Below are 70,972 nucleotides of genomic sequence, written 5' to 3'. Positions count from 1 at the left end.
TCAAATAAATCTTTTAAAAAAAAAAAAAAGAAACTTATGTGTTCTTAAAAAATAAAGATTTACTTATTTATTGAGAGAGAGAAAGAGCAAGCAGGGGTGGGGGAGGAGCAGAGGAAGAGGGAGGGAAGGAATCTCAAGCAGACTCCCTACTGAATGCAGAGCTCGATCTCACAACCCTGAAATCATAGCCTGAGCCAAAATCAAGAGTCAGATGCTTAACTGACTGGACCATCCAGGCGCCCTGACAGGGTATGTGTTTTTAATAAAACAGAGGAGTTAGTAAAGAGCACAAGTGTAAGTCAAAAAGAGAAAGGTAAGATGATGGAAAGTACCAGATCAAACTGGAGATGAAGGCAAGGCTTACAGACCCTAAGATAGTAGGTCCGGGAACCAGGTTCCCACAGTCTGCTTCTCCCTCTCCATGTGCCCCTCCTCCTGCTTGTGCTCTGTTGTGCTTTTGCTCTCTCGCTCTTTCTCTCTGACAAATAAATAAAATCTTTTTAAAAAATAAAATAGAATAAAACTACCACGACTGTTCATATTCCAGCCTTAAGAGTCTTGGATCCCACTCTAAAGAAAACACATGTACCTAATGGTTTTTCTTTTTCTTTTTCTTTTTTTTTCTTTAAGATTTTATTTATTTATTTATTTGAGAGCAAGCACAAGCAGGGGGAGCAGCAGAGGGAGAGGGAGAAGCAGGCTCCCCGCCAAAGCAGGGAGCCAGACTCGGGGCTCCATCCCAGGATCCCAGGATCATTACCTGAGCCAAAGGCAGATGCCCAACCGACTGACCACCCAGGCGCCCCCTAATGGTTTTTCAGTACAGATTAGTCAGCAGCCTTCATCAGTAAGATGTCAATGTACCTGAAATTTGACCCTGTTTTTCCACAAAGACTGATTTTGTAGGCTGGAGAGCAGTTGGCAGTAGTGATGTGATTTGAGGGACTCCAACATGGTGGAAATCACACCTGCAGAAATTTGATAAGCCTAACTGTCCAGGCAAGATTCTGAATTTTCACTATTGATCACAGGGGTATCTGTGATTCTTACTATCTTTTTTTTTTTAAGATTTATTTACTTATTTGAGAGAGAGCACGTGTGCAAGCAGTGGGAGGGAGGGGCCAAGGGATGGAAGCCGACTCCACGCTGAGCCAAGAGCCCGATGTGGGGCTCAATCTCAGGACCCTGAGATCATGACCTGAGCCGAAACCAAGAGTTGAATGCTCAACCAACTGAGCCATCCAGGCACCCATGATTCTTAGTATCTTTTTAAAACGTTATTAATAGTAAGTAATTAATGAGCATAGTAACAAATTATATAAACTAAAAACTTTTCTTCCTGCCCCTGTGCCCCAGCCTTTAGTTCTCCTTCCAAGAGGCAATCTTTTTTTTTTTTAAAGATTTTATTTATTTATTTGACAGAGACACAACGAGAGAGGGAACACAAGCAGGGGGAGAGAAAGAGGGAGAAGCAGGCTTCCCGCTGAGCAGGGAGCCTGATGCGGGGCTCAATCCCAGGACCCTGGGATCATGACCTGAGCCGAAGGCAGACGGTTAACGACAGCCACCCAGGCGCCCCGAGGCAATCATTTTTAACTAGATGTTTTCCCAGAGGCATTCCATGCATATTCAAACAAACAAATATATATTTTTCTATTATGCTTATATTAATTTAAACAAATTGTAGCATATATACATATATGCACATATATACATGGTTTTGCACCTTATTTATTCCACTTAACATATGCCAATGACTTCCCCTCCAAGGACACAGCTTAGTTGAATAAGTTAGATTTATTGTTCATTGAAATGAGCGAGAATGCACACCAGGGTAAATTATAGGGCATCTCTGCTGGAGGGTGTTGGGAAGGGACTTACAGGATTTGGGTTTGGATTAGGTGGTTTGTGAGGAAAGGTTTAAGGAAGCATGGATTTGCTTTGGGTTGAATGCTTTCAGGATGCTGGGGCAATTCTGGGTATCCTAATCTTAAGGCAAGAGGAATGAATCGACGCTAATGTTATAATTGTTAAAGAAACAAAAATCACTCATATTAGGGTAGAGGGATATTTGGTTATTTCTGTGATTTCAATAATGTTCATGTTTTTATCTGTGTTCAGACATGATTATTGATAGCCTTGTTTTTATCTTGATCTATCATGGTCACAGGTCTCCTTGTCATATGTTGGTAGTCTACGAAATGTTTTATGTTCAACAAGAAAACAGTAGTTCTAGCTGTGGGTGCCAGGCCAGCTTCTAGCAACGTCCAAGTTCTAGCTGATGATACCAGGCCAGCTCCCCAATGTCAAGAACTGCTTTTCTCTTTCCCACCTGATACATTAGTGTTCTTTCCATATAAGTACATAAAGAATGCCATTTGCTTCATTCTTGTTAATGGCAACATGATACTCCATTGTATAGATGTCATTCTTGATTTATTACTCATTCCCTGAAGTGACTTTTAGATTGTTTCCTATTCAAACACTGCTACAATAAATATTGATTTGCATGTGTGCAAGTTCATCTGTAGAATAAATTGCTAAAAGTGAAGTTGTTGTGTCCAAGGGTTTGTGCATTTTAAATTTTGTTAGATATTGTCAGATTGACCTTAGTAGAAGTTGTACCGATTTATTCTTCCACTAGCAATGTATGAGTTTGCCAGTAAATCCACACCATTGCCAAAATAATATATTACTGAACTTTATAATTTTTGTCAATCTGAAAGGTTTAAAAATGATATCTTAATTCCCTTTCTACATAAGTAAGCTGCAGAAGTATTTTTAAATAGTAATATAGTAAGGGAACGTGACAGCTTTATTGGGATGCATATCTTTCTGGAGGACTAACTGCATTGCAGACTGTGTCACATATTTTGTTAAAAGCCCATATGACTATAAAATATTGAATGGGAAAAGGAAGATGATCTAACAGATTGAGAAGGGTTTCTCCCATTTTATTTATAGCATAGTCTTTACCTTGTCCATCTCTTGCCATTGCAGGGGGCAGGGGGTTGATAATTGTTTTCCCAAGCACCCAAAGGAAGCTAAGTCCTGTCTGGTCTAAAGGAGAGTCTGGAGGACTCAGTTGCTTTCCATTTTAAAGTTCTATAAAGGGTAAATGTTAATACCTGCCTGCCACCAGCAGCTAATATTTACTCTGCCATGACCTATGAGACATTCCAGGGATCTGAATTTACCCTGTCCATTATAGGGCTCCATTATAGGGCTCCATTTTAGATATGTAGGACCTGAAGCATGGAAAATGTTTTGAAAGAATATTTATCAAGCATTTATTGAGCACCTACCATATGCCAGGCACTATTTAAGCACTGGTGCTTCAGTGGTAAATGAAAGTCCTTGCCCTGAGGAAGCTTACTTTCTAGACAATAACATATGAGAAAGAAGCATCCCTGACAAGTGTCAACTAGTAACTGGCAGTGGTGTTCCCTTACTTAACATGGACAGTGTTCTAGAATATCACATCAGATGAGGGCTCTGCATGATTGTGATGGAACATCTTCACTCATAAACGGGCCTGGATAAATATATGCAACACAAAAATAACCAGATGCCCCTCTCCCTATTAATATGAGTAACTAAGATACTGAATTGTCCCAGTTTTCTAAAAACACTCAATCCAGAATAGCATCCCACCTCCTTGTTTCCTTAAACCATCCGCAGCATCTCCTAACCCAAGCCCAAATCTTGTGCAAGCCCCTCCTAACACCCTCTTACTGAGTTTTCCTATTCTTTTCAATAGTGTTTTGTCTCTCTTGCTACGTGAATTTTAAAAAACTTTGACTAATGTGTGCCCCCCCCATGAATTTTGCTTGGTGGGAATTCACTCTTGGTAGCCAAAAGTGGATACACACACACACACACACACACACACACACACACACACACAGTAGAAAACATAAAAGGATAGAGTGATAGGGAGCATTTGCTATCTGACAGCACTGAAAGGCCTTCTGCAGAGGTGACATTTGAGTAGAGGCCTGAATGAAATGGGGGAGGAACCACATGGATATCTAGGGGTTGAGGGAAAAGGGAGTGTATTGACCTCTAGAATAGGCTTGGCATGTTCTCCAAACAATTAAGAGGCCGACTTAGCTTAAGAGTGAGCAAGGGAAAGAATGATTGGAAGTGAACTTAGAAAGAAGTGGCCAGTGCTCTAATCATGCAAGCCTCAAAGGTCCTGGTGAAGACTAGATAGATTTTGCTTCAAGTTACAGGAAACCATCGAGAGATTTTGGGTTTGGAGTGACTCACATCTCCATTGTAGCCAGAGTGACACTGCCCTTAGGCTAAGGCAGAGAAGACCTCCTATGTGGGTGACTTGCCTGGCCTTGGAGACAGTTGTCTCTGAAAATTTCATCAAACTCTTCTGGGTCCTTTATTAGAAGTCTAGAAGAAGGAAGGATGCACAAGGAAATGAAAGCCACAGCAGAACCAAAGGAAAATGGACCATGATCTCAGAAATTCTGTGGTAGAATGAGGCATCAGTGGATGCAATAGGAAACAGGATTTTTCTTAACATTCCTTCACTTGAATAAAAAATTCACAGGCTAGCAAATTAGTTATGTGAGCCTTGTTTTTGGTTCAGAGGTTGGCCTTTGCAGATGGGCACCAGCAGAGGGTACTATAAACCTCAGCAGCCTGGATGCCTTTGGTCTCAGGCACAGAATTAAGTATGGAAGTTGCTGTTTTGAACATAGTGGGTGCATCAGAATCACCTGGCTTTCCCTCCCCCCTTGCTCTGTTTCTAACAGGTTCCCAGGTTAGATGCAGAAGATGTTAGATGCTGATGCCTCCCAGTCAGTTTGTTTCTCTTTCTGGAGGTGATAGGAATCCCCTGAAGAGCCTTTCAACAGTCTGCGGCCCCTTCCCCTAAGAGCATTTCAGAATGGGGTGGAGTGAGAATACAAGTGTTCCTGCATTAGTTCCTTCCTCCCTCCCCTTAGACAGTTGTAGAAGTGTCCACTGAAGTTCTATACAAATAGTTACCGTAAGCATCACGCTTAGCTTTTTTGTTCTCTCATTCCATCTTTTAATTTTGGTTTCCAATTGTACGTTAACAAGTGTACAGAAATACAATTGACTTTTGGATGTTGGCCTTTTATCCTGTGACACTGCCAAACTCATGTACTGTATTAGTTATAGAAGTTCTTTTGTAGATTTCTTAGGATTTTGCATGTAGTCATAGACAATCTTGTCCATCAATGAATAGTGACCATTTAATCCTTCCCCCATTCCAACTTGAATTCTTATTTCTCTGGTGGCCAGAACTAGATCTGCTGACCCCATTCTGTCATGATATTCAGAAGCAGTCAACACACCAAGTCACAAAGCAATTGAAAGTATTCTGAATTCTAAGTGACCACTGAGGACACTTAGCGGAAAGATATCTGAAATCATGATGAGAGTGTTGGCCCTGAGATGAAAGAGGCCTAGCCTTGAAATAGTTCTCATTGGCCAGAGTTAGAGAGTAGAATCCTACCTTCCTACAGTGGGGAGGTTAGCCAGGAGTGGGAAGAGTCTAGCCTTTAGCACAATCCTGCCACTCTGAGCCAGGAGTTCCTGTGTGGGTCAGGTACCTGAGTTGTAGCATCCAAGGGGACTCTTGGATTAAGCCTTGGGGTGGACCAGGGCTTGGCAGAGATGAAAGTAGACCTCAGCCCATTTGATAGGTCATGGGAATTAGTAGCTGCATTCTCATGGAGGGCTCCAAAAGGAAAGCAATAGATTGGGGTTCTAATCTAGGCAGAAGGCTAGAGAAGTTTGCCCTTTCTTGGGTAATAGTTGAGTGGAGATAAATGATATCTGGGAGCAATGTAATTCATTTGTGTTCTCCCTGCACACTGCCTGGTGCCTTCATACATTGGCACTGGGAGCATGACCTTCCTTGGCCCTCCCTTTGTCAAACTCTTTTTCCTGGGGACTAGCTTCTAGGGTCCGTTCACTAAGCAGCTCCCATTTTCACAGCTTCATCCTTCCTTTGCTTCAAAACTGAAAGATAGCCATTGTCTTCTCAAGAAAAATAGCATGTCTAAAATGCATTATGTTTTCATTTCCCTAGCTGTAGTGTAGCATGTTTTTGGAATAGATTCAAAATTGGTACTCCTTTGGCCTCCCACTCTGGGCTTCACCCCCCGCCCCCATATAATCCTTCCTGTTAGGAAAACCATTTCAAATAGAAATGGCTGGTAACCTCAACTGTTACACTGTAAAAGGGCTTGATTTACAGCGGGGGAAAGCCTGGCTTCTGTCTCCTACACGTGATGGCATGGTACTATGCCTCAGTTCGTGCAAGTCACCAAATCACTGCCTCAGTTTCCTTATTTGGTGTGATGGGATGATAATATTTGGAAAGCAGTATAGTATAGTGGTTTAAGGGCATAAACTGTGAAGCCAGGTGCCTAGACTTAAATCTTGACCCCTCTACTTAACAGCTGTGTAACCTTGGGAAGTTACATAGCCTTTTTGTGTCTCAGTTTTGAGTTGCTAATAGTAATTAAGTTCATAAAGTTATTATGAGGATTAATGAGTTAGTACATGGAAAGGATATAAAATAGTACCTGGAACATCATAAGTATAAGACTCACACTCTTTTGTAATATGACTTTACCGCTCCCTCCATCAAGAGACAAAGTCTATTTCCCCACCCCTTTACAGGAGTGTCTTTGTGACTAATAAAATGTGGTGAAGTGCTGACCTGTGACTCATTAGGCTACCATTTTCACCCTCTTGGGATGCTGGCCTGAAATTGCTGTACCATAAAGGAACCTGGAATGAAAAATCTTGTCAGGAGAGAGAGGCCCAGCAGATCATACTATCCCAACTGAGCCCAGCCTCTATCTGACCCATCAGCTGAGACAGCTGCCTGAGTAAGCCCAGTAGAGATCAGGAGAACTGTCCAGTCGATGTGCAGAATCATAGACATAAATTATTATTATTTTAAACCACTAAGTTCTGGTGTATTTGTTAGGTTGCAATAGATAACTGGTATACCTAACATTTTATTTCTAATCCCCCTTCCCACTGGTCTTCTATATTTTGAAAGGCCTGGCTTTCTTTAAGAGGTCAGAGTTTGTTTTTCCAGGCTTCTTGGCCAATATCCAGTTCCATATTGTCCTGAAATCTGTTTTCACAAGGCTGGTCTTGGCTCTGAGGCTGTATATCTTAAATGCAATCTCATTGGTGAGTCACTGATGCATTCTCATTTGGCTTTGCCTGGAATTAAATGGACCAACACATATGCTTTCAAAATTTTTCTATTAAGAAATCGCAAATTTAGACTTTTGCCTGTGGCCAAGATGGAGTATAGGGACCAGATTTACCCTCTCACTTCATTGTTGCCCCCTAGTTTGTCACCATCATCCTAAATATACTCCAGATGTGATGTGGGCCCAGTACTGAGGACAGCCAGCCCCTACTCCCCTTGATCTGGCCTCCGCTGACCTCTCCAGTCTGCCCTTGTTAAATAACCCCTCTTCCTACTATTTCCTCCCCTGACATCCCATCTGTTGTACCTTTCTTGCCATATTATTTGCAGTTTGTTGAACATGCCATGCTCTATCATGCCTAGGCATCTTTCCTTATGTGCGGCCCTTTCCCTCCTAGCTGGCCACATAAACATGTCCTCCATTTTTAAGAATCTGTTTAAATCTGAGGCCTTCCTGATGCTCTCGGGGTAAAGTGACTCCTTCATAATCCATGGTCCTCTGTTGATATAGCAATCCTTGTGCTTACAGCACTTTACAATACTTGTTCATGTTTGTCTCCCTTTCTAGACTGTGAGATTAGTCTCCACTGCAGTGTCTGACACACACTAGTTGCTTAATACACACTTACAGAAGGAAGTGTGAGAAGAAGGAATGTGTGTCACATAATCTGAAAGGATAGGGATGTCCCCAGGGCTGGAAGAACAGCCCACACAAAAGCTGAGTGATGTTGCTTCTGAGTGATGACTACGCTAGCTTGATTTCATGGCTAACGGAGCCATTGTGGCATTAATTGGGACTTCGCTAATTTTGAAGGAATTACAAATTGGATCTTTTATTTTATACCATTTATCAACAGAGTTTGTTCAACTTAAATACTGTGATATAAGCGAGACCAAGCATTTAAGGTAACCATTATACACTTGACAACTAACCCTTTCCATATGAACAATTGATGGACTGAATTAGAAAATATTCTCATTTGTTCATTAAAACAGATTTCCCTTAAGATCTATACTGAGGAGCAATTCATTAGCATAGTTCTACTAGATTCCTGAAGGCAATAAAACTGAATTTCTTTTAATGTGCTTTATGATTCAGTCAAGCTAACTCTTATCTGTGGGACCTAGTTAATTTGAATTAACTATATTTAAGTCTTGGCATTATAGATTGAGAGCAGAGTGATTCATTCAAATGGTGTGCCTTTGTAGCTTGTCTCATAAAATTGCTAGAAACACAGAGAAAACTGATGCTGTGTTGAAGGAGATGAAGGAGATGTCCCTGGTACACTTTGGCCTCTAGATTTGAACTGTAATAGGCTTGGTGACTTACTACTTGTAGGGGAGCTGTAGCAACAGCCCTGACTTTCAACAGGCAACCCCTCCCAACTTGCCTCTCCTCCTTGTCCTCATAAAAAAAAAAAGCTAACTTCTATACACATATACCCATAGAGCTTTCCTGTGACATAAGGGATTTAAATGAAGAGACTATAAGGCCAGTCATGGAAGGTCATCCTGTTAGAACAGAAGGGTATTAATCTGGGGAGGGAATCTTTCTACATATGATCACACATCTATTGGGAAAGCAAAGAGGCCATTAATGCTGGACTATGCTCCACAAACGGGGCCTTAGGCATTTCTTCCAGCTCTGATTTTTTTACTCTGCTAAAAAATTCCTGGAACTGGGGTTTCAAGGAATTGATGAGGCTTTGGGAAAAGCTGAGGTGAGTATGAAGGCCTCCCCTCCCATCAGAGAGCAATGTTGGGCTCCTGAGACAGATGATGTCCTTTCCTGAGCTTCCCCAGAGGTGGAGCCATAGCTGGGCATATAGACATAAGATCTAGGAATTCCAGTAGCTTCCTCCTGGAAAGACCCGCGGCAGATTATTCTGGGGCCACCACTGCTGTGGTTTCCCCCTCCAAGCCAGGCTAAAATCAAGGTGGCCTGATATCCTGGACTGAACAAGAAGGCAATACTCTGGACTTGGATGGAAACCCCTGGTTCTGTATATTCTAATTCTGTCTATTCATTGACACATTGTTTCTCATCCATCTTGCAATTTCCTTCCTTTGCATTTCTGCCATTTTTTCCTAGTTGCACTGAGCTTAGGTATGAAGATTTCGCTGCTAAACTGCCCTTCCAGGTTGTGTTTACAGGGCTTAGAGTGCAAACCTCTGCAAAGGGGTCTGGGAGGACAACTTTAGTCTTCCTGGCCCTCTCCTAAGCAGTGATTTCTGAAATCATGGTTCTTTTATATATTTAAATATAAATATATATTAAAACATCTATATAAAATATATGTATATATAAGCATATATATAAACATTTTCTACTTTATACATGTATTATATATTTTGAATATTTACATTCCTGTACCATTGGCTGACTCTCCTGAGTGATTCTCCTGATTGGCATCTCCTCTTCTCTGAGATGCCCCTTTCCTTCTGCATTTCTTCCCACTTCATTTAAACAGGTATTTGTTGATCCACTATGAATAACACCTATATCTCAGGCCCTTTGGGCGAGCTAAAGATGAAAAATCACACTGCCCACCCTCAAGTCCTTATAATTTGATAGGGGAAAGTAGAAAGAACATAAATGACTGTAAATGATCATTATTCTATTTTTTGAGCACCTGCTATATGTTTGGTGCTTAAATAATGTTTCATTTAATCCTTGCAAACCTTGTAAAATAATGGTATCCCCCATCCCCATCCTGTTGAGGAACTTCCTTAAGGTTATACTGCTAGTAAGTGCAGAGTTGGGATTCAAACCTGGGTCACTATCTCCAAGAGTGTCTTCCATGAACTGCACTACTGTATCAGGAGGCCTCTCCGTGCAGATCGTAAAGGTAGATGCCATAAAAGTGATGTGAGGTTCCAAGAAGAAGCTGAATCTGGGAAGGCTTTGGAAACACATTTGAGATAGGTGTGCTTGTTTACATCTCCCAAGCAGCAGATGCTGAGGTAGAATTAAATGTGCAACAGATTTACTGAGGGATATGCCTGTGACAGACAAAGGAGAAAAAGCAGGAGAAGTTTCAGATTTCAACACAGGAAAGAAGACGGGGTAGGAAGAGTCTCAGATGGCAACACCGTTCTGAGAAAGTTTCAGCCAGGCCAAAGGGACATCCTTAAGCCAAGGTCAGCTATCAGAGGAGTCCCGCGTTGCACAGGGATGGATCTGTATGAGGACCCCTGCTCATCATTACGCTCGGTCACAAGCTACCCCGTGTAGCTTTGCTGGATCCAGAAGGACAGCAGCTAGAGCAGTGAGTCTGCTGTGTTCTGTACTACAGCAGAGCTGAGCAGTGCATTTTCACGGCTGCCGTGACAGGCTTAGAAGAATTGCTAAATTTGGGGGATAGCTGTGTTGAGAATAACATTTGAGACAGCACACTTTCTATAGAACGCTAGTCTCTTGAGAGACTTCTTAAAAAACTAAACTGGGAACACATTCATTGCATTCTTCTTTCAGAGACTCGTCATGCACATTAATTCAAGGCTCTGAGAAATTCCACTTAAAGAGTGGGTTAACTAATCCAACAGCTCCCAAATCTATTTGATCACAGAGTTCTTTCTATGTATGTAAATTCCATTAATGCGTGTGTAAATAGTGGCCAAGAAAACTCTGAAAACTCTGTGCTTGCTTAGAAAGTTAGGTTAGGCCATATTGTGGAGGGCTGTAGCCTGTTCAACCTGGTGCATTGGTGGCGTTATGGAGGGATTCTGAAGAGGGGAGTCATGCACTCAGTTGTGTTATCTGGCGGTGGTGTGTAGTGAGGATTGAAGCAAGAGGGTGGTCCTCAAAGTTAATCCCTGATTACTTACAGCCATAATGAGCCTCAGGATTTTCCCCAGTCTCCAGACAGAGCCTGTGAATCTCTTGAAATATAATTGCTTTCCTTCCAGCCAAAGGTCTAGGAGAACTCAACTGGTGGGAGGGATGGTGGGTCACCCGTAGCAAACTGACCAACCTCCTCCAGCCAGAAATAATGGCCTATTGTGCCTCTGGCTTCCTCATCAGCTTCCCTCTGTTCTGAGTGGCCAGGCGGCTGCCAGCCAAGTTGTCCTTGTGACTTTCCCAGGCCTCAGAACTCTCCCTCACCCTCCTTCCACTGCCTCCCACACCAGTCCAAGAGATGCAGGGCAGCCACACAGTAGATACAGGCAGCCGTGGGATCCGAGTCATGAGACATTCTCAGCAGTGACCCAGTGACAAGTCCATGGAGAAGCCAGCTTTCCTCTCCCTTCATTGTGGAGGTTCATGCCCCTGCTATAAATTTACCAGGGAAAATTTTTGAAGCCAACTATCTCTGTTAATGCACCATGACAAGGATGGTCCAAAGCAGTGGACTCTTTGAATGTTCCATAAATATGATTAGTTTCCCTCAACGGGTAAGGCTTTGACCATGGGGAGGCAATGTGAATGGTGGTTAAGAGCGTATGCCCTGGACTTACAGCTGGGTTTAAATTTTGTCTCCACCCACTGAAAGAACTAGCTATGCATCCTGGACCACTTACCTAACCTCTGTAGGTTCATGTTTATTATCTACAACAGATCTCTTTATACTACGTGTTTCATGGTGTTGTAAGAATTTTAAAAAGCATATGAAGTGTTTAGAACAGTGCCTGGCACAGAGAAAGTGCCTGATATGTGTTAGCCATGATTATTTTGATCTCAGGGTCATGAGATTGAGCCCTGAGTCGGGCTCCATGGTCAGCGGGGAGTCTGCTCGAGATTTTCTCTCTCCCTCCCCCAATGCCCTTCCCCCACTGGTTCTCTCTGTCTCTCAAATAAACAAATAAGTCTTTAAAAAAAAACAAATATTAAACTCTAGTTAATGATATGCATAATAAAGTATTTACAGGTAAAGTGTACTAATGTCTGCAACTAACTTTGAAATTTGCATTTGAAAGGGTAAGATGGATTGATGAATGGAATGGATAGATGGATAGATATGGAATAAAAACAAATAAAATGGCAATTGTAGAATCTAGATAGTAGATATATGGCATCCATTATGCATTTCTTTCAACTTTTCTATACGTTCAGAAATTTTCATAATAAAATACTGGGAAACTATGTAATAAATGCCATAAGGTCACAAATGCCACAGAAGTTCGGAGAAAGTAAAAGCCGGTAAGTCAGAAAACACTGTCGCCGGAGAACACTGGAGTTGGGCTTTAAAAGGATTCATAGGGTTTAACCCAAAACGTGGAGGCGGGGGTGGGGTGGGGTTGGGGAAACATTCTAGGTGGGATGAGCAGCATAAGCAAAGGCAGCGAGACTGAAAACACTGATTTGGGAATGGTCTGTGATCTGAATTAGCGCAGGTGGTAGGTAGGAAATATGACTGTGATGGAAGGCAGAGTAGAATTGTGGTCCTATTCCTTATACCAGAGACCTTATGCTGCGGGCAAATGGGAACTACTGAAATTTCTTGGGCAGGAGTCTCTTTTCATTTTCCCTGTCACTTTGGGCTAAGCTTTTCCATAAGGAAGGTGTGAGCTTTTCTAAGGAACAAAACAACGTTTCACCAGTGCTCTAATTGGAGCTCTGAGCATGCACACTGGTTGCTGACTGCATGATATATGGCAAAGTCCTTTTATAACAGTCTCTGCATCAAACCAGAATTATTCCACCATATTAGCACCTGGTGCTATTCTGCATGAAACTTGCACTTCCTTTGTGTTCTATTAAGCTATAATGCCACTATCTTCTTTAATCATCACATCTTATATTAAATACAAAATCGAAATACAGTGCACATTGCATGTGATCTGGAGAGCTGCAGAATGCTTCTTCTTTCCCCTAGTCACTGCTGGGCTTTGATAGGCAGGCTAAATCAGTGATTTTCATGCTTTGGTGTACCTGACGATGATAGCCCAAAGTTATGTGCACAAAACCGGGCACACTGTCCTTTATGCACAATTTCAGGGATTTTTCACAGGTACTGGCTTGACTTTTGAGCCCAGTTAATCCTAGCATACCCCTCACCTCCAGCCATGGCTCTTAATTCCCCCAAATATTTTAAGTCCCTCTATTCACTTGTGCCCTCCTTAATTTTCACCCCAGTCCTATCTGTGCTTCCTTCTTTCGGTTTTGTCCTCTCACTGCTGCCCTCCCTGTCACCCTCTCACTTGACGCCCTCTAGGACCTTGTTCTAATGTAAATAAACTACTCTACGTCTTCAGCTTCACCGCTGAATGCTCTTTCACTCTTCTCACCTTAACAAAAAAGGACCTTTACCCACAGATGTTCTGTCTCGCCAGAGGGAAGCCTGTTCATTCTCCCATGCCCTCTTGCACTGAAGGGCTGGACCTGGGGATGGGAAGGGTGGCCACTTTTTTTACTCCTCCACCCGCCTATAAAATCACCCTCCTGTGAAATTACCTCCATCATTAGTCCTACCATCCTCTACTTGTTATCCTTTATGACCAGCTTCCTGGTTACTCCCCTGTGTTCCCTGAGGACTTTGGCACCTGACTCCCAGTTTTCCGCTCTACCTCTTATCGTAGCAACATCCTGGTGACTTCAGTATCCCTGCCAGTAACTTGTGCCTATATCATCATTGTGTAGTGAATGTGTGCAGGCCAGTTAGCTCCAACAACATAGCCCCACCTGTCATCTTTGACCTCCTCAACTCCAGTGAACTTCACTTCCACTCCACCCTTCCATGGCTACTCACCACCCAGAATGCTCAACTGCTAAACCTTACATCTCAGTGTCCCACATTCTAACCATAACCACAGCTTACAGTCCTCCCTCTCTCTCTCATCTCAATATGTGTTTGTTTCAGTCACATGAAGATTCCCAGTCCTTAGCTCCAGCACTGTCCTTAGACCTGGGCAAGAGGGCCCTCCCACCCTGGGCCTCATACTTTAGAGGGCCCCACTCAAACCCTTCTCAGAGTGTGCCTATTCCTATGGGGTGAGGAGTCTGCAGGGCCAAAGAAACATGCCCACATGCTCACCCTATCCATAGCTGGACCAAACTCTGGATACAGAAGATCTGTCTTCCCCACTGAAACAGTCCTGAGCTTGCTTTTGGGGCCTGCATGGATTTCTTTCCCAGAGTCTTTTCTCTTGAGCATGGACTGAACTGCCAGTGACATACCCCTAAGCCCACAGAGTGGTCAAGGAGTGTGTGTACGTGAGGGGTGATAGAGTGGATGTGTGGGTTGGGGCGTACCCCTCATACTGTGGGACAGAGCCTGGGGCAGGAAAAGAGGGAATGTGAATCTCGGGCTGTCTCTTCCTATGTGACCTCATCTGGCACAGGCAGCAACATGACTGAGTCCTAATAAGAAACCTTCAAAATTTGCGTGGCTGGATTTCAGAACTGATATGGACTGCTGTGTATGTCCTGTATCCCCCTTTTTGACCAGGGTGTCTTTAGCAGTCATCCTGTGCCTATCCTACCCCATGTATGTTGGACATATATATGTGGGGAGCGGGGCAGACAGCTTGTCTCTTTAGTTCATAGGTCTTCAGATCAAGAGGGACTGTACTGGAGTTGCTGTCCTTAAGGAACTAGACCTTAGAAGCCTCTTGCTGATGCTATAAAGGCTGGAGGTTTGGGAGAGGTGTTGGGAGGGAGTTAATATATTTTCCATGCAGGAGAAATGTAAATAACGTGACCAGAGTGTGGTGATTTAAAATGTATACACAAATTCTTTGACACTCCTTTCAAAACACGGAGCCTAATTTCTTTCCTCTTGAGCATGGACTGGCCATAATAACCCCTAACAAACAGAATAAGGCAGAAATGACAGTATGATTTCTGAGGCTGGATCATATAAGATATTGAGGCTTTGGTCTCTCTCTCTCTCTCTCTCTCGGATCACCTGCTCTGGGAGAAGCCAACTGCCATACATGAGGACACTCAAGCAGCCCTAGGGAGAGATGCACATGGTGAAGAACTGAGGCCTCTTGCTAAGAGCCACATGAGGGAGCCACCTCGGAAACAGATCTTATAACACAGCCAACCCTTCAGATGACTGTAGCCCCAGCTAACATCTTGACTGCAACCTTGGTGGGAGGTCCTGAGCTATTAGGCCAATTTCTAGCCCACAGAAACTTTCAGATAATAAAATGTTTGTTGTTTTAAGATATTAAAACATTCCACTCACTGCTCTCCCCCTTTGGCCTCCAGGAAGGTACTCCCTCCTGAATTTTCTTTTAGTCTCCTGGCTAGTCGGCTTGCCCCTGGAATACCAATACTCCTAAAGGCTTCTACTACCTTTATTGCTATCCCATCTCTTACTGACTTTAATCACAGCCATGGATAGTCATAATTAAAACTAAAATTTTCATGCCAGTGTCTCCTACCCTTTCTCCTAGGCTTCAGTTGTCCACTGGACAGCTCCATTTAAAGATTTTATTTATTTATTTGACACAGAGAGAGAGAGAGAGAGAGCGCGCGCAAGCAGGGGGAGCAGCAGAGGGAGAGGGAGAAGCAGGCTCCCCACGGAGCAGGGAGTCTGATGCGGGGCTTGATCCCAGGACCCTGGGATCATGACCTGAGCCGAAGGCAGCCACTTAACTATGCCACCCAGGCGCCCCTGGACAACTCTATTTAGATGTGGCCCCGGGCTCCTCATACTTACCTGAAATGGAATCTTCCTCTTTGCTCATCCTCCAACCTCACACCCGTCCCTCTTCCTGTCGCCCTTACAACGTTGAGCGGAACCTTTTTCCTTCCAGTTGCTTAGGTCAGAAATGTTGCTCCCAGCCATACTAGATTGCTCTTCATTTGCTGCTTTTAGAACCTTCAGAATTTGACTCCACCCAACATCTTTAGACTCATCTCTCAACTTTTCCTACAGGTTTTTCCAGCTTTACTTAATTACTTGTAGTTGCCAAATAATTCTTGCCACTTGAAGCACGTATGGCTTTGCACACGCCTCTTCCTAGAAATTTGCTTTTCTAGTCCTTGACCTATTGGCTTTTTAATTTTGTTAAGTTCTCCTTTCAGACTTTAGGGCAAGTGTCTTCTCAGTTTGACAATGCCCACAAATCTCTGTGCTTGCATTTAGCACTGTGTTTGCAATTCCTGAATTCCCTATCCTTTGTCGTGGGACAGCTTTCCATGGAGTTTCTCCGTGTCTTGTGACTGTTTTTATCCCAAACTATCTTTTCAAGATGTCTGCATAGCAAAGAGCCTTGGAAGATAGAGGTAGTGTCTCTCTCTGGGGCAGAGGGCAGATTTTATTTCCTGAGAAGTACGTCTCATACACATACACATACACATACACATAGTGTGCACAGTTTCTATGTAGGGTGTTCTGAATTACTCCTGGGGACAGAGAGGGCCCGGGGAACTAATTCAAACGTGAACCTTATGGTGCCTGCCATGCTACAAATAATAAAGTTCTTTGTCTCTGGCCTTCAAGTCTCGTGTCTTTTGCCAGCATTTATGAACCTATGAAACTATGGCGGACTAACTTGTAACATTAACTTGCAAGAATGGTAAAATCTTGGACTCTTCGTAGTTCTTGACACCTCTACACACACTGGACCATAAGTGCCTTGAGAGCAGGAAGTGCAGCTGTGTGGACTCTGCTTCCCCTGTGGGTGACACAAGGTAGTTGGTTGCTCTTTAAGTAGTGGCTGCTACTAATGCCGCTTTGGTCTAAAGGGCTTTGATGTTTTGGGGTTTTTTGTTGTTGGGTTTTTTGTTTTTGAGAGAGAGCGAGCAAGTGCACATGCAAGCAGAGCAGGGGCAGAGGGAGAGAGAGAATCCTAAGCTGTCTCCATGCCCAACTCCGAGTCCAGAATCTGATGAGGGGCTCCATCTCACCACCCTGAGATCATGACCCGAGCTGAAATTAAGAGTCTGACGCTTAACGGAGTGAAACACCCAGGCGCCCCAAAAGGGCTTTGAATGAAAGCATTAGAATATATTTACTGAATCCAACTCTGAAATAAATTGCCATCATTCTTCTCCTGGTTATTAGGTATTGTGTACATTCCTTGTGTTACTAGAGGCTAGAGCCTCAGGTCTGTGTTTTGTGGCAAAACGAAATTCTCTGGGGGTTAAAAATGCTACAGATAGTTCACAGCGTGAATAAGCCCTACTGCAGGTAATGGAGGTAACTGAGCACAGACTAGGTTTTCCAGGAAGGTGGTGTGTTATGCTGCATCTGGGTTGAGACCTAGGTCTCTGCCATTAGCTTCACAAAAGGCCAGAGCAAACAAGTTCCAGTGCAGCCAGGCTTATTTCCGCTCAACCTGTCTGAGCTTGACTGAAGGAATTAATGTGTTTTGGTGCCTGAGCAAAGACTCCTCCTTTGCTAACCCGTTACAGGAGCAGTTCCAACCATGACCAGGCAAGGTTGCTGGCTGGGCTTGCACACGGGAGGGTGTCCACCAGGATGCACCTTTAATCTGGGTTTGCCTTGTGAAGTCTATCTAGTTATCGTCTGGTTTAGGAGGAAGGTGGAATCTCGGCATTTGAGCAGAGGCGGCTTTCAGAGCCAGAGATGGGCGTTGGGGGAGGTTTTGCTCATTGTGTGTGGCGAAGGGCTATTAAAGACCACTTCGTCTCATTTAAACTTGTCATTTTATTGATGAGGAAATTGCGATATCGTAAGGATAAAATTCTGTGATGGGCGATTGATTCCAGAGCTTCAACTGACCCTATTTCTCATTAGACGGCTCATTTTTTCTTGTTCCCTTCGTTTCCTCACCCTTCGTGCACACTCAGGGAACTCGAGTGCAACATTCTAACGCCTGGTCAGAAAGATTCCTAAATTTTCTAGCAGGCTTGACTCATCAAGACAGCTCCGGTTGGGCGAGTGTGCAAAGCAGTCCGATCCCCTAAACCCGGAGGAGGAGGCAGAAGAGGAACCCAAAGGTGTGAAGCGAGGAAAAGGGGCGAGGCACCCTGAGGCAGGCTCAAATTTGTTCAGGGAGGGGCAGCCCAGGAGAGCCTTTCCCGCGGAGTCCGGCCCCGCGTGGCAGTAACACCTTGGTGGGAGGTGGACGAGGGAAGCGAGTGCGCTTGGGGCTGAGGGTGGCGCCCCTGGGCCGCATTCGCTCCCCCTGGGCCTGGAGAGAGAGTCTTTCAGAAGCGCACGCTGCACTTGCTCAGGGTAGACCGGGTAACGCTCAGCTGACTCCCTCCAGACGCCCCGTACGGAGACTGTCTCTGCAGAGTACGGGAACCACGGCTAAGGGGAGCTGGAGAGTTGTACGTGACCCCCGTGATGCGCAGCCGCACCCAGTGGCGCCCGGCCCCGCGCGGGCACGCGCCTGACGCCCCACCCCGCCCGTGAGGAGCGCGCGCGGGGCCTCCGCCCCATCCCTCGTACGCGCAGTCCCTGCCGCGCTGCCTCCGCCGTTCCCCGCCCCCTCGCCTTCGGGGCTGCCCTCGTCGCTGCCTGACCCGAGGTCCAGCAGGTTCTGCCTTTCCGGCCCCCACCAACGGACAGAAGCAGCCCACCCCGGGGGCGGGTGTGCCTTCGGTCCTCGTGGCCGTTCTGGAGCAGGTTGGGGTGGGCAGCGGGCGGCGTTGCGGGGGCCGGCGCGACGGACAGCCGCGGGGGCATCGGCGGGGTCCTGGCGGGGGGAGGACAGGGTTGCGGCGGGCGGAACGGTGTCTCCTTCACTTCGCCCTCCAGCCGGGGTAGCTGTAGCTGGACCCTGAGCGAGCCCAGCGGCCTCAGCTGCGAGCAGAGCGGCGGTAGCGGCCCCTCTCAGGAGACCACCAGGTACGCTGCGCCCGCGTCACTTGGCTGCCTAGGCCCCGGCGGCCAAACAGGACGCTTGAACCAGACTCGGGGTCGGCCCTGGCTCTCTTAAGATGGCCGCGCTGCCCCGCGGCTCCTCGCCTGTCTCTGTTTGAGACCCCCTTCTGGCCCCTTGACCTGCCTCTGACTCCCGCTGACCGCACTTCTTGTCCTTCCCGCAGATCACCTCTTCCTGTGGCCTCGCCATGGCGACCTACGGACAGAGCTGCGCGCGGCGTAAGTAGAGCCGAGATCTTTGCGGGATGGGGCGGGGTTGGCTGGACAGTCGAGTCGACCAGAAAACCGCAACTTATTTCCCCTAATCTCTCCAAGGACTTGGAAGTTCTCCCCTTTCGGTAGCCACTCTGTCGTCTGACCCCCCTCGCTCTGCGGAGGAGGGGCTGGGCTGCGAGATTTCGATGGAGGGTCTAGGCCAGGGGAGTTGGGTCTTTGGCCGCATTAACCTTTAGTTCTTGGACGTGCCTTTGACGAACTCAGAAGCAAGAAGTTACTAACTGTTGGGTTCGGCCTTTGGAGGATTGGGTCACTCTTTTAGAGGAAGTAGTAACCCCCTTTGTAAGAGCGCAAGGTCATTACATGTGCTCCTAAGGGCGTGGACGTGCTCTGTAGAATGAATGAGCTGTTGTAACCACCTCAGATCGCTTGTCCTTAAGCCGCGTAGCATTGGCCGAGGACTTGAGTGCCATATTAATATGCTTAAAGTGCCATTTGATATTTAGTTGATGTAGACACTGGTGAAACCTAGATGATCGTGTTTTTTCTAAGTTCCAACATTTAAATGTCCAGAGTGTTAATTACCTTTCTTTTCCCACTCTAGAATATTGGTTTAAGAACTCATTGAGGACACGAAGAGATCTGTTGGGGAGAGGACCTTGTCTTAGGTTTTGGTTTTATGTCATTAGCTTAAATCAGCCCATTCCAGTGAATTTTGGATGATATATCTGTGTATAGATATGTGTATGTATTTGATTCTTTGTACTTGTTGGGTCCTAAGAGGTGAGAGCCTGTAGGTACTGTGTACATTTAGGAATAGAAAGTCTGTTTTTTGGGCTTTGGAAGGAATCTCCCAAGTTTGTATAGCCACCTACCGTGGTTCTCCATTTTAGAAATAAATCTTTATTGGTGATATCTCATGGATCATTATAGTTTTACTGTAGCTCCTGGTAGTATCAAAAACATCTTCAACAAGTTGGACTGCTTGAATTTAAGGACAGTAGTGGGTCATAATCTAGTTCCTGGACAGAAAGTGGGAGAATAGAAAGGTTAATACTGAAATGTTTCTTCCCACCAGCAATGTGTATTCCTCCATCATATGCTGACCTTGGCAAAGCTGCCAGAGATATTTTCAACAAAGGATTTGGTAAGAATTTTTTTTTTTCCCTTTCAGATCAGAAGTGAAAATGTGTTTGGATTGCTTGGGGAAATTACTGATTTTTTCAAATTGTTAATATCTTGCTGTATTAGTTCATATAGTTCATTAGATACATCTAATGTATCATTAGATACATTTTAGATAAAATTTCTGTTAAAATGGTACTGTAATCACATCTCTCTCTAGCCCAGTTTCCTCCAATTTTTTCAAACTGTACTTTAAGGATTTTATCTGTAAGGAAAAAAAACAACTGTGCTTTCATTTCCTTCAGATATAGTTTAGGCCTTGGTTGACTAGAAGTATGATGTATTACTGTTTTGCTTTTGTGGTGACTCCTAGTGGGTTATGAGTTTTTTAAATGAATTTGGGTTTTCTTCCTGCAGGTTTTATTCCACATAAACTCCCTCTACTTTACATTATTTCCCTAGTTATTTAGATTATTTATCCCAAAGGAAGATACCTTTTTGGGATAATTGTTTTAAATGGCTGTATTATAATAAACTATTGGCTATTCTGAGATTTAAGTTGAGTTGACTTTCTGATCTGATATTTAGGTTTTAAAATGGTTTGAAAGCAAGTCTTTTTTTTTTGCCAAATATACACCAGAACACTAGGCAAAGCTACATAGACATGTTCTGTGCTGTATATATTAGTTTATATAGGATAATTAAAGTTTTCATTTAAATATGTTGTATCATTCCACATTTTTATGCCCCTCTGAACATATGAAGTCTTTCTGGTTTTTTTTTTTTTTTAATGTGTTGTCAGCTATTGGTATGCATCTTTTATACAAAAGAATCATTTTGATATCTTTTGCTCTCTACTTGAAGGTTTTGGGTTGGTGAAACTGGATGTGAAAACAAAGTCATGCAGTGGTGTGGTGAGTGTTAGATAACTCATTCTGATGACCCTTTATATAATTTTTCAACCCATAAAATAGTCACCATTGAAAAATGTACCCATTTATCTTGAAAAGGCAGAAGTTAATTTTGTTTTAAGGGATTTGAATGAAACCTGATTTACTTGGGCTTTGGATATGATTTCTGATTTTCAGGTGGTCCTTTGCCATATTACTGTGCATGCATGAGGAACTCAGAAAAGACTGGTTCTTTGGGACTCTTTACTCAGTAAGATTACAAGCTTGAAGTCAGGAAACCTGTTACACCTTTTTGTAATCCTTACTTTTTATGCCTAGTAAGCATTTTGAGTTCTGGGCATAAAAATACTTAGTAACTCTTAATTGAAGTGTACTAATCATTTATATAAAGGGCATATTCTAGCAGCCTTCTCTGGAAGATTTCCATGTGAATTTAGAGTCCTGATTTGACTATTTTAAAGATGGTAATATTTTGGTATTTGGATATCTTGATTCTGCCTGACTCAAAGAAAGTAAACTAAAATTTAATTTTGTGGAATTTTTTTTTCTTCAAAAATACTTTGATACTGGGTATGGGTATAGTGTGTGAATATTGAATATTGCTGGTTATTTTGATAAATTCTTGCTGTAATTGTTAACTCCCTTAGTGCATATAACTGATATTTATTAAAATTATTCATGTTGTAATTTCTTAATGCCCAGACTTGGATTTCTGGAATTTTATATTGGGTCATATCTGTCATTTCGCTTCTTTGGTCTGGAAGGAAGCCTGAGTATATTCACTGTGAGCGATTTACTTGCTCAAGGTACAGAGTAGTGACTTAGTGTTTGTTTTTTGTGTTCCCACTCTTAACCTCTTGAGGTCCCTTATAAACACTTGCTGTGCACTAGTTGAGACACAAAAGGCCTTCCAAAAGGAAGACTCAATCCTTGTGTTTAAAAAGCTTATCACTTGCTGATTGGAGATACAAAATAAATTTTAAACTGGGGAACACTGAGAGAAACATATCTAGTACTAGATTGGTTAATCAAAATCTTTGTTGGAGAAGAAAAGGATTTTTGTGGATAGGGTTAAAGTTTTATGGAATTAGGTTTGAGATCCTGAAGGATATATATGATCTGGATTCCATATAGTTTTTTTGATTTCTGTTTAATGTATATATCTCAATGTGGTACTGATCTTGTAGTATGTACCTGGCTGCAAATAAGTCCTATTAACAGCCGGTTCTGTTTTCTCACGTAAACTGCAGAGGTGTCCAGTTCATGCCAGAATGTAGAAGCCAGAGTATTTGGTGATGGAGTGAAGGGTGTAAGCTTGGCCATGGTATCATCTGGCCCAATTCGGGTCCCACTGTATGATCTTGATTTTGTGTCTTGAGAATTCCTTGGGTTTATATAGGCTGGCTCATAATCTATAGGCTGTCCGGAGGCAGAGTGTGGGTCCTCAAGAGTCATTAATCATTGTCATTCAGGATTAAAAAATACCTACTTCTACACATTCTCCATTCCTAGTATCTACTAGAAGAATATGCTCCATATATATTGTTTTAATAGTGCTTTTCTTTTGTATAGAGCACAGGAAAATGTGCAAAGCTTTCATAGTGCCTGTCCAACTTAATCCTCCAGCAGTAGATTTGTTACTACACTTGAGGAAACTGAGACCCAGAAAAGTTTAAGCGTCTTCCTCAGTGTTATTCATTTAGCAAATGACAGCCAGAACTAGATGCCAGGACTCCTCTAATTTTATATCCAGTGTTTTTTCCTAACATAATCCGGTGCTTTTTAATATGGGCGTTGAATGCCAAGCTTTGACTTGAAATTCCTGTTAAAGTGTCTTATTTCAGGAGATTGAGTCTGTCTCACTGCAGAGCAGTAGTTATACAAATGTTTTCTAAGTGAAGGATGATTGGCTTTTTCTCCTGTTGATACAGTTTTTGATACTTTCTCACTCTTGCAGGCATCACAATTTCAGGTCGAGTTTTCTTTACTAGTTTGGATCAGCTGTCTTTAGATTTGGCTTGTTAGTGGCCAAAGTATGTAGCCATCATTAGCAGACAAATTGTGAATCAGAATGCTCAGATGGTATTTTACTCTTTTGTCTTGGAAGTTTGCCTGTCTACCGAGCTAGATGTTCTGTAGCTGATTTTAAATTTCAGTAAGCCCTCCATATTATGCCTTCCTTTTCACTTGGTGTGCAGTTAGTTACTTGTTTTTGCTATAAACATAAGATTATATAATGCACTTCAAATTGATACCTGTATTAAATAGATTGGTTTTTAACTGATATTATCTATTGTACTTAATATAGTTTACATTATGAATGATATAAACCAGCTGTAGTATGAATCTCCTATAATTCCCTTTCCCTGCTTTTTTTCTTTTTAAATGAGAATGTTCAAGATTGTTGGGAAGGTGTGAAATCTGGTGAAGACTCTATCTCAGAAAAACAGAATATTGGGGTTACCGAAGATTTTAAATCTTTTCTCATGGCATGAGCTCCTACAGTGGGGTGCTTTCCTTTTAAGAATTTTCAGGAAGCAGAATCGCCTGAGTGGCTCAGTCATTTGAGCGTCTGCTTTTGGCTCAGGTCATGATCCTCTCATGTTGAGTGCCTCGGGTTCCCTGCTCAGCGGGGATCTTGCTTCTCCCTCTTCCCGCTCTCCACTAGTGCCCTCTCTGGCTATCTCTTGCTCTCAAATAAATAAATAAAATCTTTAAAAAAAAAATTTCCAGGAAACATTTCCTAATAGTGCTTCAGTTATTATGAATGCTCATTTTAGTGATGGGGGTCTGTGATTAACCACACTGACCTCTATAGTGTTTTATTTACCATCAGGCAGGTTGGATACAGTGCTAAAACGTTCGTTCCTCCCCTCTCCCATCCTGATTCTTGAATTCCAAATAAAATCACCTTAGCGGAAGTTTCCTTAAAAGGTGTTCAGTTTAGGGCGCCTGGGTGGCTCAGTTGGTTAAGCGACTGCCTTCAGCTCAGGTCATGATCCTGGAGTCCCCCCACATCAGGCTCCCTGCTCAGCAGGGAGTCTGCTTCTCCCTCTGACCCTCCCCCCTCTTGTGCTTTCTCTCTCTCTCATTCTCTCTCTCTCAAATAAATAAAATCTTTTAAAAAAAATAAAATAAAAAGGTGTTCAGTTTATTTGTTGAGAATTAGAAACAGGTTAACTTGTCATTGATTGGTTGAAAATGTAAGTAAGTAAGTGTAAGTAGGGTGGCACTTAGTAACTGACAGGCTAATTTGTTGTTTTTGTACATACAGTAGCAGAGTGTAGAAGTATTTGGGAAACCAGAAAAAAGGATTAGTGAAATTACTGTGTTTCAGTGGGCTTTTTGTGTATGTCAGGCAGTGATTCTTCCAGGCTTCCAAGAAAGTTCACGAAGTCATTTATTGTCTTACTAGGAATTCTCAACGTCTGGTTCATCTAATACAGACACTGGTAAAGTTACTGGAACCTTGGAGACCAAATATAAATGGTGTGAGTATGGTCTGACTTTCACAGAAAAATGGAACACTGATAACACTCTGGGAACAGAAATCGCAATTGAAGACCAGGTAACATTTTGAACATGTGTTTTAATATTAGTTTATTTTTGTATTTCAGAAAGGAAATATAGCTGAAAACAAATTCTTTTTCTTTCAAAATAGATTTGTCAAGGTTTGAAACTGACGTTTGATACCACCTTTTCACCAAACACGGGGTAAGCATGGACAGACATTTTTGTTTGCTTTAAATTTCATTTTTGTCTTTAAGTAATCTCTACACCCAATATGGGGCTCGAGCTCACAACCCTGAGATCCAAGAGTCACATGCTCTACCAACTTGAGCCAGCCAGGTGCCCCTTTATCTGCTTTAAATTTAAAAAGCATTTCTCTCCTGTTTCTTTAGGAAAGATGCACATTTAGTGTTTGATAGCTTAACTGCCTTGTGGTGAATTTCTTCTTCTGTTTCTGGAGCATGATGAGTACTATGGTTGCTGTTGTTGGTTTCCATTCAAATATTTGCCTTTTTTCATTGTGGACTAGGGTAATTAACATGTTTCTAATAAGCTTTGTGACTAATTATTAGTCCTGCAAAAGCAGTCTTCTCATGGTGGTGGAAGTCCAGTACATGGGATTCCATGTACCCTTGTTTTTTAGCTCACTGAGCTATATTTTCTTTACCTCTTAGGATTATGCTACTACTTTTACTCCCCAGTTACACTGCAGTTCATAAATTTGTCTTGTGCCCTTTGTGCAGAAGTTATGTATGTAAATCTTTCCCACTGGCATCAGTTTTAAGTCAGTTTGTTCTTTTTCCAGAAAGAAAAGTGGTAAAATCAAGTCTTCTTACAAGAGAGAATGTATAAACCTTGGTTGTGATGTTGACTTTGATTTTGCTGGACCTGCAATCCATGGTTCAGCTGTCTTTGGTTACGAGGGCTGGCTTGCTGGGTACCAGATGACTTTTGACAGTGCGAAATCAAAGCTGACAAGAAATAACTTTGCAGTGGGCTACAGGACTGGGGACTTCCAACTACACACTAATGTGTGAGTATCTCTTTTCTGGGATTATTGTGATATAGGACCTGGGGATGATATTGATGTCACCTGTTGTCTCTTACGAATCTAGGTACAATGTAAAGGATTTCTCTTAACACAAAAAGATCATCATCCTTGGGCATTTCTGGGCACCTCTCAAAGTATATAGTAAAAAATGTTAGTCTGACTTTTCGGTGCTGAGGAGTAACTGTTTTATATGAGGCTTGATGTGCTTTGGATTTTTAGGAAAGGCTAAGATGTTACCAAATTACCAGTATGTTCATTTGACTTAATTGTGATATGTGAGGTACTGAGTTGATGGGATTGCCTAAAATGTATGGTGTTTTTACCTAACCCATATTAGATGTATGTGTGAAAAGGACTTAATTTTTTCCCCTTATAAAATAAAGGATTGGTAAATAACAGAAGTGCAAAGAAGAAAACCAAATTTCTCATGACCCCACCACCTAGATAAATCTGTTGTTAATGTTTGAGAGTTTCATCTTTTTATATGTGTGTGTGTGACACACACACAAACACACACACACACAAATACATACCAGGCTGGTTTATAATTCTTTTCTACCTTAATACATTTTAATAATTTTACTGTAGCATTATGTATTCTTCAACATGATTGTTAGTGGCTGTGTGGTAATTCTGCTGGATGGATGTATCATGATTTATATGACCTCTTATTTTGGGGCGTAGGTTGAGATAAAGACCTTTTAAAACTTTCACGTTTTCAGTGGAATACTACAGACCAGTGTGAGCAATGCCTTTTATTTAATTATAATGCTACAATATCAGCCTAGTGCCATAGACGTTACATTGTCTATTCTGGATTTACAAATTTAACAATATCTTACAGCAATGATGGGACAGAATTTGGAGGATCAATTTATCAAAAAGTATGTGAAGATCTTGACACTTCAGTAAACCTTGCTTGGACATCAGGTACCAACAGCACTCGCTTTGGGATTGCAGCCAAATATCAGTTGGATCCCACTGCTTCCATTTCTGTGAGTACTACTGTGGGCTTAGAATGGGGTGGGGTCTTTGGTTGTGGGAATTCCATCTTTGGGTATATTGTGCTGAAAATTTGAACTGTGGTTCACACAATCCCTAGCTGACTCACAGGTTGGAATTAGAATTTGTAATGCTGCATGCATTTTTTGTGGAGGCAGTGTTAGAAGTTTGATATCCAGGTCATAGGAGTTTAACTCAAAAGCTGCTCAGTTTAGTGTAGATGATAACCCTGAGCTCCAAGCTGGTCTAAGCCCAGGGAAGCCACTGTTTCGGGGCCCCAGGCCAGGAGTAATAGTATTTTAATTGTTACTTTGTCTTTCTGTGTGGAATGATAGTACTTTGTTTACTTTGACTTTGTCTTTAGGGTTTACGAAATACCTTTTAGATTTGATCTTAGGGGTCAGTGGTGCAAATGGCATTTTGCAGGGGGAGATACCAAAGCTTTGAAGAAAAAGGACTTCGATCACTGCTAGGGAAGGAGAGTGGGAAGAAGGGCTTGTGTGTCTTTTGATTTCCCTCCTGTCTAGGGTGACCAGCTAGCTCAACCTGCTTTGCCTGGGACTATTCCAGCCTTAGTATTAAAAGTCCTGCACCCCAAGGACTCCCTCCCGCCGTGGTGGATGACCACTCTGCTCCTGTCCTTGGGCTTTTTTGCTACTTCCTCCTTCAGTCATAGTGGGTTTGGGGCAGGAGGGAGTGCAGTGTCTGTAGAGGCGCTGGCTCTGGTTTCAGCAGCTGTTCCTGTGTGTCAGGTCAGGCACTGCCTGGTACTGTATGTACTAGGAATGAAAGAAAGTTAAACCTTTCTGTTACATAAAGTGGTAATTCATTCCTGAGAGCAATGTTTTTTGAAAATTTGGGCAGTTAAGCTTTAGCCCCATTCTTATTTTATGTTAGCAGCTGTCATCAGAGAGCATGAGAAGCATCCAGAAGGCTTTTCCCATTGGCAAGGCAGTGATTTCATTTATTTTTCCTTTCTCTGTTTCTCGTTGCACTGTAACAGTGAAAACCTTAGGATTCACACAGTACACTACTCCCTGGTAGCTATGTTGCTCTTCTCTTCAAATGTATGTCTGTGGCAGCAACACGGATTTAATGTGAGCCAGTGTAGTGCTCTCATAGTGTAAAATGGGAAGGCAGCTTTGGATCTGTGTGCCATTGAGTGACTTCTGGGGACTCGTTTGGAAATGTATCTAGCATTTCCTACCCAAGTATTCTGCTCTGCCCCCAATTAAGCATCACCCTGAAGTATTGCTTAATGTCCCATCACAGTTTGGTAGTTTACTTCTATTCTAACAGGAGAAACTTGTATCCAGTTGTCTGAGGCTCTTAATTTGTTGGGCACAAGGTGGTCACTAGTGGGGCATTTCTTCTTAGACTAATAGCTCACTTGGTTATTGGTGGCTTCTGAAGACTTGGCTATCCTGCCATGTGAACGCAAGTGCTGTTTATATGACTTCTGCCTGTAGTTACATATTTCTCTCTCTGGACTGTTTCGATGTTACACATTATAAGAGTGAAGACATCAAATAATTTCCAAATCTGTTTTGATCCCAGAGGCTGTCACCTTTTTACTACCAAGAACATTGTGTCCTACTGACAGTATGACTTGGAGTTTAATGGATAAGAATTAAGTGGCACCTAGCTTTTGTTTGGCTTAGTAACAGTGTTAAATTTTATTTATTTTACTTCTTAAATGTTATGAAATCTTTATCTTATACACGTCTTTTTTAAATTTAAATTCAGTTAGCCAGTATATAGTACATCATTAGTTTTTGATGTAGTGTTCATTGATTTATTAGTTGTGTATAACACCCAGTACTAATCACAGCACGTACCCTCCTTAATGCCCATTATCCAGTTACCCCATCCCTCCTCCCCTTCTGCAACCCTCAGTTTGTTTCCCAGAGTCGAGAGTCTCTCATGGTTTGCCTAAATTATATTATTTCACATGTGAATAAAAAAGCGGAACACTTCATAATTGTATAATAGGGAAACTAGGGGTTTTGTCTCTCAATTCAAAAAAATTTTTACAGTTGTTTTTGCATTTTATTTTAGGCAAAAGTCAACAACTCTAGTTTAATTGGAGTGGGCTACACTCAGACTCTGAGGCCTGGTAAGTATTCTTGATAAGTAGGATTGGTGGTTTTGTTGTTGTTGTTGTTGTGTTTTTTAAGTAGGATTGGTGTTTTAAAAATTATTTTTTATTTCTCAGATTCTTTATAAACCCTTCAAAGAGTACGATGAACACGTTTACCTTTTGCCAGTTTTATTTATTTATTTATTTTATTTTGCTGGGCTGTTTGGAAGTTGCACCTATCCTGACACTTCCCTAAATGCTTCAGCATGTGTCTATTCAGAAATGAGACCGTTCTGGTCTGCATAACCATAATACCATTATCACACCTAAGAAATTTAATAGTCCATATTATTTAATTTCCATTCTGTAGTCACTTTCCTCATTTGTACCTGAAATGCCTTCTAGTATTGTTTATTTCTCTAATCAAGGTTCACTCATTGCTTTCATTGTTTGGTCTCTGTAGTCTCATTTACTTTATGTAGTATTTTGAGCCTTATATTTTCTAGAGCAGTACTTATCAGACTTCAGTGTGCATGAGTCACCTGGGGACTCTTGCTAAAATGTACATTCTGATCCAATAGATCTGGAGTGAAGGGTTCTGTCTTTCTAACAAGCTCTTAGGTGATGCGAGTATCACTGGTTCTTGCCACCATTTGAATAGCAAGTTCTAAAGCACTTGGAACTTTTACTCTGTTCAAATAGGGATATTCCCCCAGACTTTCGGTTTTGGCCTTTTTGAAAGCTCAAGAAAAGACAAGTACGAAGAACACCTGTATACCCTTCCCCACATTCACTAATATCTACCACATTTGTTTTTTCCACGTCTGCATACATAATCCCTTTTTCCCACAGTCCCTTTTCATTTATTTAAATGTCTGTTTTGCAGACATGCAGACACATCTACCCAGCATGCATATCCCGAGTAAGACATTTTTCTTCATAACTACAATACCACTGTCACAGCTAAGGAAATTACCATTAGTTGAGCAGTACAAATATGTAGTCTGTATTCAGTTTCCCCCACTTGTCTCTTTATTGTAGTTGTCCTGGTCCACTTATGATTGTCGTTTAGTGTCTAATAGTCTGGATAGTGTTTTGAATGTTCCTGTATTTTCTAGAACACTTTTTGAACTTATTTTTAATGATCTGTGACTTCACAGATTCCTTAACCTAGGATGGGACCACCTGAATTCTGTCTGGTATCTCCAGGACTCCCAAGTGCCCTCTGGTGGTTGGCAGTAATAGGTCATCTGGCAGGCTGAGGGAGGGACAGGCAGGCTCTGGGGTGATTATTAAAGACTGCAGACTCTTGAGGTGTTTCAGGCAAATCATGGTTGCCTGCCTTTTTTTACAGGTGTCAAGCTTACACTGTCTGCTCTGGTAGACGGGAAGAGCATCAATGCTGGAGGCCACAAACTTGGGCTTGCCCTTGAGTTGGAAGCTTAATCCAGCTGAAAGAAACCTCTGGGAATGGATATCAGAAGATTTGGCCTTAATATATTTCCAGTGTGACCAGCAGGCTCCCCCCCCCAAGAAGGTGATCAAATCAAAGGATGATCTAAACAAGAGCTGTATTTTAAATATTTAGACAGTTCCTTGTTAGCTGGTTTCTAGTTGAATTGGTTATCTATCTAGTTACCAGTGCTGCAGTCGTGCAGTCACCTATACATTATTTAAATGTATTTAACTGTTAAATGCGCTACCCACCAATAATGAAATAGACCTTTATGAAAACTGTGCAATTGTGTGCATGTTTATTTTTATGTTCCTATTAACATTGAAAATTGCCATTGAACAAAATGGATCAGTGGAAGTTTTAAGATGAGGTTAAAAAATTTTTGTTAAATCCAGCCCATCATTAGAATTACTTTTGGTATCCCCAAACATTACAGATTATGAATAAAAACAAGTATACATAATTAATGACTCCCAAGTATTTGCAGAGTTTAAACATTTGCCAGGGTCAGATCTCCCTTGTATGTCACTAGTACCTTATTTTTCTGGTGAGCATTTTGCTTTTTACCTAAATCTGTGCCATAAAGTCCTCTGTGTCCCTAAAGTAACTCCACAAACTTTTTGGACTACAATAAAATAAGAGGATATATGCCTTTATACCTTCAGTTTGTAAGTTTGTCCAGAATTCCATTGGATCATTGAAGAGGTGGTGCTGAAGGCTGTATACACACGCCATACCCCTGTGAGCTATTGCTGTGGGAAGTGAACTAGGCCCTAGGTGGGATGGGACGAGGTGTAGGCAAATGGAGTGAGGTGTCAGTAACCAGAGGGACTTGAGAAGGGAGTATATGGGCCTCCGTGAGAGGTCATGAATCATCTCTTTCTAGGCAGACACTGAAAGGGTTGGGCCTAAGTGGGAGACCAGAAGCAGTGCCTTCAGGCTTTGTGGCCATTGGCCTTCATCTGCACTGGGGCTGAATGACAGAAATTAATAGGTGATTCTGGTTGGAAAAGTAGGAAACAGCAAGTGTTTTTGATGGGAGAAGATAGTTTGAAGGGTGTGATCAGAGGTTAGAGAAGGGAGAGGATAGAGAAGGGAGTTCAACATATTTATACTATTAGACCTGAGGTACCATTTGAAGCCTAAGAGGGAACAGGTAAGAAAATGTACTTTGAGACTCATTACCCAAAAAAGTGATACATGCTGAAAATTTCCAGGTCAGAAAGAATCTGATGAGAGATTAGAAGCTCAAGCAAGCTTTCCACTGTGGGGTGATAAAGAGGCTCCTCCTGATCTATGTATGTGCTAAGGGACTGCCAAGAATGGCCTGTGTGAATAAGACACACGTGATTTAATGGCAGACAGTTGGAATTTGAGCCAGTTTGCTTGAGTCAGGATCTTTTGCTAGGTCAAACAGTTTTCCTGTTTGATGTCTGCAAGTTAGGTGTGAAAGCACGTCTGCTTTTGGGATTCTCAAGAGAGGTGTGAAGTAGATGAGACATCTCTGAAACTCCACCTGGTGGGGAGGAACTGGTCATAGGCCTGTGACTTCTGAAGCCCCCTGGATGACCCACTGCCCCAGAGCTAACAGGTGGCCTTCCCTCAGCTGTGGCTGGATTTTACCGCGTCCAGTACTCAGGATTGGGGTGTGGCACAAGTGAGTTAGCAGTTGGTCAGAGACACATTTAAGAGTAAAGTAGACGTATTTACCCAGGTGCATCCTAATTAACGTTTTTAGCATGCGGGAGAGAGAAGGTTCCTGGGGCCCTGAGGGTTGCATAAAATGCCAGGTTTGTCCCAGGAGGTGTAGGATTATGGAAGTTGCCAGCTATGGGCCCCTGTGGCCTTGTTTCTAATAGTCTCCAGCTTTATAGCACCCAGGCCTAATCCAGTGGTGGCAAAACCTAATTGTATTCTAGGCTGATGCAGTTAGTCGAACACTTCATATTTGTACCTGATACTCATCTGTGTTGGTGTGGAGATAGGATCTTCCTGTGGGATTGGGATTAGGGAGGTCTAGATGGAGAGAAGTGAAGCACCTGGCTCCCTGGCCACCACCTCTTGTAGATGTTGGTGTGGGAAAGCCTAACTATATCCATCTTCCTGTGGGGAACTTTTTAAAAAAACTGCCATACTGATAGTCTGCTCCCTCTAGGCCTGTTTACTTCACACCTTTCTGGCCAGTGATCCCCCCCAGGCCCTCACCTTCCTCCAGGACTTCAGGGGGAGGACAGGTATATGCTCCAACCTTGAGGTCCTCAGGTTTAAGTCAAGTGGCCTGGTTCTCAGAGGTGATGTCCACTGAGCAGAGCCTCCACTGCAGAGGTGAGGTCGAGCTGACAGTTCTGTGAAAACATGGGCAAATAGAACTGGCATAACCTATGAAAGCGCCCAGTGACAAACCTGGTCTGCTCTAAGGCGGTTTCCTTGTTCCTTGTCGGACCCCAGATAGGGTTTCCAGTCAGTTCCAGCTGCACCAAACAAGACCGTTCACTGGCCCCTCCTAGGAAGTGAAGTAGGAGGGAGACCAATGGGTGGGGGTTCTACCCAGCTGCCCGCCCTCAGATCCTGTCGAGTGGGGGCAAACCTGAGGAGCTGGGGTCCTGTATGTGGCCAGGTCAATCAAAACTTTATTTCCTGCTACCAGTCAGCTGGAGGCTCCTACTCAGGCTATAGACCTGGTGCCAGGTGGCCCTCAGGACTGTGCCAGGGAGGGGATGATGTCTATGACCTCAAGGCCCCCATTTGCTTTAGGACCTGCCAGTGCTGGACTTTCCCTCCCTATCCCACTTTTGCGCCACATACAGAGGCTCAAAAGATCGTGTCCCAGGCCCCACTTTATTGTCGAATTTAAAACTCAGGGTTGATGTCTGGGGTTCCCAGGTCCCCTTCCTTGAGGCCACCCGCTAGGGGCCGGCCCTAGATCTTGAAGGCTAAGGTGAGGCCGTCGCCCAGAGGCAGGAGGCTGATGTGGACCCTGGCGTCCCGCAGGATGCGCTCGTTCAGGTTTCGCACGCACTGGGCCTCGGTGTCCCCTGGTTGAGGCTGTAACACCTCTCCGCGCCACAGGACCTGAGGGGGGGCGGGGCATCACGGGGGCGGGGTCAGGGCCGAGGGGCACGGTGCCTAAGGGAGAGGCGGGGCGAGGGAGCGGCTTTCATGCGTGCACTGGGCGGGGCTTTGTGGCATGGGGGCGGGGTACGGGGAGGAGCCAAGAGAAAAGACAGGAGACGCAGCCCGGGAGGGTTCGTTCTTCCCCTTACACTGAGGACCGCGAGGATGCCTCCGGGGCGCAGCAGCTGCAGGCACCGCTCATAGTAGGCGGTGCAGTTCTCCTTGTCCGCGTCCACCACGGCCATGTCGAAGGTGCCGGCCTCGCCCGCGACCAGGAGTTCGTCTTGGGGGGGAGGGGGGGGCAAATGCGGCTGAGTCCGCAGCCCCAGCGGTCAGAAGCCCCTGCCCAGGCCTGCCCAGGCGCTGTGACTATTCAGGGACTTTGGCCTGGAGGGGCGCCCTGCCACCCAGCATGTGGCCGCATGGCAGCGGCGAGGCCAGGAGGCAGGGGGCTGTCACTGCCCCAAGCCCGCCCAGCGGATCTGGTCACTAGCTCACGCCCAGTGGCTCCACTTGGAAAATGGTGCCAAGGCCCCTTCCACTCCGTTGCTCACCCAGGGTCTCCAGGGCGGGCTTCAACCGAAGGTCGATCTTGTGCTCCTCCTCAGCCTGCGGAAGGAGTGGGGTCAGAGCCAGCAAGTCCCTTCTCCTGGAGCTGGGAGTGGCCAGCCTCCAAGGGCCTGATGAGGGCCTCAAATGTGTGGGACACTCACCTGCCTCCACAGGGGCCGCCCCAGCTCCGGGGGCCCCGGGTTCACCTCACAGGTCACCACGCGCCCGGCCGGGGGCAGCGCCAAGGCCAACGCTAGGGCTGAGTAGCCTGTGAAAGTACCTGGGGGCAAGGGACATGGACAGGCTCAGGCCAGAGTAGGGGGACATCCCGGTGACTTCGGCCCCCAGTGATCCCGGCCGTGCGCCCTACCCAGGTCCAGAGCCTTCTTGGCCTTGATGAGCCGCGCCAGGTTGGCCAGAAGCTGGGCCTGCTCACGGGTCATCATGGAATCTCCCTGGGGCTGCTCCAGGGTCAGCTGTGGGGAGAGGGTCGCGCCAGCACTGCCAGTCACCCAGCTCCTCCCCGGAGCTCCATAACCCCCTCCAGGTGCGCGGCCGTGGGCGTGGTCCCGGGACGGGCCCTCAGGGAACGCCCACCGCGCCCAGCCGGCTGTGTCCCGGAAGCCCCAAGAGCGCCATGGCCCAGCCCAAGGTCACACAACCACGTGGGACCCGCTGGGTCCGAGGTGGGCGCCTGTTCCCGCCCCTGGCCCTGCTGACCAGCCGCAGGCTCCGCAGCGCCGGGTGCTCCCGCATGGAGCGGCTCAGCAGATACTGCCACAGGGGGCTGTCTTCAGGGGGCAGCAGGCGCTTCTCTCGCCGGGATCGCCAGGGATGGAACCGGCTCCCTGCCAGGGAGGAGTCCTGGGTCAGGGCCTGGGGCTCTGGGGCGCCAGGGCTGAGCTTCAGCCGCAGCCAGCCTCGCGGAGTCACGGGCTCGGCTCCCGCACCTGCCCCGCCTGCGGGGGCTCTGCGGGTGGGTTCCGCGGGCCCCGCCCTACTCACCCAGGAAGAGGCCGGTGGCCAAGGCGGCGCCCAGCGCGGCCGAGCCCAGGGCCAGCGCGGCGGGCACAGAGAGCCGGGGTGCGGGATGGATCATGGTGCGACCAGGAGGCAGCCACGTACGGGTCACTTGGCTGGGCCTCCTGGGCCCACACTGGGATCCGCCTGCCCTCCAGGCTCCGCCCTGTCCCGGCACTGCCCGCGGAGCTGCGGTCTCGAACGCCATCTGGCGACCGCACAGCTTTACTGCAAGTCCCCCTAGAGCGAGCCGGGCGCCATCTGGTGGCTGCACTGGGAACTGCACCCAGAGAGGGGCGCAAGCCCAGCATGCGGTGTCTGGGTTTTTCTTGCCGGCCCCTCAGGTCTGCCGTCCTGGGTCAGGGAGGAAGAATGTGATGCCCCCTCCTGGGTGTATGCTTCTTATTGCTCCTGTTTTTGCTGGGGCCCTGCGGCATATGTGGGTGGGTGGGCCCTCGGTGTAACAGGGTAGTAATGAGTACAACGTGATAGAAATGACAGGAGCTCTGAGAGGGACTGAGAGAATTAGGGGAGGCTTTTTGGGGGAGGTGAGTAAGGGTATCCGGTTGAAGGAGTGAAGGACGACCTGGTTTGGGGACAAAACCAGAGGTGGGGTTTGGGAGTCCTGAGACAGGTCTCGTTGATGGGGCTCTGAGACAAGATTCTTAGAAAACTTCCCTTTGGCGCCAGACATGGGTGTGAGCTCTTGGGGCCATCATTCTCAGCCTGTTTCCTTTATGGAAAACAGGAACCACAGGCTTACCGCAAACGGCACCAGATCACACAACCTGGCACACAGTAGGTGCTCAGTAAATGGCAGCTGTTGGGGTGGAGATATTTTGGGGAGGAAAGTGGTGGAAGGGCAGCTGAGGTCGGCTCGCAGTGCTGTTCTGCAGGGACACGATCCAGTGAGCACTGATGGAGCGCCTTTTGTGACTCAAAGTGGGGAAGGGGAAAGAAGCTGTGCTGGCGCGTATTCTTAGGGAAGCTACATTCGGGGAACACAGCACACACAAAAATGGGGGGCAACTCCACTTTCACCATTTCCTCTTCTGCAAAACGGGGTTATTAAGAATCCCCCCACTCCCCCGCAGGGGATGAAATGAGAAAATCCCGGTGAAGGACTTAACACAGGGCCGGCCCTGAGTGGGCCCTACCTGTTACATTTAAAAGGAGTTAAAGTCCAAAGGGCAGACGGTCATCCGACTGCGGCTCAAGGTCACCTCCCCGGGCGTGCCTGCTCCCACAGCCCATTGAATGTCCAGACCAGAGCTGCACCGGGGCTGCCCAGGGGAGGCTCAGACTCCGAGGCCCGGAGGCAGGTTTATCGAGGTTTGGGGGTGGTGCGTGCGGCCGCGGCGTGGCTGAGGCTGAGGATCGGAGCGAGCTGGACACAAACTCGGAGCACAGCGCTGGGAAGCCGCGCAGGAGGAGATCCAGTTGCGGTGGAGGCTCCGGGAGCCGACGACCGGACCTCGAGGGAGACACAGGGGCGGGACTGACCCGGGGCGCGGGGTGGAGCCGGCTGCGCGGGGGCCTGGCTGGGGTGCTGCCGGGTGGGCCCTCGGCCGCGGTCCCGGTTCCCCGCGGTCCGGCCGGCGCCCTGCTTCGAGGGGAAGCGCCTTCCCCCTTACCGGGTGGCCCAGTACCTGTTTCTCTGACCTAGGAGACTCATTGCCCAGAGTAAGGGCTGAGGCTGCTGGTCTCTCCCAGCGCTGAGCACACAGCAAATGCTAAATAATTGCTCTCGGAATAGTATGTTGGATCTTCGTGGGCTCCTAGCTACCTGAGCTGCCAGTCCGGTCAGCACAGTAACCCGAGGGGCCATCTACTGAGCACCCGGCATTCCACATCCAGCCTGCCTGTGAGGCGGGGATATGATTCCCATTTTCCAGAGGAGGAAAGCGGAGCTCACAGAGGCCTCCTCTCCACGCGGACTCCACGCACCGGGACCTCGCAGGAAGCGCTTTCCTGGCTGCTCTGCTGGGCTCCCTCCACCAGGCCGGCGGGCATGTGGGCCCTGGGCTCAGCCTGGGCCGCAGACCAGCACTTTCTCCCCTGTCTGGGGGGCCGGATTGGGGCAGGCCCCCAGCTCACACCCGAACCTCCCTTCCAGAGAACCGGCTTCAGGCGAGAGGCCTGGAGAGGGGGTGGGGGGCGGAGCGGGCACGGAGGGGAGGCATGTCACCATATATCCCCGTCAGATTAAAAAACTAATTTGAAAAGATTAATGTATTCCATTCTTGTTACGCCGGCTCTGATACCTCTGGGCCCGCGGCCGCTCTGCCTCCTGATTATTGAATTTTTATGGCCTGGTAATTAATTGCAGATTCCCTGTTTTGTTCTATTTCTTTTTCTCTGACATTTTAATTTCAACAAAAAGCAGTGGTCTCCATGCAGGTTCTCTCTGGAGATCCTAATGGTCTATAAAACAGAATGACTTATAGACGTGGCACCCACTTCAGTTGGCGAGCGATTGTTTGAAACCTTGCTGATCACGCAAAATTTAATTTTTCCACCTCCCTCCCCCGTTTGCTGCTCATTTCTTGTCTCTTGTGCTGTGGCACCAGTGTCTCGGCTCACAATGAAGGGGGCCGAGTGTCACCCCAAGATCCTACAGCGCCTTTTCCAGGAGGCTGAGAATAGGGTGGGTCCTACTTGTTTTCCTCAGAGGTGCCCTTGTGGTTGGGGGAGGGGAGGGCCCTGTGGACGTGGGCAGGTGCCCCCAGGGGCAGAAAGGGCTGGGGAGGGAGAGACCGTGTCTACCTCTCTCAGTTGCCTTTTTGGTCAAACGTAGGTCAAATGCCCCACGAGGCACCAAGGAACCCTCGGGCTCAGGAGGGCAGAGACAATGGGAGCCCCTTCATGCCTTTAGGTCCACGCCTGTGACCCCTGACAAATTCTTAGCCAAACCAGGCCACTGGAACCCGCTGGCCACAAAAACAGGCCCGGAAGAGGCCCCTGAATTTTCTATCCCAGTACCCCTAACTTCTGCTTCTCCTCCCTGCTAACATCGTGCAGGCCGTGTCTTCTCCCCCAGGGGCCCCCAGAACCGTGCAGGGCAGGGGCAGAAGAGTACGGTCATGGAGTCAATCAGGGATGAGAATGGGGAGGTGTTCACGGGCTGCCCAGGTTGGTGAGGGGAGGCAGTAGGGGGTAGCGGGGTCTGTGGTGCTCCAAAGCTCACGCCCCATCCGAACGCATGGCAGCCACTTGGTTGTAGCCTGTGCCGCCAGATGGGAAGATGAGGTGCGGCCAGAGCTTCCGATTTTTCAAGAAAGGCTGAAATCTGGTGGGTAATGTGAAACTTCACAATTTTAAACACATTCAGTTTAGACTTTTTTTTCTTTCTTTTTTCTTTTTTTAGCACTGCATCAGCCAAACTGAATAGCTCTTTGATCTCAGTGTCTGATCTGGCGCAAGGGACCACTGTATCCTCTGACTGGGAGCACGGATCAGGGAAGTTAAGACATAGAAGTGGAGTCTGTTGGGGCTGATGCTTCTGCCCTGCCCCCACCTCAGGAATCCTCTTCCCACCTTTGGGCCCTCCATCCCCTTCCCACCCTCAGTGGGATCTCCCGGAGGCACCTTTGACCCTCCTTTGAGACTCTCTCCAGGTCTTGCCTTCGTAGGCCTCTCCACACAGAAGCTTGCAGCCCGAAGTCTGACCACATCCGGGGGAGGTTTGCCAAGTTCCCCAGAGAGGATGGGACCTGTTAAGCTAAGCCTTCGGGGTGAGGGGCAGTGCCCTGACTCCAAGGGCTCCGGGGGGTGTTTCAGGCCAACCAGGTGGCTGAGACAGACCATGAGTTAGGGGCTTCTGGGGCTCCTCAGATAGGCTGGAGAGGACCAAGAGCCATGGCCTGCTCCTGCCTGGTGCTGGCTATGCCCGCCAGTCTGCGGGGGGCAACAGAGTGGAGTGCACTGTTGGTAACAACGTGGATTCTGTTGTTTGCAACAAAGTGAAATCTGCTGTTTGTCACAGAGCAGCTTATAAGGTTCACAGTTAAGAGTCCTGCCTGGTAGCCACTCCTCTGTGGGACTGATTCTCCCACCTCCAATGGACCCTGTTAACGGGCTACCTGGTCTCCCTTGGAGCTATTCTGCTTCCTTCTGCCTTGCCAACAGGAGCCTGATGTTGTTCCAGCAATGTGCCCAACTTTGGGGGATGAACTGTGATTAGTCTCAGAACTGTGATTAGTCCCAGACTGTCATGACCAACACAGTCCTTTTTTGAAGATACCTGCTTTCTCACCCTCACCTGCCGTGAATTTCTGGCCAGGGATAAAGGGGTGCGTCTCAGGCCTTTTTTCTCCCTTTTCTCATTTAGCTGCTTCTTACCTTGAATGGGGTTGTGTAAAGATGAAATGCTTGGAACCATAGCAGCCCTCTTGTGATTGTGAGGCAATAACGTTAAGGTTTAAAAAATCCAAACAAACAGTAAGTTTGGCAAGAGGAAAAGATGGGATGTTGGTCCTTGAAGACATTATCTAGCCACTGAACCAACACCACCGTTTCCCTCCAGACTCCTTGTTACAGGAGAAAATGGAACCCTTTGTATTTAAGCCATGATTAGGTGTATATTCTTTTACTTAAAGCTCAAAAGCATTCCTGATACAGACCTCCAAACAGTGTGGCCTGTACCCACAGGAGTGGTTTAGAGTTGGTACTGAGATAACCCTGTTTGCTTTTTCTTCGTCTAGAGTGTCAGATTCCCCACTGTACTGGAAATCATGCCGTCCGAAAGTGAGGCCTCATTTTCCACGGGGGTGAGCTTTCTCATAGGGGATGACCCATCCCCCCATGTGGCAGGCCCAGTCCCCCCCCCTCCTGATGAGTACAAGTACCAGCACTGGCCACACTCCTTCTCCAACCTCCCTTCATCCCCCTGCAGGCCTGTGGCATCTCACCAAGACCTCCCAATCCCTGGTGAAGTAGGCATGATCACCCATGCCCTATAGGTGACTCTTAGAGGAACTGACGCATCCAAGGTCTCCCAGCCCACAACCTGGGGGACTCCCCACTCCAGGGGGAGTCTCTATATTTGCCTCCGGGGCAGGGGCACAGCAGCTTCTGGGACAGTGGATGATGACCACACAGGGTGGGAGATTTTGTGCAGTGAGCTGGGGATGGGGTTGGGGAAGCCCGTGTCTTCCCGGCGTAATAGGTTTCGGCAGCAGAAGTGCTGTGTAGCAGTCCCAAGTGTCAGTGGCTTCCAGAATAACCACGCACTTTTCTCTCCTGGGTCAGCAGCTCAGCTGTGATACTTCTGCTTCGGGTTGTGGGTTCAGAGCCTTCTGAAGCCAGCGGTTGCCTGGGGGAGGCTCGTGCCCAGCGGACAGCACAGATGCAGGAGGCCAACCTCACAGGAGGCTTTAAAGCCTCTGCCTCAGTCAGGTCTGCTGATGTTCCAGGGTCCACAGCAAGCCACTCGGCCAGGCCCGAGTCCGGGGTGAGGGTGTGCAGTCTACCCCCTCTGTGGAGCAGCTCTGTGGGGTCACGTGGCAAAGGGTGTGGCGGTGCGACCCCGTTATGGGTGGCAGACCGAAGAGTCAGGATCAGCAGTCCAGTCTATACACAGGTCCCAAGTGGCCCTGGGGTGTCCCCAAAGCTATGGGTGCAGAGGCTGTGCATCGGGTAGGGCCTCAGCAGGGCGGGTGGGCAGGGTGCTGCCACATGCCGAAGCTGGGTTCCCCAGTCTGCTTCTTAGAGGAAGAACATGGAGCTCTGGGGGTCAGAGTGTTTCTTGAGGGAGTAGGTGACCGCCTGCCTCTACCCACCCTCACTGCCCCTCTGAACCCGGACAGCGCACAGCGCCTGCTTCCCTGGGAAGGGCGAAGTCCTGCAGCTGCCTCTCCTCCAAGCTGCCCCGTGCTCAGTGGCCACCCATCGTCCTCCATGGACTCCAGCAAGGGCAGCCTGGTGCCCGAGGATTCATAGGGCACCGCTCGGTGCTTGTTGACATCTGGTGGCCTGACGCTGGCCTGGGGACACCGTTTGCCTGTATCAGTGTTTTGTTTGTTTGAATGGAGCCAACACTAAACAATGAGAAAACTTCACAAAGAATTCAGATTTGATTTCCATTTCTTTTGAAAAGGCGGGAGGTCTGACGCCAGTAGGCCCATTTTGCTGGCCAAGGTTAGCTTGGCACTGGGCCACGCCTGCCCCCGGTGGGCTGGTGGCCCTTGCCCTGGTCTCCACCGCTCCCTGCTGCCTCAGACCCAACACATCCCACCCGTATCTCATACCACTCTCTGTGAACTCACATGAACTGTGACCTCCAATTTAATGCATTCCCCGTAGGTCCAGACAGGAGGCACATCTGTGCATGGCACGTAGCCAGGAAGGGAGCCTTTTTTCTCTGTCTCTCTTCCTGAGTAAGAACTTCATCTGCATCCTGGAGAGCAGTCCTTCTTCTAGGGGCCACACCAGCAGCCCAGTCTCTGCTGCCCGCTTCTCTGGGCTCAGATTGGGGTCCTCTCCCTTAGGACAAAGCTGTTCCTGTCATGGCTGAAGCTCAGATCATCGCTGGCATCCCCACCCTGAGAGCTCAGTCACCTTCAGGCGTAAATCTAAGCTGAGATGAAGCTTTGGGAGATGCTATGGGAATCCAGGTCCCTGAGCTACACAGAGGATTCCCCCTAATGTGTAAAAACGGGATACTAACTGCTGATACTGACATGGCACTTACTGTGTGTCAGCCACTTCTTGTAACTTTGTGTTAATTCACTTAGTCTGCACACTAATCCTGTGAGGGGCAAGGTATAATTTTTATCTCCATCTTAGGGATAGGAAAGCTGAAGCACAGAGAGGTTAAGCAACTTGCCCAAAGTTGCACAGCTTATAAGTGGTAGAGTTGGGACTTCATCTTTGATCCTAAGGTTTCAGGGCTTACAGTTCTTTTCTTTTTTTTTTTAAAGGGCTTACAGTTCTTAATCACTGATGTGTCCTAGAGGAAATTCCTATTGAAGTGGCTGCTTTTCCTGTAATGTCTTATTTCACCCTGAGACTTGCCCAACGAGGTAGGCTTGGGTTTGGCTGTGAGTGACAGAAAAATCCAAAAGAATAGCAACTTAAGAGAGAATTTGATTTCTATTTTATAGAGGTGCAACGTGGAGATAGTAAGGAGACTCCAGGGCCAACAGGGACTCAGGCTTCTACGCTCTTGTGCTGCCATCCTCATCGTGTGGCTTCTCCTCATTAAGCAATATAGCTACTTGAGCTCCAGCCATTACATCTTCACCCTAATTTTCAGGAGAAAGAAAGGGACAAAACAGGACTCACCCCCTTCCTTTAAGGATACTTCCTGAAGGTTTCACAGGATACTCCTACTTGTATTATTTGATCAGCACTTAGTCATTGGCCACACTTCAGTTTAGAAATAGTCTTTATTCTAGAGCATTATATTCTCAGAAAAAAATCAGTTCTATCATTAAACTTAAAAGGGAGAATGGGTACTGGGAACATTTAGCTGCATTTTACAGATAAACTGAGGCTCAGAGAGGTGAACAACCAGGTCACACAGCCAGGAGAAAGGTGAAACTTGGACCCTCTGTCCCTGGGCCCTGTGGAGCAGATGGGGCTCCAAACTCTGCCAATTTCCTGGGGCGGGGGGTGGGGGGGGCCCAGGAAAGTGGATATGTGCATTATCCCCTTCCCAGACCCCAGAAGCACCCAGGGCCCAGGTCCTGCTCGCCAGACCCTCCCTTGCGCCTTCAAGCACGGGCACCCTCTCCGGGCCCAGATCCGTCATCCTGGCACCAACCATGCCCTGGGCCTGACTCCATCCATCCCACTAATGCCGACATTGACTGTGCTCGGGCACGTTCCTGAGGCGGCCTCAAGAGCGCTGAATAATTCAGGCCTGCGTAATGGGATAATGAATTTACTGACAACTCAGTGTGGTCTCGGTACTTACATTTCAAGAAATACGGACTCCCCAGGCCCGCTCAGCAGGCTGGAGACATACAGATGCCAAGAAACTGTTGCCTCTGCCCGCCTCGTGGGGTTCAATCCTGATTCAGTGGAGACCCTCCTTTGGTCTCACCGGTCCTTCCACTGCCTGGGCGAGTGGCCAGTCTGGGGGCCAGGGCCACCTGCTTGGAACTTTGGGGCGGGCCAGAAGTGCAATCCAAGAAGTTGGGACAGAAGAGCTGGCAAGGAGTCCGGCAGTCCCTCGGTCCCGCACGCCCGTCTTATGAACAGGGAAACTGAGGCAGCAGAGGGGGTGGGCCCGTTCTCTTGCCCACTGTGCCCTGTGGCTGGGAATGCCGGGGATGACTTAGGGCTCTGGGGTGAAGACCTGCTTGCTTTCCTTCTAGTCTGCTGGCTGTCTCTCTGACAAAGAAATAAATGGAATCTTAAAGAAAAAAAAAGAATTGTACCATCAAAGACGGGGAATTCCAATGAATTCACTCAGGTTTCTCTTTGAAGGTCAGAGAATTGTTGATAATCACACTGCAAAAGAACTGGGAATGGAGGAAGAAGATGTGATTCAAGTTTATCAGGAATAGAAAGGGCATCATGCAACGATTTAGATATTCTTTTTATTTTTTTCTTTACCCTCAATCCTTTTTTATTTTTAAAAATAGTTATTTTGTAAGGTGGTATTCAATACGGAATTGAAAACTGGGACCCCATCTCCTTAAAACATCTGGTAATTTGAATTCTCATGCCCATTATTCATTATCACTTGTTTTCATTGTGTTGATTTTTGGTGGTCAAACCTTAGCCCCCTTCATATTACCCTCTCCTTTTTAAAACATTACATGTGTGCACAGAGAGGCCACTTTTTCCAGGATTGCATTTTCAGGCTTGTGATAAATAAGATTGACCTATGTGTGTCCATAATGACTTTCCCTTTGGCCCTGAAGTTCTGGTGCATGATTGCTTCACTCCTGGACTATGACTTTCAGTGGGAGATGGAAGTTCTTCAGAGAACTGAACTGTGGAAAAATGACCTTTCCTTAACTTGAAGCTACTTTTAAAATTTGAGGGTCTGGACCAAAATATGAGAAATTTCAGGCTGGAGTTGAGATGACAGAGATGGTGAGAGTAATGACTCATTCCAAAGATGGCTTCACTGAAGAGCAAAAGCGTTTTAAGATTAAAGAAAAGTCTTGCCAGTAGATCCAGGAAAGTTCTAATTTTCTTTAGCAGTTAATAAAGTTATTCATGCAGAAGTGTATTCAACAGAACACTGCTCTTTTTGATTTTATTTGTGCTTTTTGGCCTAGGATATGGGTTTTAAATGGACATTGTACCGGCTTCATTAAAATAATCAAAATATTTGTAAAAAAATAAATAAATAAACCTCTATGAATCCTCAAATTCAAGAATTCCAATGAATCCCAAACAGGATAAATAAAAATAAGTCCATGTATAGATACATTATAGTCAAATTGTGGAGTGCCAAGGACAAGGAGAAGATCTTTAAAGTACGAGAAAGAAAAATTTTTGTTGTTCACAACTTCTATAATTAGAAAAAATTAGACTAATATCTGATTAGTTACAATAGTATTAAAAGTAACAATGAAAGACAGAAGAGGAGTAGATTTGAAGGGATTTTAAAAAGTCATACCAACCAAAAACTGTATACCTCAATTCCCAATAAGACTGAAATAATTTCTTAAATAATAATTTATCTTTTAAGAATAAGTGTTGGGGCGCCTGGGTGGCTCAGTCGGTTAAGCATCTAACTTGATTTTGGCTCAGGTCGTGGTCTCAGAGTCATGAGATTGAGCCCCGCATTCGGCTTCACAGTGGGCGTGAAGCCTGCTTAAGATTCTTTCTCTCCCTCTGCCCCACCCGCTGCTTGCATACTCTCTCTCAAAAAAAAAAAAAAGAACAAGAAAAAAAAAAAAGAAGAAGTATAGATCCTAAGTATATACTCAAGAGAACTGAAAATATGTTCACACAAAGCTTGTACATGAATGTTCATAGCAACGTTATTCATAATAGTGGAAAAGTGGAAACAACCCCATTGTCTACCAGCTTATGAATGGATAAACAAATATGGTATATAGTAAGAGTGTGACTTGACATAAAAAGGAATAAAGTTCTGATGCATGTGACAATCAGGATAAACCTTGGAGTCATTGGACTTAGCAAAAGAAGCCAGGCACAAAAGACCACAAATTCTATGATTTCATTGACACGGAACGTCTAGAATAAGCAAATCCATAGAGCAAGAAGGTAGATTTGTGGCTGCCAGAGATTGGGGTCAAGGAGGGGAATGTGGAGTGACAGCTAATGGGCATGGGGTTTCTGTTTTGGGTGATGAAATGTTCTGGAATTAGATTGTAGGAGGTTTGTATAACTGTCTAAGTATACTAAAACCACTGAATCGTACACTTCCAAAAGGGAAATTTTATGGTATATGAGTTGTCTCACTAAAAATGCAAAAAATAGGAATAAGGGCAGAAATAAAGACATTTTCATCTATAAAATTGAGAGAATTTATAAACAAAAGACTCCCTCCCCTCCATCAAAGGAATTTCTGAAGGACAACTTGAGAAGAAAAATGATCTCAGGAAGAATCTCAGGAAGAGATACAAGAAGAAATGGTGAATTGAGGAAAAAATAAAAATATGGGTAAATCTAAACAAACACATCTACTGTCCAAAACAATGTCTAATCTGTGGAGCTAAACAAGAGATGGAGCTAAAAGTCTGGGCCCTAAGTAACTGGAATTAAAGCTTTTAAAGTACTTTGCATTGCTCAGGAGAAGGGTAAGATATTGATTCATTTTAGACTATGTTAAGTTAGATAATCATTTCAAAATACTAAATCGCCAATAAAAAAATAAGAAGTAGTGGGGTAGCTGGCTGGCTCAGTCAGTGGAGAATGTGACTCTTGATCTTGGGGTTGTAAGTTCAAGTCCCACACTGGGTGGAGAGTTTACTTAGAAATTCAATCTTAAAAAAAAAAAAAAAGAAGTAGAATGCCTATTTTCCACACTAGTAGATGGGGAAAAAATGGAGTAAGTAAAAAAACCTCAATCAAGTCAAAACAAGCCAACAGAGAAGATGAAAAAAAAAATCCTTAGGAAGCAGGACAAAACAAACAAACCAAAAACCAACCAAGCAAACAAAAAAACCGCAACCACACACACAAAATAAGATCATAGAAATAAAGCCAAATATATTTGTAATCCTTATAAATATAAATAGACTGAACTCTTTGGTTAATATGCATAGACTATCAGATTGGATTTTAAAAAGAATAGTCAAATGTTGCTTACATGAGATATATCTAAAACATGAGGACAGATATTTAAAAAATGGTAAGTAAAACAGTGAAAGGACATCGGAAAAATAGGTAACTGAAAGAAAATTGGCATAGTTATATTACTATCAGACAAAATACATTTAAGGCAAAAAGGCTATAGAAGGTATAGTGATATAAAGGTCAATATGGGGGCGCCTGGGTGGCACAGTTGGTTGGGTGTCAGACTCTTGGTTTCAGCTCATGTAGTGACCTCGGGTCATGAGTTTGAGCCCCATGTCAGGCTCTGGGCTCAGCCTAGCATCTGCTTGGATTTCTCTCTCACCCCCCCCCCCCCGCTCCTTCCCCCTGCACTCTCTCTTTCTCCCTTTCTCAATAAAATGTTTAAAAAAAAAGGTCAACATGGAAGATTTAAGTTCACCAGGAGAAATAGTAGTTCTGAATTCATAGATACCTGATAATACAAGTCCCTTGTCAGATACATGGTTTGCAAATATTTTCTCCTATGCTCTGGGTTGTCTTTTCACTTTATTGATGGTGTCCTTAGAAGCACAAATATTTTGATTTTGATGAAGTCCTGTTTAACTATTTTTTCTTTTATTGTTCATACTTTTGGGGTCATATCTAAAAATACTTTCCCAAATGCAAGATCATGAAAGTTTACTCCTATGTTTTCTTCTAAGAGTTTTATAGTTTTAGCTCTTACATTTAAGTCTTTGATCCATCTTGAGTTAATTTTTGTACACGGTGTGAGGTAAGGATTCAACTCTGTTCTTTTGCATGTGGATATCCAGTTGTCTTGGTATCATTTGTTCTAAAGACTATCCATTGAATGGTCTTGACACCCTTGTTGAAAGTTAAAGGGCACTTGGGTGGCTCAGTCAGTTAAGCATCCAACTCTTGATCTCAGCTCAGGTCTTGATCTCAGGGTTGTGAGTTCAAGCCCTGAGTTGGTCTCCATGCTGGGTGTGGAGCCTACATTAAAAAAAAAAAAAAAGCCAGTTGACCACAGATATATGGGTATTTATGTACTCTCTCCTGGATTATTGATCTATAGATCTTTGTGTCAGTACCATACTATCTTGATTACTCTTGCTTTGTGGCAAGTTTTGAAATCAGGAAGTATGTGTCTTCCTTCTCTGTTCTTTTTCAATATTGTTTTGGCTAATTCCTGGTTACTTGGAATTTCATATGAATTTTAGAATCAGTTCATCCATTTTCTTTAAAAATATTTATTTATTTATTTTAAAGAGGGGTTGCAGAGGGAGAGAGAGAGTCTCAAGCAGACTCCCCACTGAGTGCAGAGTCTGATGGGGGGCTTGATCTCACGACCCTGAGATCATGACCTGAGCTGAAATCAAAGAGTCTGATGTTTAACCGACTAGGCCACCTAGGTGTCCCTCATCCGTTTCTATAAAGAAGTCAGCTGAGATTCTGATAGGGATTATATTGAATTGGTACTCAAGTCTTATGTCACTTTTCAGGGTAAACACAGCTCCAATCAGTTGGTCCACCAAAATAGGACCAAAGGGCCTCTTGGCCAGGCTGGTCTGGTGTATCCCCTATGTGTGTCCATATGTGGCCACATCAATGTGGGTGTCACTGGGACTGAATATGTATGGTAAGACTATAGATGGCTGAAATAGGAGCCCAAGTCTTTGAGAACCTTCCAAGGTTGTTGCTATGACCATAGTAATGGACGATCTTAGGTTGGGTCCCCAAGAAACACACCTTGAGATGAGGATTTGAGTAAAAGTAGTTATGTGAGAGGTGGTCCTAGGAAATGCTGAAAGGAGAGTGGGGAAGTGGGCCAGGGAAGAGAAAGAAGCCAGGAGAGTGTGCCTAAGTGAGCAGGTTATTGATGTGGGCATCTGAGGCTCAATCCCATTGGGAATCTCTGGGAGAGGGTATAGAATAGGGTTTCTCAATGTCCACACTACTGATATTTTGGGCTGGATAATTATCGGTTAGGGGGTGTCCTGTGCATTGTACGATGTTTAGTGGCCTCCCGGCCTCTACCAACCAGATGAAGGTAGCAACCATTCCACCAAGATATCTCCAGACATTGCCAATGTCTCCTGGGGGCAAGAGCATACCTGGTTGAGAACTGCGGGTATGGAACATGTCTCAGAATTGTCCCATCCAAGAGGGGAGGGAGCTGGGATGTTTGTACACCAACTATCATTCATCATTGTTTTGGGGTTTCCTTTGGGAGCATCAAGTCCCTGGCACCTCTGGCCTGTCCTGAGGGTCTACTGAGCATGATCCCAGGCCAGAGAAAGCTCTCAGGCAGTGTTGCAGGTGCCCATAGTAAGAAGTCACTAGCATGCATGGATTTTTTTAAAAAAAGATTTTATTTATTTATTTGAAAGAGAGAGACAGAGATAGTGACAATGAGCACAAGTGGGGAGGAGAGGGAGAGGGAGAAGCAGGCTCCCCGCTGAGCAGGGAGCCTGACAGGGTCTCCATCCTAGGACCCTGGGATCATGACTTGAGCCGAAGACAGACACTTAACCTACGGAGCCAACCAGATGCCCCAATGCATGGATTTAATGAGGGCTGAGGGGATGTGGGCACCCACAGTGCAGCTACATAGACCCTACGATCTGCGTCTTTGGAGACCCTGATTCCTCCCCAGATCTGCAGCTTGGCCTGGAAGTCCATGTTCCTGGGCTCTGCAGTTCCCAGTGTGTACATAGTGCTGAAACAAACCCTCCTGGAGCAAGGCTTTGGCCCCTCACCCTGCTTCCTGCAGGCCTGGCCCAACTCCTGCAGGATGAGGAAAAATGGAATAGAAAAGTTTTATTTTTTTAAAAGATTTTATCAATTTATTTGACAGAGAGAGAGCAAGAGAGCAGAAGCAGGGGGAGCAGCAAAGGGAGAGGGAGAAACAGGCTCCCCGCCCAGCAGGGAGCCCAATGAGGGACTTGATCCCAGGACCCTGAGATCATGACCCAAGCCGAATGCGGACGCTCAACCAACTGAGCCACCCAGGTGCCCGGAATGGAAAAGTTTTAGACTGAAAAGGCCCTCAGTGATCTTGGTTTCCCAGGTAGAAGGCACTGGAGGGAAAGGTGTGCTTATAGAATCCCCTTCCTGTCCATATCTCAGCTCCACAAAATGAGTCTCCGCTCACTTGCAGGGTCTCCTGAACATTAGGGTCAGCCTAAAAGGATGTTGTCCTTTTTCAGGATGCTGTGTGGTTTGGGGCAAGGCACACTTCTTCTCTGGTCCTCGGTGTCCCTTATGTAAAAAACAGGAGGGCCGGTGGAGTGGACCAGGTGACCTTGAAATGTCCTATCTTGAGTGCCTGCTGAGAGCGCAGGGAGCCAGTGAGGAGTCTCCGGACAGCCAGAGCCTGGGGGCAGCCAGAAAATGTGACTTTGTGACAGTTCGGGCCCCCAGTGATGTTTCTGGCCTCTGATCTCCGAGCATTCCCACTGTGTGCCCGATACTCCGGGCCTTGTCACAGCCCAGCGCGGCCCCTCGCTCACTCAGGAACATCTGCTACAGCATTTACCACGTTAATAGATTAGCTTTGAGAATCGGGCAGGTGTTTTCCACCCAAGCCAAAAAACATCAAAATCAGATTGCTCTCCAAACCTTTCCACACAGGCAATCGAGTTAGAATGACTCATACGGTCTAACAGATAATAAAACACACATAACATTTGCTTTAAGGTACAGGCGGGGGTATTTTGTCCCATGCTTAGGAGAAACAAAAACTCACTCTATTTGGGAATAGGGTAATTGAATACAGATGGGAGGAGGTAAATGAAAGAATTTAGCAAATATCTCAGTGGAATAGCTAATGGGAATGAGACAGAATAGGAAATTAAAAATTATTCGAAGCAGATGGACCATTCTTTGAGTTTTTAAAAATTTATTAGGGCCGCGAAAAAATGTGTCTGTTTATTTTCTACGGCCATGAAATTAATGACTTGGTGAGTTTTGCTTGTGCAATTTTATGACTGCCGTGTCATCTGTCATAATTTGGGGACTGTTTGATATGGATTTATGAATGTCCCCACCCCCTTACCCCTCCCTGATTTATTGGTGTGGGTCATGCATGAGTTAGGCTGTCCCCTATAGAAGGCGCAAGGCCAATGGCAGCATAACTCCGCAGGCCCTGGGCGGGGGACCTTGGGAGATTCTCAGCCCAGAGGTGAGTAGAAAAGCTATGGAGGGTCACTCCAGGGCTGTGGGAAAGGAGCAGGCCTGACCTAGCTGAACTTCCTCTGTGGGGGTGAGCCCAGCCTGATCCCTGCTGGGGAGGAGGTGTTGGGGAAGGAGCTTCTTGCAACCTGCTGGAAGCTTGAAGCCAACCCAGGCTGCTAGTGCTTGGCTGGGGGTGTGGTGGGGGCTGGTGCTACAGCCTCAAACCGGCCGGGTAAGGACCACCTGGCTCTCTGTCCCTTCAGCCCCTGTAGCAGGGCTCATCTGCCCTCAGACCTGAAGCTTAGGGAAGAAGAAAATTCACCTTGACCGGGACTCTGTGCCTGGCCAGGTGCTTAAGTGCATGCTGTAGGTGGTGGGGTTAATGCAGGGCTTTACAACCAGCAGAGTCGTGTCCAGTTTTGCCCTGAGTCTTTCTGGCTGTGTGGTTTTGGGCTGGTCACTACCCTCTCTGAATCTCAGTTTCTTCCTCGGTAAAGTAGGAATAGAAATGTCTAACATTAGGGATTCTAACATTAAGAATCAAAGGAGATAATGTAACGTCACCGGCACATAGCAAAGTAAATGTTAGCTAATATTTTTTAATAATCATCCAATCAGCATCTTGAGATGGCTATTATTAGTTCTAACTGACAGATGGGGAAGCTGAGGCTCAGAGAGGTTAAGTGATTTGCCTGAGGTCACACAGTTAAAGTGATGGAGCTGGGCTTTCTGCACAGATTTGCGCTTTCCTCTATAACTCTGGGGCTCAGCCTCTTCTGAAGTGGGAAACCCCAATTTCTGGAGGTACATTTCTGGGTGATTCATGACTTTTTTCTTTGGTTCCTCTGAGCTGGCCTAATTCCCTACCTGGCCTGGGGGTCAATCACAAACTCGTCCTGGTGACCAATCCCTTCTGATGCTTGGGTTCCCTATGGGGACAAGCCTCATATTAACCCCATTGCTGGGGCTAGCTGGGTACCCACCAGGTGTGGGTGGGAGGTGTCCAGCCTCAGGACATCCCAATCCCCTACATACCCCCGACCAAGCTCCAAGAGGACACTGGGGAAACGGCTTGCTGTGGGTGGAGCTTGAGGTCTGCCTCAGGCCAGGGAGTTTCCTGAGTTCTTCTCTCTAGCCCCACCCATTCGGGAAAATCCAACCCCCTGTGGGCCACTCTCAGCGCCTCCAAATTAGTAACAATAATAACTCCTATTTACTGAGCACCTGTGATGGTCACCCTACTGTGCAATGTGTTCCTGCAATCCACCATTTATTCTTCCATTGGTTAAGTATTTGTTGAGTGCTTTCTGTGAGCCTGGCACTGTCCCAGCACTGGGGATACAGCAGGGAACAAAACATACATGGTCTTTGTCTTCACTGAACTTAACATTCTAGTGAGGAGGATAGGCCATCAGTAAACACTTCACTCTCTAATGCCTTAGGTAGTAGTAAGGGCTTTGAAGAAAATTAAAGCAGGGTAAAGGATAGAGAGGGATGGAGGTGGTGGGGTAGGAGTAGTGTTTATTTTAGATGGTCTGTTCAAGGAAGGCCTCTCTGGCAAGGTAACATTTTGGGCTGAGACCTACAGGCAGTGGCTATGCATATGGCTATCCAGAAAAAGAACTTTCAAGTGTAAGGAACAGCAAGTACAAAGGCCCTGAGGTTGGGGGATGGTTGGCAAATTCAAGGAATAGCAAGCAGGCTCGAGCAGAATAAATGAGGAGGAGAATAATTTTAAAGCACATGATCTGATTTGATCTTTACCGTTACTGGTGAGAACACCGAGGCTCAGGGAGGTCAGGTCACTTGGCCAAGGTCACAGAGAAGAGAAAGTTTCCAGCCCTGGGTCTATGTGAATTCTTCCCACTCTACCACACCACTTCTCTGAATATTATAACTGGCTGACATAGCAGAGTGGGATCAAGGGTCTAGCAGTAGGGCAAGGGCTGGAGAAGACTGCAAGGCAGTTTGCAGTTCTGTGTTGTCTGGAAGGTGAGGCGTTCTGAGTGCAGGAGGCCGATCGTGGCCCCAGCTGTAAAGATTCTTTGAGGCCAGAAAGCTGGGCTCTGACAGGGCAAGATGGATGAGAGCTCTAGGCTTAGTACCCAGCCGAGTTTCCTGAATGGTTTTCATCCAGATGGTCTCTGGGAGGATAAAGTTTAAGAAGATTGATTCCTTGGGAAGGAAGGACGGGAAGGAGAAAGGGCTCCTGGCCGGCCTGCCCACAGTGGAGAGGTCTCTTGTCCTCAAATAAAAGAAACCACAGCTTTGAAAGATGTGACTGCCCAGGCTTAGCAGCCTGCGTGATTTACAGGCCTCGGGAGTTGGGGGGAGCACAAGAAAGGGGTGGTGAGGGCACAGGGCTTCCCTGCCTGGGAGGAGGGCAGAAGGGAGCAGCCCCCTCCCTGTGGGCAGGGGCACCTGCCACCCCTACTGGCTAGGGGCACTCTAGTCTCCTCTGCCCGGCCAGGATTTCTCCGTCTCCTGCTTCTTTCACCTCTCAGTGACCTAACAGTTCCTGTGGATCCCTTGCGCTCACAGCTTCATGCCTCCTGGCCTCTGCTCATCCTGAGACTGGGCTTGGAAGACCATCATTCTGTGGTGGCGTGGCCAGTGAGGCGGCACTGTGTGTGTGTGTGTGTGTGTGTGTGTGTGTAACATAAAGGGTACGTGGGACTTGTATCACTGCAGGAAAACAGGCATAAATGCAGAAGCCTCCTGGAAGAGAAAGGACCAAGACTCCAACTCTTTCTGTGTGAGATCTGAAGGTACGAAGAACTTTTGGAATGTGTATATGATAAAGACCCAGTGGCAATGTCCAGAAATTGACTGTGGTGACGGTTGCACATTTCTGTGATTATACCAAAAACCACTGTGCTGTACCTTTTAAATGGGTGAATAGTATGATGTGTGAACTATATTTCAATAAGGCAGTTACGAAAACAACAACAAAAAGACCCAGTGGCAGGGAAGGTTATTGAGGTCTAAAATCGCCATGGGACAGGCTTGGGACCAGTGGGCTGGCTGGTAGAGAGGGAGGTGGCTCTTGGTGGGGTGGGGAAGGCAGCACAAACCAAATTCTGCCTTGGTCCAGTCATCTTAGTTTGCGCCTTGGGATTTTGTGTGTGGTGAATTATTGAAGAATATATATATTTTTAGAAAATTTCAAACAGATAAAGATGCCAAAGGGGTCTTTAAGAAGATGTCAAACAGAAAATTTCACATCTAAGCAGAAAGAGAAGAGTATAATGAACCCCTGTGTACCCATTACCCAACTTCAACGATTATCAACGCATGGACATTGGATTTCATCCACATCCCCCATATACTTCTGTCCTTTCCAGATTATATTGAAGGAATTCCCACACATCACATCATTTCATCTGATAATACCATTATTACACCTAGAAGAATAGTAATTCCTTAAGATCATCAAATATCTGGTCGTTATCCAAATTTCCGAATGTCTTGTTAATGTCATACTTTAAAGAAATTTTAGTTTGTCAGAGTCAGGATCTAAATAGGGTCTGCACATTGTGATTAGTTGATGATATATCTCTAAGTCTTTTTCAATCCACAAGTGCCTCCTCTATTTTTTTTTCCTGAAGTTAATTTGTTGAAGAAACTAGAATGTTGTTCAGAAGCATTTCTCATAGCTTGCATTTTCAAAATGTATGTTTAGCAAACCTCCTCTGAACTCTGAATTTACTATAAATTGGAAGCTGGATCTACAGGTTTGATAAGATTTAGGGTTTTTTTTGTTTTGTTTTTGTTTTGTTTGTTTTTTGTTTTTTTGTTTGTTTTTTTTTCTTTTTTTGGCAAGGCTACTCTGTGGTGGTGTATTCTTCCTTCAGGAGACACATAATGTCTGGGTGTCTTTTTTGGGTGTGTGTGTGATATCAGGGACCACTGATATTCAATACCTATGTCCATAAATTCATAAGGGGCTGCAAAAACTATCGTTTCTTCTTCATTTGCTAGCAAAGAGAAACTTCTCTTTGTCTACCATTTGGTTACTGAGTACAATTGATATAGGAAAGGCAGGATAAGGCTGGATTTGTCCTTTTATTTACTAGTCTTCAAAAGAACAAGTTAGTTTCCTATCATCTTCCTGGGCTTGTTTACTTTTAGTGTCATTATGAATGTGTAGATTTAAACATATTGATGCATTTCAAATCCATTGCAGTTAGTTTTATTATTGATGCCCAACTTGTCCCATCTTTGTCCAATGGGAACACTTCAGTTGACTCCTGAGTCCTTTTGGCACTACCCTTGCGGTGTTTGAAGAGTCCTTGCTAACTGGTATAACATGGCTCATCTTACACATTTTCTGCCTCAGAACTGGGATCTGCCATTTTCTGTGGGTGAATAAATCTAGGTCCATCCACAGGGAGGGTCATCCTCTCTCACACTGTGTGCCCACTTTGGCCTGGGAACTGTATGACCCAAAGAGCTAAACCCAGTTTCATTGCTGTGGATGGAGGAGGTGGCAATGGTCTTGGCATAAACAGCATTTTCCCAAGAAAGCCCTCCCTGATCCCCCAGACCACATCAGCAACCCCTCTTTCTCCTTTCTTGTTTTACTTGTTTTTTTTTAACAGTCAACATTATTAGTTGCAAGCAATAGAAACTGTCTCTGGTAACTTAAATGGTTTTTTTTTTTTTAAAGATTTATTTATTTCTTTGAGAGAGAGAGTGCACAAGCAGTGGGAGGGGGAGAGGGAGAGAGAGAATCTCAAGGAGACTTCCACTGAAGTGGAGCCCGACTCAGGGCTCAATCCTGTGACCCTGAGATCATGACCTGAGCCAAAATCAAGAGTTGGATGCTTAACCAACTGAGTCACCCAGGTACCCCTAGATGGTTTTTTAAAAGTATTTATTAGGATATTGGTTTGACTGCATTGACAAATAGAAAAAGACGGGTTTATTTCTCTCTTGTAAAAATATAAGGTGATGGGCAGTTGGGGAAGGGGAGGTTGTAGGGTGACTCTGCTCCTCAAAGTTGTCCATGGACCCAGGTTCCTTCTGTCTTGTTGCTCCAAATCCTCCAGGACAGTGTTGTCCAGTAGAACTTTTGGTGATGATGAAAGTCTTCTTAGTGTGTATGCAAGCACAGTAGCCACTGGCCACATGTGTTTGTTGAGCACTTGAAAGGTAGCTAGAGTGAGTTTAAATTTTATTTAATTTTAATTAATTTAAATAGACACATGTGGCTAATGGCTCCATTATTGAACACCCTATCTCTAGACTATTGTCCTTACCTCCTGGCTGAAAAGAACTCTGCCAGTCGTCCTGGTAGAGTTCAGGAAGGGGAGCAGAAATGGGAAGGCAAGCTGCTTCCTTCTCAGGACACACATCACTTCCTCTCACATCCCATTGGTGGGAACTTAGAGGGCCACGCCCAGCTGCAAGGGAGTCTGGGACATGAAGTCTTTAGTTGGAAAGCCATGTGTTCAGGGGACATTAAGCGGTTGCTGCCACTAAAAGGAAGAAGAGGAATAATAGATACTGGGGGACAATTAGAGACAAGGAAACTGGGTGGCTCTAGACTGTTGCTTGGAGTCAGGAGGTGAGGAAGGCACAGAATCAGGCTTTGAGGCCTCCAAAGCAGACATAAAACTCAAAATTCTCACTGCGATACTGATCCCATGTCTTGCTCACCATGTGTCCCCAGCAATGAGTGCTCAGGGACACAACTGAGAGGACACAATTCCAGGGACTCAGTGTGGAATAAAGCAGCCCTGCTGGTGACAACAGAGTGGAACTTGAATCCAGGCCAGGCTGATTCCAAAAACCCCTATTTCCAGCTGGAATTTAACCTCTGAAGTTTTGACAGGGCAGTTCAAGACCAGAGGGCGGTGGTTAGCCGGTATGAACCCAGAAGGCTGGACCTGAGGTTCACATCCTGGATGAACTGCTCAACTCCAAACCACAGGTTTCTTTTTGGTCTTTCTTTTCCCTATTCCCAGATCCTCCCCCGCCCTAGTGGGGTGTGCTGTGCCTCTCAAAGAGAAGACGTCCTCACATCTGTAAAGTGCTTTATCCTTTATAAGCAATTTCACATAATATGAAATTGAAGACTTTTTTTTTAGAATTGGCGCTGCTTACTGTTCTTGATTTAAAAAGCAGAGGAGTTGAGTTCCTTTGTTATTTTTCAAGGAAAAACAGTTCCCATATTAAGTTGATTTTTGTATATGACCCTCGCGTGATTTCTTTTTGGGGTCAGTGACCTTTGATAGAAGAAAGTACCCATGATCCTCCAGCCTGAGGAAATGGAAAGACAACAGGAGGCTTGAATAGCTCAAGGCAGGAAGAAGCCAGCCTTGTGCAGGGCCTGCAGCGCTGTGGAGAAGAAAGCTGCCCAAAGGCCTCACTTGCCTCCACAGGGAGGCTGGGCCCCCGGCTCTTAAGGTCTGGGTGCCAGGCTGGGAAAGCACCCTAGGGGTTGGCACTTAGCTCGTGATGGCTGTTCTTCCCTAAATCCTGGCACACAAGCCCTTGAGAGCATTCGTGCTCATTTCCTACAAAGCTGCTCACATTTCCACACTCAGAACCCATGCAGACACACACTTGTGTGCCCACACATGCACATGGGTACACTTATGAATAATAACTGCTAACACTTACTTACTAGGCACTTATTACGTACAGCACCATTTCATCTAGTGCTTTTTATTCATGAATTCATATCAGTCCTTTCCATAACCCTGTGAGATTGGTGATCTTATTTTTCCCATTTAACAGATATAAAAACTGAGGCACAGAGGGCCTAAGTAACTTGCCTGGGTTTGGATTTGGACCCAGTCCATCTGGGGCTAGAGTCCACACTGCCTCACCCGGGCCCCCACTACACTATCTGGTGTGACACAGACCCACTCGTGCACATGTGTGCAAACACACCCACACACACATCTTCTGCCAGTAACGATGCTGCCGACCTGCTAGTGTGCAAATGCACTCTGACACACACACTCACCCGCCAACCCTATGTGTGCTGCCCCTCCCACCTGCCTTCCCCTCCCAGGGACCCGCTATCCTCTGAAGCCAATGACTGAGGCCAGGCCGGGCCAGGTGTCAGGGTCAGGACAGGGGCAGGGTGGCTGCTGACAGGGTGATGGAAAGCAGGAAAGTCACAAATAAGCAAACAGCCCCGCCTGGACACAGCCTTTGCCGAGCGTTTCCTGAATGTCCAGGGACATGTTTATTTTTCCACGACTGTCCAGAGTCGATCCCAAGTCTTTCCCTTCCCGAATGGCTGTCTTGATGGAGCCATGGCGCTGTGGGTCTGGCTCCCTCAGGGCTGACGTTTACAAATGTCTCTTCTCTAACAGGCTGAGAGGCCCTTGTGGTGTGGGTCCAGTCTACTTTTCAGCCTCATTCCGCGCCCCCCTGGCCCCCCACCAGCCCCAGATGCCCAGCTGCCTGCCGGCTCTCTGACCCCACGTCCTACAGCCCGTCCCGGACTCCCTGCCTTTGCTCAAGCTGTCCCCTGCCTGGGATGCCCAAGTCCTGTTCTCCGGGTAAATCCTATTCTCCTTGAATCTCACTCAAATGACACTTCCTCCAGGAAGCTGTCTAGGAGACTTGCAAGGAATCTCTTTCTGTGGCATTAAAAACAAAGAAGTTTAAAATTTTTTAATTGTAATAAAACACACATAACATAAAATTGACCATCTTAACCATTTTTTTAAAAGATTTTATTTGTTTATTTGAGAGAGAGAGGGCATGAGCAGAGGGAGAGCATGAGCAGGAGGAGAGGCAGAGGCAGACTCCCCGCCGAGCAGGGAGCCCGATGCGGGACTTGATCCCAAGACCCCGAGGATCATGACCTGAGCCGAAGGCAGACACTCAACTGACTGCGTCCCCCAAATATCTTAACCATTTCTAAGTTCAGTGGTGTTAAGTACACTCACTTCGTGGTGCAGCGGTTACCACCATCCATCCACAGAACTCTTTTCATCTTGCAAAACTAAAACTTTGTGCCCATTAAACAATAACTCCTTATTCTCCCCTCCCCCACCCCTGACCGCCACCCTTCTACTGTCTCTGTGAATTTGACAACTTTAGATATGTCATAATAAGAGGAACTGGACGGTATTTGTCTTTTTATGTCTGGTTTATGTCACTGAGCATAGTGTCCTTGGGGTCCATCTATGTTGTAGCAAATGTCAGAATTTCCTTTTATTTATCTATCTATCTATCTATCTATTTATTTATTTATTTTAAAGGTTTTATTTATTTATTTGACAGAGAGAGACACAGAGAGGGAACACAGCAGGGGGAGTGGGGGAGGGAGAAACAAGCTCTCCACAGAGCAGGGAGCCCGAGGTGGGGCTCCATCCCAGGACCCTGGGATCATGACCTGAGCCGAAGGCAGACGCCCAATGACTGAGCCACCCAGGCGCCCTGTGGGGCATCTGGGTGGCTCAGTCCGTTAAGTGCCAGACTTTTTTTTTTTTTTAAGGTTTTAAGAATTTCCTTTCTTTTAAAGGCTGACTACTATTCCACTGCATGTCGAGAGCCCATTTTGTTCACCCATTCTTCTGTCCGTGGACACTTGGATTGCTTCCATCTTTTGGCTGCTGTGGGTATGGTGCACAAGAAGCTCCTTAGCACTTTGTTCTTTTAATATAGCACTTGTTTGTCCATTCATCGGTGGATGGATATTTGGGTTGTTTCCAGTTTTGGGCTATTACAAATAAAACTGCTAAAACATTTGTTTACAGGTCTTCATGTGGATCTATGCTCTCCTTTCTTCTGGGCACGTATCTGGGAACAAGCTGGATCATATGCTAGGTATGTATATATTTAACTTCCTGGAGAGACTGTCAAACTGTTTTCCAAAGTGATCGAACCATGTTACATTCCTAGCCACGGTGTATGACTGTTCCAGTTCTTCCACATCCTTACCAACACTTGGTATGGTCAGTCTTTTAGATTTCAACCATGTATTCTAATAGGTTTGCAGTGGTATTCTAATGTGGCTTTCATTTGCATTTCCCTATTGACTGGTATTTGCCATATGTATATCTTCCTTGGGAAAGTGTCTGTTCAAATATTGTGCTGCATATTTTCATATTGAGTTGTTTGTTTTCTTATTTTTGAATATTGAGAGTTCTTCGTTTTCGAGATACAAGTCCTCTCTCAGATGTGTGATTTGCCCATATTCCTTCAAATGTATGACTTGTCTTTTCATTCTCTGAACAGTGCTTTTTGAAGAGTAGAAAACTTTAATTTTGATCAAGTCCAGTTCATCATTTTTCTCCTTTATGTATCCTGCTTTTGATGTCATATCTAAGAAATTTTTGCTTAACTCAAGGTACAAAGATTTCTAGAAATTTCCAGTTTTAGGTTTTACGTGGTAAGTCTATGATCCATTTTGATCTAATGTTTTGCATATGGCATGAGGTAGAGCTTGAACTGCATTTTTTTAAACATATACATGTCCAATTGTTTCAGCACCATTTGTTGAAAAGACTAGCCTTTCTTCACTGAATTGACTTTGCATCTTTGTTGAAAATTTATTGTCCACATATGTGTGTGTCTCTTTCTGTTCCATTGATCTCTCTTGATGCCAGTTCCACACTATCTTGCTAACTGCAGCTTTCCAACAGGTCCTGAGATCAAGTAGTGCTAGACTCCCACCTTTGTTGCTTTTCAAAGTCGTTCGGATATTGTAAGTTTTTTGTATTTCCATATGAATTTTAGAATCAGCTTAGAATTTGTCAGCTTCTGTCAAAACCTGCTAGGATTTTGATTAGGATTCTTTTGATGCTGTCCATGAATCTGGGGGACAAGTCACTGTCTAACCATCTCTTGACCTATGAACCTGGTATATTTCTCCATTTATTTAGGTCTTCTTTACTTTCTCTCAGTAATGGTTTGTAGTTTTCAGTATGTAAGTCTTACACATCTTTTGTCAGATTTATCCCTAAATAGTTCATACGTTTGATGGTATTATATGATTTTTTAAAATATTTAAAGCTTTATGGAGGTATATTTGACAAAATTGTAAGATATTTATTTTTTTTAAAGATTTTATTTATTTATTTTAGAGAGAGAGAAAGAGTGTGTGAGAGAGAGAGTGTGAGCCGGGGGAGGAGCAGAGGGAGAGGGACAAGCAGACTCCACGCTGAGCATGGAGCCAATGCTGGGCTCAATCCCACGACCCCGAGATCATGACCTGAGCCGAAACCAAGAGTCGGAAGCTTTAACTGACTGCACCACCCAGGCACCCCAAAACTGTAAGGTATTTAAGGTGGACGTACAGTAATTTGATACACATATACCTTGTGAAAGGAGTCCCCTCCCCCCACCATCTAGTTAATTGACATCCATCACTTCATGCATTTATCTTTTTTTGGGAGGGGTGAGAATATTTAATCGCTATGCTCTTAGCAAATTTCAATTATGCAATACAGTGTTATTAACCATAGTCACCATGTTTTACATTAGATCCTCAGACCTTATTCATCTTATAGCTGAATGTTGTACCTTTTTACCGACCTCTTCCTGTATTCTCAACCTCTGTCTCTGACAGCTAATTTTCCACTGTTTCTATGAGTTTGACCCTTTTTAGAATCCATATGTAAGTGATACCATGCACTATTTTTTTTTCTGCCTGGTTTATTTCACTTAGCATGATGCCTTCAAATTCCATCCATGTTGTTGCATATGGCAGGATCTCCTTTCTCTTGGCTGAGAGAGATTCATCCATTGATGGACACTTAGGTTGTTTTTGTATCTTGGCTATTGTGAATAATGCTACAATGAACATGGGAGTATAGATATCTCTTTGTTCTCCTGTTTTCATTTCCTTTGGTTATATACCCAGAAGTAAGCATATACTGGATATTGCTGGATCATATGGTAGTTCTATTTTGTAATGTTTTGAGGATCTTCCATTCTGTTTTCTGTAGTGGCTGCACCAAATTACATTCTTACCAACAGTGGATAAGGGTTCCCTTTTCTCTACATTTTTGCCAACACTTGTTATCTCTTATCTTTTTGATTGATGATAGTCATTCTAATTTCTACTACAATGGAGTTTGAATTTCTGTTTAAATTTCCAGTTGTTCATTGCTAGATATAGAAATACAATTGATTTTTGGACATGGATCTTGTATCCTGCAATCTTGCTAAACTCAGTTTTAGTAGGTTTTTGTAGATACCTATGGATTTTCTACATAAATGATCATTTCATATGCAAATAAAGACAATTTGTTTCTTCTTTTCCCTCTGGATACCCTCTTAAAAATCTTTTCTTGCCTTGGGGCACCTGGATGGCTCAGTAGGTTAAAGCATCCGACTCTTGATTTCAGCTCAGGTCATGATCTCAGTCAGGGTCTTGAGATGGAGCCCCACGTCAGGCTCCATGCTGGGCATAGAGCCTGCTTAAGATTCTCTCTCTCCTGGTGTGCCTGGGTGGCTCAGCCATTAAGCGTCTGCCTTTGGCTCAGGTCATGGTCCCAGGGTCCTGGGATCGAGCCCTGCATTGGACTCCCTGCTTCGCGGGAACCCTGCTTCTCCCTCTCCCACTCACCCCTGCTTGTGTTCCCTCTCTCGCTGTGCCTCTCTCTGTCAAATAAATAAATAAAATCTTTAAAAAAAGAAAAAAAAAAGATTCTCTCTCTCCCTTTGCCTCTATTCCCCCACATGCATACTCTCTTTCTCTTAAAAAAAAATCTTTCTTGCCTTATTGGATTGTCTAGAACCTCTAGTACAATGTTGACCAGGAGTGACAAGAGTGACATTACTATCTTGTTCCTGATCTTAAGGGAAAAGCATTATGTCTCTCATCATTAAGTGTGATGCTAGCTGTGAACTTTCTGTAGTGCCCTTTATCAGGTCAGGGATATTTCTATTTCTAGTTTCTGAGAATTTTCATTATGGATGGGTGCTGGATTTTGTCAAGTTCTTTTTCTGTATCAATTGGGATAATCAACTGTTTCCTTTTATCACCTTTATTCTATCATATTAATTGATTTTTGAATGTTAAATCAATCTTGCATCCCTGGGATAAACCCTACCTGGTCATAATTTATTACTCTTTTTATGTATTGTTAGATTCAGTTTGCTAAAATTTTGTTGAGCATTTTTATATCCAGGGATATTGGTCAACAGTTTTCTTTTTTAGTAGTGTCTTTGTCTAGATTGGTAAAGTAACATGAGCCTCATAGAATGAGTTCAGGAGTATTCTATTCTCTTCAATTTTCTGGAAGAGTGTGTAGAATTGATGTTATTTCTAACTTAAATGTTTGATAGAATTTGCCAGTAAAGTCATCTGAGACTGGGAAGGTTTATGACTAAATTTGATTTCTTTTTTTTTTAAAGATTTTATTCATTTTTTTGACAGAGAGAGACGGAACACAAACAGGGGGAGTGGGAGAGGGAGAGGGAGAAGCAGGCCCCCTGCCGAGCAGGGAGCCCGATATGGGGCTCGATCCCAGGACCCTGACCATGACCTGAGCTGAAGGCAGATGCTCAACGACTGAGCCACACAGGTGCCCCTATAAATTTGATTTCTATAAGAGATACAGGAATGTTCAGGATATCTATTTCTTCTTGCGTAAGCTTTAGTAGTAGTTTGCTGCAAAATTGTGGCCACTATTTCTTCTTTCTCTCTCTTTTCCTTTGGGGATTCACGTTGTGTGTGTGTGTGTTTGTATTATATCTAATATATACTACGTAATATTGTATAATTATATACTTATAGATGAGGCTGCTTGAGTTCTACAGTTTGCTGATGATGTGGTCAATTTTATTTCTCTATACGTTGATATAGGTCTTTTTTGTGTCTTCCATTTCTCTACTTAACATGTTTGCTCTTTCCTCCAGCTTCTGGAAATATGGATACAGATACAATAACTGTTTTAATGTTCTTGTCCACTAATTCTAATGTCTGTGTCAGTTCTGGGTTTTTATTGATTGATTTTTCTCCTCTTTATGAGTTCTTCTTTACATAGGTGGTAATTTTTGATGAATGCCAGACATTTTGAATTTTGCTTTGTTGAGTACTTTGTATTTGTATAAATCTTTTTGAGCTTTGTTCTGTATGCCATTAAGTTCTTTGAAACAGTTTGATCCTTTTGGGCCTTGCCTTTAAAATTTGTTAGTGGAACCAGAGTAGTGTTTGCCTAGGGCTAATTTTGCAAGACCCTTCTAAGCACTCTACTCAATGCTCAGTGAAAAATGCAGGTTTCCAGTTTTGGCTAGTGTAAACAGGAAATATTCTTGGCCCTCTGATCTTCTCTGATAGTTCAGAGGGAGCATCCTCATATACCATGCACTGGCCAGTACTTTGCTGAGTATTTAAGGGAGAACTGCACATCTCTGAGGTTGTCTGTCTGTGCAGCTCTGTTCTCTCCAGGAATCTATCCCACAAATGCTAGATACCTTGGTTTCCTCAGAGGTCATCTTAGCTCTGTCTCCTTAACTAGGCTCTGCCTGGAAATTCTTCCTCCCTTTGCTGCATCCTGGAAACTCTCAGAGTTGTAAGTTGGGAAAAGTGTATGGCTCACCTTGTTCATTTCCCATCTTTGTTACGTCATTTTCAGGGTCTCAAAAATTGTCTCATATATTTTATACTATGTTTTAATTGTTTCAGGTGGGAGAATAAATCCAGTTCCTATTAGTCCATCTTGGCTGGAAGTGCAAAGTGCTCAGTGCTCTTTTGCTTTCAAAATAGTGCCATTAAACTGGGAGGCTAGTGGTTCTGGAGGATACTGAGGTGGGTTATGGGATTGGCTGGAAGAAGAGTGAGTTTATATGATAGGATGTGCATCTCTGCACCCACAGCTGTATATCTGTCATCCCTGATTGCACATCTGTCTGTATGTCTGTCTGCAAGCCTGAATGCATTCTACCAGAGTTTGGGAAGCTGTCTGTGGCTGTCCCCTCACCGCCCCGCACCCCACCAGACAGGGTTCTTCCTTCTGTATGTCCAGTTAAAATTCCAGGCTGCTCATACAGTCATCCTGCCAAATTTCTGGAAGTCCCATGCCAGAGTTCATCAGGCCTGGGCTGGCCTGTGGAAAGGCTGCAGATGAGTCAAGCAGGCATTTGCCTTATGTAGTTCTGATTGGGAAGACGGGGTGGGAGCAGAATGGCTTTTCTGTTTTGAGTCTACTGGGGCTGATCAGAGGGCCCTCCCTCTCTTTTCCCTTCCCCCGGGCCCCCAGGCTAACCCTTCTCTGGTTCCTAGCTTGCATGCTGGTCTCTCTGGGCATAGGAGGGCTCTGGTTGTTGCTATCAGCCCAGTCCAGGTCTCAGAGCAACACACCTAGTGTTCTGTACAATGGATTTTTCCATGGGTTTCCAGGAGAACGAATGCCATAATACTTCCAGGAGAGCCAGCCTTTAGCAGAGCTTTCTCTTTTTCTTCTCTTGCTCCCCACCTATTCTAGGGGCTGGACAAGGGTTCACGTTGCCCAGGCTACCTCCCTAGCATCCAGCTCATCCTGATGCCTTTTTTCCAAGGGTGGACAATAGCACATAAAGCTGTATGTAGAACAGGTAGCAAATTTTCCATGATACTTGGAATAGAAGAATGGTGTATATTTTTTTATCAAATTAAATTTGGTTCAAGGCCCCACTTGTCAAGATGGATAATCGGCCCAAGAATTCTAGAACTTACGCAGACCAAAAAAGTGGGGGGGGGCTTAAATCCAATTAAGTATTTTAAGTATGTATATCTCTGATGATCTACTGATACAGCTACCTGGGAAATCTAGATTCCAGGGAAATGTTCTCACAGGTCCGTAAGGGGATGTGTATACGTTCACTATGACATTGTATATGGTGATGTGGATTCGGAGGCAGATTGGCTGATGTCCCTCCTGGAGTAAGATGAGAACCAGGTGCAGGGAAGGCCTTACGGTGCAGTATCTCTCATTCCGTAACAGCCTTTGTTTGACATCCTACTGCGATGGGCTGCTTAGAGTGATGTGTTATGTTGTTGGGAAGCTCAAATTGTGCTAGAATCACATCTCCTTGCAGTTGATTGTAGTGACTTCTTTATCTTGAGAGTGGGTGTATGCATTTGGGAGAAACATCATGTATTCATGTATTCATGTATTCATTCATTCATTCATTCATAAAACAGTTATGGGGCAATAGCCTCTGCTAGATTTTGGAGATACAGGGGTGACTGCTTACAATCCAGTGAGGGAAACAGGTATTAAATGAATAAACATGTCATCAAATTGATGATTCTGGCAATAAAGGAAAATAACAGCATTGGTATAATAGAACTAAGGTTCATAGGGGCTAAAGGAACACCTCTCTGAAAAAGGAACACTGAAATGAGACCTGAGAGCTGAGTAGAACTAGGTGTGTTCCAGGAGGGGTAATGCGGGCATCAGGGTCCTGAGGCAGGCAAGAGCTATGTCCATTCAAAGAATGGCTCTGCCTGGGGTGCCTGGGTGGCTCAGTTGGTTAAGCGTCCAACTTTTGATCTCAGCTCAGATCCCAGGGTTGTGAATTCAAGCCAAAGTTGGGCTCCATGCTTGGTTCCTTGCTGGTTGCGGAGTCTACTTTAAAAAAAAAAAAAAAAAAGAATGGCTCTTCCTGGCTAGAGTGAGGTGTGCAAGCTGGAGCAAACAGAGAAGAGGAGCCTGGGGGCAGAGGCAGGGCTGGGAACATGCAGAGCCTACTGCTTGATAAGGTGGCCACATAATTTATCATCTAGACTAGTACACATTTGAGACTGAAAGGGGTGCTACTAATAATAATGTTGGGATAACAGGTCACCCTATTTGTAGGTCAAGGTAAAGAGTCTGATTTCATTCTCAAGGATATGAAAAGCCATTGGGATCTTGAGGAAATAGAGATATGACTGGTTTGCACCTGGAGCCTGAAATGGGGCCATAGCACTTAGAAACCTCCTGCCGTCCTTCCTATCTGCTTGGAGGAGCCTCTTGGGAAAGTTGTGGGCCATATCCAAAGTCTGGGAGTGAGAGAGGCAGGCAGGAGCCCAGAAAAGGCCCGTGGAGTCCTGCAGGTTGGGCAGTGAGCTTCAATTATATGACAGCCCTATTGCTGTGTAGCCCCCACAACCCCCCAGCCCAATGGCCCTGTTTGAGTGTGCCACCCATCTCCACCCTGCTTCGGGACAGATACCTCTCCCAACAAGTGAATCTGCCCCCAGTTGGAGACAGTGATAAGAACTTTCCCCTGGGTGCTGTAGACTAAGTGGGGAGGGAATGCTCAGTCCTACCCCAGCTGCAGGTGGAGGTGGGAAGAGAACAGCCCTCTTAATAACAGCCTAAATCAACTGGACTGTCAATGATTTTACAAAGCCAGAGTGTGAAATTTCTCAGTAAGATGACAAAGTCTCCAGCAGGCTGATCTTTACCTTCTTGAGGGAGTTACCCCTCACTCCACTCACTCATTACAGTGTCTGCCCTAAGCAGAGTCCACAGTTGGCTCTGGGGCCAACATAGGACAGTGGTCATGCTGTCACCCCTTCCCATGCACACATGTAGATCCACAGACCCAGGTTCAAAGGACAGAACACAAACTCCTACCACCAGGGAGCTCAGGGTGGACAAAACCCAGGGAATATGGTAGCTTCAGAGGGAACCAAATTTCCAAAACTCCCCCAAAGTTGTCTGTGCACATATCCAGCAAATCAGTCTCTCTCCAGCTGGGCCCTGGGTCTCTTCTTTGAGAACAAGAGGTGGCCAAGGGTAAGGACCAGGTGTGGCAGACACTGTCCATTGCACACCCAACAGCCATCCCCCTCTCCTTGCCTGTTAACAGTGTGATTTTTGCCACTAGCAACTGGAGAGTCTAGATCTTTGGGAAGCTGGGACCTTGGGACCTCCCCCCACGCCCAGGAGATGAATCATGATTGGTTTAAATGAAGTATGGCAACTCATTCCCCTGGCTTATGACTGGTCTAGATGGGGGGAAGATGGGGGTTATGGGATCCAGTTCTGGTAAATGAGATGCAAAGGGAAGTCTTCTGGGGAAGGCTCCTTTTCCCAAAAAGAAAGACAAAGGCTTGGGTGGAGAATTCCTTCTCACCCCTTTTCCAACCCTAGACTGAGACATGAGGCTTGGTAGTTCACCAGCAGCTTGGTCACCAGAATGCAAGAAGCTAGCTTGCAAGGATGATGGCGTGGAAAGACAGAGTTTGGGTTCTTGAAGTCATTGTTGGCTGCAGCAGTCCTGTATAACCTGCCTCTGGCCTTCTTCTTATGCGAGACAAATAACCTCTACCTGCTTAAGCTGCCATAGCCAGGCATTCTTCAATCTGCAGCCCAAGTGTGGCCCCCGCTCTTACCCTCGTAAAGCAGCCGGGGCTTCCAGTTTGGGGAACTCCTGCCCCCATCCTTTTTTTTTTTTTTTTTTTAAGATTTTATTTATTTATTTGACAGAGAGAGACACAGAGAGAGAGGGAACACAAGCAGGGGGAGTGGGAGAGGGAGAAGCAGGCTTCCTGTGGAGCAGGGAGCCCGATGCGGGGCTCGATCCCAGGACTCTGTGATCATGACCTGAGCCAAAGGCAGACGCTTAACGACTGAGCCACCCAGGTGCCCCACCCCTGACCCCATCCTTAAAGGAGGAATTGAATGACACAGAGAAGTAGGAGGCTTCTAAGATCATGAACACCAGCTTGGCTTCTTCCCTAACAGGATGACCTTGGGTGAATTAACCTCGCTGGGTCTTGATCTCCTCATCTGCACAAGGGAGACAATAACTAGCACTTTGCCTCACAGGGTTATTGGGAAGGAAGGGAGAAAATAAATGGGATAATGAGAAAGAAAGTGAGACATCCAGGAAATGCCTGGATGTAAAGTAGCTGTTCAATAAAAGTCAGCCCCCTTCCCTCTTTGGGAATTACGGAACCACCGCTCCAACCCTGGCTGTCAAGTCACACATGCACTCATTGTGCATGTCACCCTTATTACCAGGAGAGGATTTTGCATTATGGAACCTTGAGCTTTAAATTAAGTGTCAAATATAATTTGGCCACACTAAGAATTAATTATATGACTGCCCTTAGAAAAGCCAGGAAGCTCAGCTCTGAGTGTGAAATTGGTGTCTGCCCACAGGGGAGGGAACCCCCCTCTCAACCCTGAAGAAAGGGAATGGAAGGGGACAGGGATGGTGCTTGGCGTGGTCGGGGTATTTCCCACCCTGGACCCTCAGAAGCAGGGCTCCTTGAGGAGAGGCCAAGGGGTAGGGCTGAGGGGCAGAGATGAAAACATTCCCAGGACGTGTCCCCCCTGTGGCGGCCAGTCCGTCACAGCTAGCTCCGCCCTCCGTGGCTTGTGCACATCTGTCAGCTGCAGACACACATGTGGCTGGTGTCAGTCCTTCCCCTTTAAGGGAAGGGAAACATTTCCTGAGAGGGTGGTGGGGGAAGAGGGAGCCATGTGGCCAGAAGAGAGGCCACATTTGTCTCCGTGACAAACCAAGGACAAAAGCTCAGTCTGGAGCATTCCAGGAGGGGCCTGCCTCCTCCTGAGGACGAAAGGAGCCCTCCTCCCCTGGCCTCGGGGCCCAGGGCCTGTTTTGAGGAGGGGGAGGCCGTGTGCAGGGCGTGAGCAGCTGGGCACGGGCATCCAGAACCCAACCCAAGTCGACGGCTGCCACCCCCACGCGGCCTCCCCTCTCTGAGGAGTCTGGGTTTAATTTTCTGGTCAGTGCCGAAGGGAGGAGGAAGCGGACGACGAGGAGGAGAAAGGAGCGAGCTGAAGCTCTGATGCAGTCGGCTGGGGTCTGTCACTCAGCGCACAGCCCGCTGACGACTCAGGGCAGCCCCAGCTGTGAGCAGCCCATGATTTATGGACACCGAGCGAACTCCTGCGGCAGAAACCAGCCTTGAGATCAGAGCGGCAATAGGGCCCCCTTTTTTTTTTTTTGGCAGGAGACAGGGCCTGCATTTTTCTCATTCATGCCAAACTGCTTTGCACGGCAATTAGCTCTGTCCTCATTTAGTCTCCAGTCCCAAAGGGTAATGAAAGTCATATATCATCTTCAAGACTGCTAATTATTGAGCTCGCTTACAGGTAGGCTTTGTAACTGTGAGAAGGGCCTGTCGGCCCGATATTTATTACTCTTCCAATAAGTAAGCAAAGTGGGGTGGGGGCACTGGAGGGAGAGGGGAAAGAAGGGGGGAAAAACAACTTTCTTGAGAGACCGCCCAACCGCAGCCCCGGGATCTCTGACATACCTTCTGCAAATGTGCTCATCAGAGGGGAAACATCTTTATTCCACAGAGCGGTTTCTCATGCCCTAACAAACCAGTCTGGGGGAGCGGAGTGGTGAGCAGAGGCCCGCGGAGGGATGGTCTGGAGGGCGGGGAAGGGGACTGAGGGGCAGGGGGGAGGAGAGCACAGAAAGAGAACAGGGTGGCAACAAGACAGAATCCCCCCAGCGCCCCCTCCAGCCTCAGGTTCTAGAGTATTCCCCTGTCCTTCTTGGGCCTGCTGGATGGATGGAGATGGTCCTGAGTCAGGACTCAGGGCTAGGATCAACTCTGTCATGTCAAGGCATGGAGTGTGTGAGGCTAATGCTGGAAAGGTTTTCGTCTGAGCCCTTTGCCTTTATTTGGTTGTCCTGCCACCAAGCGGATGTACTATCTGGATTATAATTTATACCAGCAGATTTCCATGGGTGTGGTTAACTAAGGAGAAGGTAGGCTCTTATTTCCATGTAAACGGACTTAAAATATACGATGACTTTTTAGAAAAACTAGGCATAAATATTAGCCAGGATTACTGATTTTTAAACAGAGGATGCAATTAAAGCAAGAGCTACAGAAATATAACTAAGTACTGTTAGATGCCATACTCAACATGCAACCAATACTTAGTGTTTATTATGTGCCAGGAGCGGCGCTGAGACATTTGGGGTCACATTTCTCATTTGAGTCCTCATAACCCCATAACTCCCATGGCCCTGATGCCATCCCCACACTACAGGTAGGTTAAGTTACATGTCCGAGGTCACACGGCTAGTTAGGATTGGACCCAACACCATCTGGCTCCAGAGTCCATTCTCTAAACCACAACACTATATTTTCCTTAATTCATTCTCAACCATTTAAATTTCTAGTTAATGACATTGGTAGATACTTGTCTCTTTTGGCATCAAGAACCATCATGGACAGATTTTCTTCTGCTGTTGGCAATCCTCCCACTCGGAGCCTCTGTGGATGGTGGACTCACTGATAAATTGGAGAAGGACCGTTAGTTGACTTGCAAGTTCTTGCACTTAGCACCAGCTCCTCTGGAATCTTCCCTTGTCTATGGGGGGAACAATGGTGTGCTGGAGTCCTCCCCAACTCCAGGGACATCATGTTAGCAGCTTGGAATTGACCAGGGTAGGAACGTTTACACTATGGAAAATGGCAAATGCTATGAGCTAGGTTTTTGTTGGTTTGTTGGTTGGTTTCCTGAAGAGCTGGTTATTAAACTTTCACCAGCACACCACTGGGAAGGACCCAAGGGGAAAGGAAAAACATTACACTGTAGTTCATGGAATTTCTCTCCATCAGAGGGAAGTGCAGAGAGCCCAGGAGAGGGAGTCTAGAGACTTGAGTTCTAGACCTGGCTTTGCCAGTA

The 70,972-nt window shown here is 45.6% G+C and overlaps 2 protein-coding genes across 2 annotated transcripts; one reads left to right on the top strand and one right to left on the bottom strand.

Moving 5' to 3' along the window:
• Positions 1-18,779: 18,779 nt before the first annotated feature.
• Positions 18,780-30,612, top strand: VDAC2 (voltage dependent anion channel 2). Its single transcript, XM_025850447.2, has 10 exons — positions 18,780-18,939; positions 19,140-19,194; positions 20,270-20,338; positions 21,181-21,230; positions 24,643-24,795; positions 24,889-24,941; positions 25,543-25,770; positions 26,633-26,783; positions 28,849-28,906; positions 30,225-30,612. The coding sequence occupies exons 2-10, from the start codon at positions 19,164-19,166 to the stop codon at positions 30,314-30,316; spliced, it is 885 nt and encodes a 294-aa protein (XP_025706232.1). The 5' UTR covers positions 18,780-18,939; positions 19,140-19,163; the 3' UTR covers positions 30,317-30,612.
• Positions 30,613-33,145: 2,533 nt separating this feature from the next.
• COMTD1 (catechol-O-methyltransferase domain containing 1) lies at positions 33,146-35,189 on the bottom strand. Its single transcript, XM_025850558.2, has 7 exons — positions 34,998-35,189; positions 34,713-34,840; positions 34,363-34,468; positions 34,154-34,272; positions 33,995-34,049; positions 33,590-33,723; positions 33,146-33,398 (listed from the first exon to the last, which is right to left on the bottom strand). Exons 1-7 carry the CDS (start codon positions 35,089-35,091, stop codon positions 33,246-33,248), a joined length of 789 nt encoding a protein of 262 aa, XP_025706343.1. The 5' UTR covers positions 35,092-35,189; the 3' UTR covers positions 33,146-33,245.
• Between the last annotated feature and the right edge of the window lie 35,783 nt (positions 35,190-70,972).

Source organism: Callorhinus ursinus, unplaced genomic scaffold (assembly GCF_003265705.2).
Source record: "Callorhinus ursinus isolate GAN/ISIS: 27379988/994484 unplaced genomic scaffold, GSC_fseal_2.0 scaffold31, whole genome shotgun sequence".
In the NCBI taxonomy this organism is placed as follows: Eukaryota; Metazoa; Chordata; class Mammalia; order Carnivora; family Otariidae; genus Callorhinus; species Callorhinus ursinus.
Note: the sequence above shows the minus strand (reverse complement) of the source record. Positions and strands in the feature narration are given on the sequence as shown.

Excerpts from the sequence above, each read along its gene's own strand:
- VDAC2 (XM_025850447.2), top strand. The coding sequence starts at position 19,164 with ATGGCGACCTACGGACAGAGCTGCGCGCGGC. Across the intron at positions 20,339-21,180 it reads TATTTTCAACAAAGGATTTG|GTTTTGGGTTGGTGAAACTG; the intron begins GTAAGAATTTTT and ends CTCTACTTGAAG. Across the intron at positions 26,784-28,848 it reads ATCCCACTGCTTCCATTTCT|GCAAAAGTCAACAACTCTAG; the intron begins GTGAGTACTACT and ends ATTTTATTTTAG.
- COMTD1 (XM_025850558.2), bottom strand. The coding sequence starts at position 35,091 with ATGATCCATCCCGCACCCCGGCTCTCTGTGCCCGCCGCGCTGGCCCTG. Across the intron at positions 34,841-34,997 it reads GGCCACCGGCCTCTTCCTGG|GGAGCCGGTTCCATCCCTGG; the intron begins GTGAGTAGGGCG and ends CCTCCCTGGCAG. Across the intron at positions 33,399-33,589 it reads GCATCCTCGCGGTCCTCAGT|GTCCTGTGGCGCGGAGAGGT; the intron begins GTAAGGGGAAGA and ends GCCCCCCCTCAG.